The sequence below is a fragment of the Micromys minutus genome (assembly GCF_963924665.1).
Source record: "Micromys minutus genome assembly, chromosome: 8".
Classification (NCBI taxonomy): domain Eukaryota; kingdom Metazoa; phylum Chordata; class Mammalia; order Rodentia; family Muridae; genus Micromys; species Micromys minutus.
The window spans coordinates 66,780,012-66,852,100 of record NC_137977.1 but is presented as its reverse complement, the minus strand read 5'-3'; the positions used below and the strand labels follow the sequence as shown (position 1 = coordinate 66,852,100).

Here is a 72,089-nt window from a genome sequence, read left to right as displayed (position 1 = left end):
ACTGTGATCTTATTGCAACCCCCACCTTGCTGAGATGGGGCAGCATGCTGGGCTCTCAGAACTGGGTTGATAATCCTCTTAATCTAATACCCAAGCTGCCCCCCCCCCGGCTTTGAAAAGACAAATGCAGTATGGTTATCGTAACAGTCTTCTTCCTGTGAAGCTGTATGTGTGGATGGCAAGTGTGAAGCCAAACTTCAGAAATAATTTTTTCTAGATGACCCAGTTCCCATCTAAAACTTTTGAACACTTGTCTCAGATGCACAAGGCTCTGAATTCAATCTCTACCACTGCATAAACTAGACGTGGTAGGCTCATATATTTGAATATTTGGTTCCCTTCACAGCACTGGAAGAGTGGCTGAGATGCTGGGTGTGGTGACATGTTCCATAATCTTAGGTCCTGAAAGGAGTCAAGAGGATCCAAAGTTTAAGTTGTTCTCAGCCACGCAGCCAGTTCAAGGATGCATCAGACCCAGGAACGACAAGAGAGAAAAGAAGGAAGGAAGGGAACTGGGAGAAGGGGAGAAGAGGGAGGATCAGGCAAAACAAAATAAGAAGAGCTAACCCCAAAGGACCTAATGCTGACAGGCCTGATGCAGACAACAGCCCACAAGTGAGCAACACTTGTCCTGTAGTTTCAACAGACCAGCTGTGTCCATCTGAGCTACCTGACCTGTGGTCTTCTGACGTCCAGAGTCAAATCCATCTGCCAAACAGTCAGAGGATGGCCCACTGTTGGGGACTCTACACCCCCACAGCACACTTGCATTACTGTGGGGAACTAGGACTCTAGGAGGAACAATGGTCCATGTCACACTCAGCACAGTGAGAAAGCTTTGTGCTTAGACACTTCTCACGGCAGATGCAATGGATACATTCTGAGTTTTACAGACCTACTCTCTTTTCTACAGGAACAGGTCCAGAAATTGACTTGGTCCCTGGCAACTTCAGAGACAGATATAAACACGTGAGCTGAGGAAAAGAAAGCTGTGTGACCCTCACACAAAGGGGAGAATATCCTGGAAGGAACCTTGGATGTGCAGTCTTAATACATGAGACCAATAACTACTGGTTTCCATGGTCACCCATGGAAACACATCACCAGGCCCGAATTACCATGAGGGAAAATATGAGCGCATAAAAAATTGCTTTGTCAACAAGCCCTGAGCCGGACTTAAAAGCTTAAGTGTAAATAAACACATTTTCTGTGTTTGGTGGCAGAAGGTAAAGCCACAGTAGGAAAGGGGACCCCACTTCACTCCACATGCTTGTGTTTGCTAAGCAAACCCAATCACAGCAACAGCACACAGTTACCTTACTGCACCCAGATGCACACTTCCTCGTCATCCATCTTCTGCACAAAGTCCAAAAACAAAATAACCACATGGGATGACACAGCCATTTTATAAACACCGTCCTTCTATGAAAGCGTTTTTCTCTTTTTTTATTGGCTTTTTGTGAACAGAAGATATAAAATAGGCCTTTGAGAATCCCGTAAAATATCTCTGCTTTGCGTTCAAATAGCCCATAAAATACACAGAGAGTCATGAATATTATTTTTATACCCAAATTGAATTCCAACCCTTGACGGCTCTTGTGTTACTGACTAGTTGACAGGACTAGTTATCCTGAGCAAACATCACCGGCAAACTGTGTCCCACATCCCTGCATCAACCACTGGGCTCTCCTGTGAGCCCACACAGCTCACTCAGAGCCAGGGTAGCTCAGAATGGGATCTGTCAGTCCTGAAGCACTTGGACGAGATAAGCAGAAAACTGAGCTCTGCGGCTTGCCCCAGAGGACCAACCCATGGTAAGTGGAGTCTTGGAGTCAGTAGGTGAGGTTTGAATGAATGAGCGAATGTTCAGTGTGGAAAATGGCAAAACAGCAGACAGATGTAAGTTGGAACACGGACTGAGCACGGGTCTAAGGGAAAGGTTGTGCTGCCCTGCTTGAATTTCCCTACACTCACACTGTTCTCGGGCAAGCTTATTTTATTACCACTTGTGCTCCAAACCAGCGTCATTATCCCAAACACCCAACCAAACTTACAAGGGATTTGTGATTACATCCCAGACTGAAACGCATGTGACATTGGGAAATTCAGAGGTCAAGGAAAGCTATGTCTGACCTCAAGCCGACACCTTCCTTTGCTGTTTGAAAAATCACTAAATTATTGTGAGAACTTGGTGAGACAGGGAATGGAAAGAGTTTGTAGAACAGGCTACCCAAGTCCTAAGCACAGCAAGTCACCGCTTTTGCTACATACTGCCCCAGACCTGGATTGATTATTTCTTCCCAGGTCCCTCTGCAAATGCCCATCTCTGTGTGTCCCCTGAGGCCTCCCTCTGCTGTCCCAGAGTAAGCACTGTCCCACAGCCACAGAGAACAGGGACACCATGAGGCTCGTGGTGGCTTCTTCTTCATTACCTTCTCTCTACCTTTTTTGCATAATGTATTTTTTTGTATTCAGATTGCATCCTAATCACAGTCCACCCGCAAATCCTTCCCCCCATCTCCTCCTTCCCTTCTCCTCAGAGTACCACCCCACCCTGGGCCTCTAGTCCCCTCAGGACTAAGCACCTACTCTCCCATTAAGGCAAAACCAGGCAGTCCAGGTAGGGGAAGGGAATCCAATGGCAGACAACAGAGACAGTCCTCTGCTCCAGTGGTTAGGAACCCACATGAAGACCCAACTGCACATCCGCTACAAATGTCTCTTCTCCTCTAGGAGGGGTACCTAACAAGCGCTTGGTGAAGTTGTGTGAGACCATTTGTGTCCTTCTCTGCAGAGGCAGGTGACTGTTGGCTGTGAGACAGCTCCGCTTGGCAGCACAGAGCCATGGTATCAAGCGTCGAGCCGGGCGCCGAGCAGCTGTGTGCCGCCCCCCTGAGTTTCTGTCACGTAGCTTCTTCTTCTTTTGGCAAGAGCAGACTTGCTCATCTCGAGGAAGATTGCCAAGTCCTCTCAAAACACTGTTCTCAGACACAAAAAAACTCGAAGAGACCTGCAAACGCCTATTGTGGATTTCAATGGCTCTGAAAACGCTTGCCATTCAAGCTACGGGAATACACTCAGGATGAGAAAGAGACTAGACCTCGGGGACCCTGCTCGCATGCAAAGCGGGCAGGGAATTCACGAGGTCAGCAAATGAGGCACATTCTCCCACACCTACACAAAATCTCCCCGGCTCCTGAAGACCAGAGAACCTGCGTGCTATTTTGTGCAAATGATTCAGTGCTGAGACAGCAGAATCCAGGAACGGCTGGAAAGCCTGTTAAGATTAACCACTAACGCATTACTGCTTCCCAGGTTAAAGGAGAGCCTGGTAAGATATTTAAATTTTATTGTGAAATCTCCACCTTATTCCTAATTGTAAAGATTCTTAGAGAGAGAGAGAGAGAGAGAGAGAGAGAGAGAGAGAGAGAGAGAGAGAGAGAGATTGAGAGAGAGAGAGAGAGAGAGAGAGATTGAGAGAGAGAGAGAGAGAGAGAGAGAGAGAGAGAGAGAGAGAGAGAGAGATCCCATTGCTTATTAACAAAACAAAAGGAGTAGTTTTTCCAGCTCTGTTTCCTTGGGAAACACAATGAATGATCACACCATGGCATTCCCAACACTCGCAGGGAAACATTGTTGCCATTTAAATTTTCCAAGGGACAATTCAGGGAGGCAGTCATTTGTGTTAGGCTATATTACATGATCATTTAAAAAAATAATAATAACTCCAAACTTGACAGGTTGCTCTGCCTTTAAAGTAAAACATTCTGAGAGTTCATCAAAACCCACAGAGAGGACCGGGTCTTTCCACAGAGGGATATTTTGTCCTAGAGATGCTGGTCCCGCACTGCGCATGTGCGGGTCCCAGACGACAATCCTCTGTTTCAGGCATTATGAGCATCCCGGGTTCCTGGGGCCTTTATTGCCACAGTTCTGTTCTCTTTCCTGCCACTCACTGCCAAGAGATTGGGAACAAAAGCCTGCTGCTTTAATCTCAATTTGTTACACTAAAAATGCAAAATTAAAGAAAAGGGAGGAAAGTTTAATATTTCTGGGGAATGTGATTGATAACATTGTGTCATATTACGATTTTTAATATTATAAACTGAGTTTTATGTGACTGTCTTCTAATAGTGACATATTTAACTTTTTAAGACTAGATATAATAATTTTATGGGGTGAAATGGATATCATTAGATGATTACGCTGTAGTACTTTGTCAAATTCTTGTATATTAAATACAAAAGAACTACAATAAAAATAAGAGAGACTCTTGTCCTCATCTCGTGGAAGAATACAATCCACCACTGACCTCCTCCTGAGCACAGGGTTTCCACAGCCCCAGCTGAGGGACCGGAAGGACTGCTTTCCTCCGGGCACGCTAACACGGACCGGGCGTTTCATCGCTGCCTCTAAGTCCTGTGTTGCTGGTTCTCGTGAAGTTCAGATACAGCCATGGACATGAAATCCACGGGCTCTTCCTTCCGCTACAGGTCTGAGACAGGAGACGTATCCCTCCCTTTTCCCCACTGAGTCTTTTTGAGTGGTGGAACACTTTACAGAAAGGACAAGGAAATTAATGAAGATGCCAGTGTCGCAGATGTGCCTCGAAGTCCAGGGGAACCCACGGAGACTTCCGCATCCCTGTGATTCTAGTGTCTGGCCAAAGCCAACGGACTGCACCAGGCACACATGTCTGTAACTAGCAGAAGCTGGTTATTAAAAATGATTCAGACGCTCCAGAAACAGAGAGTGTCCTGTGAGCTGAGGAAGTAGGAGGCGGTCAAAGTGCCGGACCACGAGTCCTGGGACTCTTCACAGGTCATTTACAAGGCGCTCCCTTTTCTTCCATGTGGAAAGCAGGGGTTTTGCATGTATATACCCTGTTACATGTAGCTCAAATGGAGAAGCGTTTCAGCCTTTCTTTTTAGTGTGTGTCCATATCCCTGCCGGTGTGGTCCGCCTTGGCTGTACATACTTTAGCAGACCTCTGGGTCTGGGAGACTGAAAAGGATGAGCTTAATCAAAGAAGACAAAGATGTGTCCCCGGACCACTTGGCTTCCTTCCTTTCACCAAGACTGGGAAGTGCTCCTACCTCACCACCTGTGTGAAGGTGAGAGTACGGAGACACAGGAAGCCTGGGCCCCTACACCAGCCTCCTGAGAAGGCCTCTCCTACGTCTGATGTTTGCAAAAGCAGGCCACTGAAATGTGGACTAACACATCCGTTTCCAAATAGAACAAAGATAAAGTTCTAAAATTCGGCCTCACTTTCAAATGCTGCAAACTGGACATTTGTGCCCTCCCCTCCTGCCCTGCCTTTCTATTCTCAGTCAAAACATATTGGTTCTACACTGGTAATCCTACTGAAAATGCTGGCATAGCAACAGTTGACCTGCAGGTTTGTGTTAAAGGTATACATGAAAATTATCTGATTTATCTCTTACATTTTACAGTTTAAACATCTGTGGCCACAATAGCAAACCAAGTTGAGAATATAAGAATCCCAGGCAGAGGGCCATGCTGCGTACATACATCCTTAATTCCACCACTTTGGAGGAAGCAAGAGGTGTACCTCTGTGGTTCTGAGGCCAGCCTGGTCTACAGAGTAAGTTCCAAGGCAGTTGAGGTTACACAGTGAGACTCTGCTTGCAAAGGGAGTGGGTGAGCTGAAGGAATAGTTAATCAACTAAAAGTACTGGCTGCTCTTCCAGAGGACCCAGTTTAGTTTCCAGTACCACATGATGGATCACAACTATCTTAGACAGGGTTTCTATTCTTGCACCAAACATCATGACCAAGAAGCAAGTTGGGGAGGAAAGGGTTTATTCAGCTTACACTTCCACATTGCTGTTCATCACCAGAGGAAGTCAGGACTGGAACTCAAGTAGGTCAGGAAGCAGGACCTAATGCAGAGGCCATGGAGGGATGTTACTTACTGGCTTGCTTCCCCTGGCTTGCTCAGCTTGCTTTCTTATAGAACCCAGGTCTACCAGCCCAGGGATGGCACCACCACAATGGGCTGGGTCCTCCCACTTGACACTAGTTGAGAAAATGCCTTACGGCTGGATCTCATGGAAGCATTTCCTCAACTGGGCTTCTTTCTCTGTGATAACTCCAGCTGTGTCAAGTTGACACAAAACCAGCCAGCACAGCAACCATCTGTAACTCCAGTTCAGGGAATCTGGTAGGTTTCTCGACTCCCTGGGGACCAGGCACACACTGCTGAGTGCAGACCTGCCACTGTCATTGCATTTATATGCATAAAAATCATTTTAAAAATTTAAGGAATCCTAGAGCAAACTGTCACCCTGTATACTACTGCCATACTACTCCTCGTCTGCTCTACATTTTCTGGGCTGTCTGATGCATCTCCAGTTAAGGAAGACCCTGTATAGATGGTCCATCCCATAAACCAGTAACAATAGCAGGCTCTGAGGTTTGTGAGCATTTGACACTATTGAGACTCACAGAAAAGACAAAGCAGTCTATGGTGAAGTTTGTGTGACAAAATCCTTATGAGCACATGTATATTTTCATATATTGAGTATTTATTATTTCAATAACTCCAGTTCTCTGGTACAGCATGGTTTTGGAAATCAGGCTTCATCAACACACCACAGATAGAGTCATGGCTACTTTGTGGGCAAGAACAGAGGACTTATCACAGGTCCAAGAGAAGACTGGACAATAGGCCATGCTTTCGAGGATGGTGTCTTAAAGATACTTCCAGATGGGCATTTCACTTAAAGTCAGAAGTGCTCCTTGTGCTGTCCCCCAGCAGGTAGGAAACCAGGAGCTCACAGCAGAGGCAATTCACCAGACTTTGTCCATATGGCAGACGTTGAGTCTCAAAAGGTTGTAGGTCAAGGCATTGTAGGAAAGAGAAGAGGGTGGGGGAGGGGTCTCTGAGAAGAGGTTTCGTAGTTCCGTGCCTGTTATTAATGTTATTGTTCACAACACATCTTTAAAAGGACAGACAATAATATGGTCTCTATTTTTACTTAGCAATAAGGAAGACGTAGACCTCCAAGGTGCTTTCTTCTGTCCTGAGCTCACTAACTGAAGCATGTAGTACATCTACCAAGGAAAAGTATTGTCACACAGCAGTGCCCTTGCAGAGATTTGGTCACTGCTTGTAATGTGACCTCCTCTATAAAGCCATATGTTTCATATTGTTAGAACCACCTGATGTCTATTCTCAGAGTCTCGCTGCAGCTCAGCGGATTGGACAGGGTCCTTTCCAGGTGCTTCTGTCAGCCTAAGCATCTTCCAGACAGCTCATCGGGATTCTTCTTCTTCTAAGCAGCTGGTCTGGTCTTGGTGACTTCTTTGCAGCCTGTCCTGTCTTTTCTGTTTATACTGTATAGTCTTGTGCTAGCTAATCAAAGGAAGAAGTCAGAGCAGGAGCTTGAGCAGGGCAGGAAGCCGGAGGCAGAAGCTGATATAGTCATGGAGGGGGGTGCTTGCTTGATCCCCATGGAAAGCCTGCTTTCTTATAGAACCCAGAACCATCAGCCCAGGGATGGCACCATTCACAATGGGCTGGGCCTTCCCCATCAAATTAACTAACACAGTGCTCTACAGCGATCTTAGAGGGGCATTTTCTTAATTGAGGTCCCCTCCATGTTTATTAACATGGAAGATATTCACTGTTGTAAGCCCAGCACAGAAGAAACCAGGGATGTTAATCACACGGGAACGTCCTCTCAAAGGATGGGACATGCTACACCATAGCATAAGAAACCATTAGAATCATGCTTGTTGAATATTAATAGTTGGTGTTTCTTTGTTGTATGTCTCAGACTATTAATTTTTTTTTACTCACCTGTCTTTTCTAAGGAGAAAAAAATTGATATTCAATCATTACTTTGTTTGGTATCTTTAAGTAAATCTTGTACCCTCTTCTGGGCTCCATGAGTACCAGGCATGCTCCTAGTATGTTTACAGACAGACAGACAGACAGACAGAGTAGAAATAAAATGAAAAGGTAATTTAAAAGAAACTAAATAAATCAACATAGTCTAACAGCAAAGGAAAACCACTTGAAGTGGGAGAGATGGCTCATTGAATAGGATGCTTGAACACCTGAGTTTAGACCCCACCACCCATGCAGAGCTGAGCACAGTGGTGTGCCTACACCCCACACTGCTGAGATGGATACAGTAGAGCCCCGGGAACTTGCTGGTCAATCAGTCTAGATGAAGCAGTGTGCTCCTGTAAGAGAGCCAGTCTCAATAAATTCGACAAAGATTGGGGAAGACACTGGACATTGAGCCCTGACCTTCCCATGCCTGTGCACACACATGTGCTTATACAAACACCTACAAACAGAAATCATTTGGACATTTATGAATGAGCTATAAGAAAGATCCCATATTTCTAAGAACTGAAGAAGAGGAGAAGGAGCAAGAACAGAGGCAGAACGAGCGGGGTAGAAGCCCCACGGCACAAAGCAGAGGACTCACAAAGTTTTCTTTCTGAGTCTCTCAACAATTACATTCATTTCTGAGAAAGAGAGCCAGTCCTAGCCTCAGTCTCCTTCTAAACCAAAAAAAAGGCCACTGAGCAGCCCAGTGCCTGGGTGCCAGTGGAGAAGCCCGGCGGCCATAACTCATCATTAGCTAGAGGCAGAACACATAATATGATGCCCATTGATTCCCCCTCCCACCAATTCATTTAAGAGAACGGTGCAGCTAAATCTGAAATGAGACGAGCTTGCGTGGGTGGTAGTCATTCATTAGCCTGGCTGGACCCACTGCCACAATATATACTTAAAGCAAGAACAGGGGTGAGACAGGACCTGTAATTAGGCTGTCTCTGGACTAAGGCTGGGCAACAGAAACAGGCATTATTCATGGGGTGACACCAAGCAATGTCCCCAGCACTTAGGAACAGTGTCTCCTCCATGAGAAGGCCTGGATATGAGCTGCAGACAGACCCAGCCCTGTTGTCCACACAGCCCCTGTGTTCCAGTAGACCCTACCGCTAGGGACTCAACACTTGGGTGGTCATTCTCTCTACGAGAAATTCCTTTGATAACCTCGTTTATACAGAAACACCAGACCCCATGGATGCAGGATGAGTATAACCACTGTGCATACCCCAGACTACTGGAAATACCCATTCCTTCCAATACCAGGTGCTTGGTTGAATATTGCTGCCCAGTCAAGCCTGGAGAAGAACCAGTTACAGAGAAGACAGACTAAAACAAATCCCCCAGGGGATTTTACTGTCCTTATTGGCTCTCTACAGAGAGCCCTGGGCCTTCACAACACAAGATGGAACCTCCAAATACCATTTTCATACCTTACAACCCTAGGGGATATCAGCAGGAACCCCACATCAACCTTGAAAAGTCATACTGATTTTTCACTGAGCCTAGTATTGGGGAATGACCTATAATACATGTGGTTCTTGGTCATTTTTTTAATCAAGCAATTTCTGACATGTAATGTTTCTATAGGAAGAAAGTAGAACAAGCCACAATGACTGTTGTTATGTCAAACATATTTACTTGTAACCTGCAAGCCATGAGTCCCAGGATATCTATGAATGTGGCCCAGAACAAAATGAATTTGCATAAAATATTGTTTTTACAATTATTTGTAGCCTGATTGCCCACAGTTCTCATGCATGGACTCTGGTATATGACAACATCCTACCACAATGGAAGATTAGATATGCCTGGGATTTTGGGTTGTTATAGATTGTACGTTGGTTAGTTTAACTATTAACTTAGAATCACCCAAGAAAAGGGACTTAATGAACAATTATCTATATCAGCTTGTATGTCTGTGGGGCAATTGTACTGATTATTAATTGGCATAGGAAGACCCAGTCCACTGTGGGCAGCGTCATTCCCTAAAAAGAGGCTACTGACTATATTAGATCAAGGGAGCATTTCTCTCTGCTCTTCACTGTGGATAAGATGTGACCTGCTACCTCAAGCTCCTGCTGCTGCAATTTCCCCCACAGTAATGGACTGTAACCTGTAATTATGAGATAAAATAAACACTTCCTCCCTTAAGTGGTGTTTCGCTGAGGTATCTGTCACAGCAAAAGAAATGAAACTGAGACAAGTCATATTTAGGCATCTCCAAGTCACACATCACCCACAGCTTTACTGGTCCTTGCTGCACACAGTTCTTCACAGAAATCTCCTTTTATATGGCAGAAGTAGGCAGAAACTAACATTAAGTCGTGCGTGTAAATGTTAGCCTTTCTGTTTCTCATGCATAGCATGGAGACAGAGTCATTCTCCTTCACTTGTATGACGTGTGACTTATCAGACCCTAGGATGCCAGGAGAGTTCTGAGTTCACCTGGTAACTCTAGTGGCACAAGCATGCTTGGGTTAAAGCAGCCTCTAGAGGAAGAGTGTAAGAGAAATTCGCTGGGTGAGGAGCCTCTCACCCCAGTTCACGGCACACTGGCCATGCTACAAGCCCCATCCCATCCATACCTGTAACACCCAAATAAAGAGAGCAAGGAGCACCACTGTAGTCACTCCGCGCATGACCAGTGAAGTAGAGTCTCCATGTCATTAAGAGATGGAAAACTCAGACACTTCTGTTAAAGAACAGTTGCCTCAGCTCCTCTGATTTTGCTGAAGACCCCCCTCCTCACCCTCTCTTAAGGAGGTGTGACAGATCCTTGGGTCAGTAGCCAACAGTTGTTCTAATCTACACATGGGAGAGAGTGCTGATGGGAAGGGTCAGATAAAAGCTTTGTCTTTCATCTCCTGTACTTCAGGGCATTGAGGTGACATCGATGGGACACAGGAGGAACAGAGAAGAGTCTATAAGCCAGTAAAAGCCAAGTGCAATGGAGAGAACTCAATCCCTTCATGACAAGGTTTAGATCTGCAGATCATAGATTTGGGACAGAAAATGCAGACACGGGTCAGACAGTCTACAGCAGTGGTTCTCAACCTGTGGGTCTCAACCTCAACAAGAATCACACACCAGATATCTTGAATTTCAGATACTTACATTACAATTCAAAGCAGTAGCAAAATGACAGGTATGAAGTAGCAATCTCCTCAGAGCTCCCAGGGACTAAACTAACCAATGACTACACATGGAGGGACCCATGGCTCCAGCCACATATGTAGCAGGGGATAGCCTTGTCTGGTATCAATAGGAGGAGAGGCTCTTGTTCCTGTGAAAGCTCGTTTCCCCAGTGTAGGGGAATGTCAGCATGCTGAGATGGGAATGGGTGGTTGGGAGTGGGAGCATCTTCATGGAAGCAGGGGGAAGGGGAGGGGGATGGGAGAGGGAAAAGGGGATAACATTTGAAATGTAAATACATAAAATATCCAATAAAAAGGTTCTTTTAAAAAAAAAAGGAAGAAGAAGCCAAGAACCTGGAAACATCTGTCCTAGACCCCACCAATAGTAGTGGTCCTGGACATCATTTGGAAAATCATTCCTCTACTTTGTGGTAAATGTACAGAGGTGTAGGAAACCAACCACAGGAAAGCACCTTTGTGGATTTTAGTTCCTGAAGGCAACATGAAGCAGGATAGTGGGCAACAGCGTGGTGGTGGGCTTCTCAGAGAGATGTTTTAAAGGAAGAACAAACACAGTCGGTGGCTAGTTGGTGTGGTGAGAGATCAGAGCGGACCCTGAGTCTACAGTGGGCCTGTGTGGATGGTGCCACCTCTTCACACTTCCACACCCAGGCTGTTTGTGTCTCAGTCACTGTGTGTCTTCTGCATCTTCATCACTACTGAGGAACTCGAGGCCTGTGACAGCCTCACCCAAGGTTCCAGGTCACCTTTGGGGCATTCCTCCTGAAACCTGACCCTTCCCTGTCCTCTGTGTCTGACTCTCCTTACCATGGCTATTCCTCACAGAAACATGGCTGCCAGCCTTTGGCCTCTTTTAGCCAATTCTTGGTCTGCCCAACTTATTCCAGCGTCTTTCCACTTGCTTCTTAATACACATGAATACTGACCCTTTGGTTCTTTCCACTACCCTGAAGGCCAAGCCCTTGTCTTCCTCCCCCCACCCCCCACTTACACCAAATCATCATGATAAGCTTTGAAAACTATGACCCAGCGTCAGAACTTGCCTTTAACAACTTAACCTGTCTTAGCTTTTTGCCATGAACACAAAATCCCCTAGATAAACATCTCAAGGGAGAAAGGGGTTAACTTGAACTCATGGTTTCAGAGGTTTTCCTCTGTGATCAGATGATCCATCGCGCTGTGGTCTGTGGCAAGGCAAGCAAATCAGGGCATCAGGGTATACTGGAGCAAAGATATTTACTTTATAGAAACAGAGAAACGAAAGGAAGGAGCCTAAGGGAACTGAGAGAGAGAGAGAGAGAGAGAGAGAGAGAGAGAGAGAGAGAGAGAGAGAGAGAGAGAGAGAGAGAGAGAATTCAGACCCTTTAAAAGGCATACTCTCAGTGACCCAACTCAGCCTCCCTCCCTACAGCTCCTTGAGTCGTGAGGTCATCGGTGGGCCCACTGGGTTTGCATTCACAACATGGTGATGACCATGTTTACGCTCAGTGTCAGGACCAGAAGCCCAGCCTAGCTTATCCCTTGCTCTGATGTGTGTCTGCATCCGCAGTTCCCGTAGGACGCTGACTTGTCCTGACCTGTCTCTCTGTTCTCTCTCTGCACTGTACATTCCCATATCCTTTCCCAAGGAGATGTTCTGTCATCCTTTCCCCCTAAGTAAAAAATATTTCATTTTGGAAGGAAGCTCCCTGAAACATATGATGTTAAAGGGGAAGTTGTTGTGAGAGGAGGGAAATACTCCATGGCGAAGTTTAAACTTAGGAAGTAAACAACCCAAAGGAGCTTCCAGAAACCACTGAAAATGACCAGACTCACTACCCCCCCATGTGCACATAAGCAGTAACTCCCCCCACCCCATGTGCACTTAGCAGTAACCCCCCTCCCCATGTGCACTTAGCAGTAACCCCCCTCCCCATGTGCACATAAGCAGTAACCCCCCTCCCCATGTGCACATAATCAGTAACCCCCCTCCCCATGTGCACATAAGCAGTAACCCCCCTCCCCATGTGCACATAAGCAGTAACCCCCCTCCCCATGTGCACTTAGAAACCTGGAGGAAGCCGAGACCAGCCAAGGTGCCTGGCAGAGGCTCAGACAGGCTCCCGCTCTCCAGCCCATCTAGCTGTGAGCCCGCTGTGCGGTGGGGTCTGAATTTCCAGCTTTAGTGATGCTCGCCTGTGCTGGGATGGGTTTTTGAGATGCAGCGCAGCTCTTTCTCAGTCATATCTGCTTTTGTCAGTCACCTCCGTAGAACTCACTGGCTCACCAGGTTGTCAGATCCCTATCTGGTCTGCTCCCATCTCCCCATGAATAGTTTCGCCCAACAAGCAGGTATCTGCCATCCCCATGCCAAATGCCATCCCCCTGCCTCAGGCTTCAGCTTCAGCATCATTGAGGTGAGGGTTCTCTTGCCACTGTAACTGAATCAGGACTCCCAATGTTCATTCTTAGCATGAAAGTAGCAGGTGCCCCTGTGGAATTTGCATACCTGTTTGGTTTTAGTTGACCTGCCCACCCCACATCTCTCTGTCCCCGTACCCCATCTTGGAGATGTAGATATGTTGTTAGCTATCCATTAGCACTTGCCAAACATCTTCTGAACAAACACATAAGTAGGCCGAGAAATGGCTTCTGCTAGCATCCGGCTCCTGGCTCTCGTTCCCCCGTGTATAACTCATTCCCTTGTTTCCACCCAGATGAGTCTGTCTGCTATTGGTCTTGCTCATTTACTAATTTTTCAAAACTTTCAAAGGAGAAAATGCACTCAGACTCACAATACTTTTTTATTCACTCGATGGCCATTTTCAGAGCAATGATGTATGAGCCTTAGGCTGGAGACAAAAAGTCGGGGGTCACTGGCCTCATTCTCGGGACTCTTCGATCTCTCCTGAGAGCTTCGGTTGCCTCTGCAGTGACGTCTTTCAGCAGGCAATGTGTGACTGTGCCAAGGTGCAGTTTTGTTTTGATTTTAACTGTATGTTTCTCTGTGGCCTGTGCTGCCTCCACTTCTTCAGTTTCTCCAAGGCCTCTGAGGGTACCACTGTCATCTACAGTCAGAGAGGTGACAAGCCACAGACACCCGAAACAACACTTCATGCCTTGAACAAGTGTCCTCAGTTTCTTCTCTCCCTACCCTCTGTCTCCAGCGCTTTACTGCTCCCAACCCCCACCTGAGTCAGGCATAAGGTTACAGTGGTCTTTCAACTCAAGAAGTGTCTTCCAACACACCAACTGAAAGTGATACAGTCTGGTGTGCAGCTAGAACAGTAAACAGTCTTACTAATTCTGGACACCACATTAGAGCATTTATTTGCCTGGCAATTGTAAGAAAATACGTGAGTGACTCAGTTGGTTTATCACGGTTCCCGAAAGGAACACACTCATTTTTCTCTTCCACAGTCTCACAGTATAACAGAAGCTTCCTCATTTTCCAAAGCGTTGATATTATGAAACAGACTGGAAATCCCCAATGACAACTTTCTTCCAAGAAACCATTTAAAATTATGTAACTAATTTACAGTGCCGGCTAGATCCTGTCTATTAATAGTGCAAATTTGAATTCTAATTCTCCAAGCGAGCATCCCAGAAAAGAACTCCTTATTTTGGTTCATTGCAAACTCAGCTGGTATCTGGTAGTGGATGGAAACTTTGAGCTCCCCTTGGGTGCCAGGGTGGCAAGTGGTGACATTTGGTGATGCCTAGTTCCACAAGGTGCAGCATGAATTCCATCCATCACTCAGAGCAGCTCTGCCTTCCCACATATCCAGCCCAGCCTCTGTGAGAGAGTTTGGTCTTAGCCATACACCTTCATGGTCCTCATTTAGCATGAGCTGGTCTACAGAAGCACCATGATCTTGCTGCCTCTAGAACATGACCTTTCCTCCTGACCAGCATCACTCATTGGTACGTGAACTTTGTTTTTTATATGCCTCACACATTTCCTTGGCTTTAGTCATAGAATTAATTGTACAACAATCTTTAGTTTCAATCATTAAATCCTCTGCTCTTTGCTACCACCTAAGGTTATGGTATTTACAGATAGTGGTAGGGGTAATGATGGATTTGATGGCAAAAGTCATGAGAACAATAGTAGTAGTGATGGTGACACTGTTGCTATGGTAATGAATATGTTATGACAGTGTTGCTGTGAAAATGAGTATGATGGTGACAATATTGCTGTGGTAATGAGTGATGGTAACAGTGTTGCTGTGGTAATGAGTGATGGAGGCAGTGTTGCTATGGTAATGAGTGATGGTGACAGTGTTGCTATGGTAATGAGTATGGTGGTGACAGTGTTGCTATGTTAATGAATGATGGTGACAGTGTTGCTATGATAATAAGTATGGTGGGGACAGTGTTGCTATGGTAGTAAGTGATGGCAACAATGTTGCTATGGTAATGAGTATGGTGATAATAACTGTGGTTGTCTAGTTAGGGCTACTAGTCCTGTGATAAAACACCACAGCCAAAGGCTACCTTAAGAGAAAAGGGTGTATTTGGTTTACACACCTTGAATCACAATCAAGGAAAGCTAAGGGAGAAACTCAAGGCAGAAACTTAGAGGCAGAAACCATGGGGAGCTGATTACTGGCTTGCTCCTCGTGGTTTGCTCAGTCTGTTTCCTTTATAGCACCCAGGACACCAGCCCAGGGATGACAGTGCCCACAGTGGGCTGGGTCCTCCCACATTAACCACAAATTAAGAAAATGCCCTACAGGGTTGCCTACAGCCCAGCCTTACAAGGACATTTTCTCAGTTGAGGCTCCTTCCTACAAATGACAATAGCTTACGTAAAGTTGACATGAAAACTGGCCAATACAGTGGTGACAGTAATGGTGGTAGTGACTATAGTATTCTACCATCATCAGGATGAGGGTGGCACTGGGAATGGTGAGAGCAGAGAATGGTGGTGACAATGAGCTGGTGATGACATTGACAGTTGATGGTGGTGATGATGATGGTGGTGATGGTGATAATGGTGATGATGGTCATGGTAATCATGGTGATGATGGTGATGATAATGGTGATGATGATGGTGATGATGATGGTGGTGATGCGGATGGTGATGGTGATGATGGTGATGAGTACGGCTATCATGACGGCAAGAATGGTGGCAGTGATGATTACAACAAATTGTTGTGTTGGTTTGTATGCTCTCAGCCCAGGGAGTGGCACTATTTGGAGGTGTGGCTTTGTTGAAGTGGGTGTGTCCTTGTGGGTGTGGGCTTTAAAACCCTCATCTTCGCTGCCTGGAAGCCAGTATTCTGCTAGCCGCCTTCAGATGAAGATATAGAACTCTCAGCTCCTGCACCATGTCTGCCTGGATGCTGCCATGTTCCTGCCTTGATAATAATGGACTGAACCTCTGAACTTGAAAGCCAGCCCCAATTAAGTGTTGTCCTTATAAGAGTTGCCTTGGTCATGGTGCCTGTTCACAGCAGTAAAACCCTAAGACAACTGTCAAAGGGCTGAGAACAACTGACTTTAAAAAGTGAGTTTTAAATGCAACAATAACACAACACACACACACACACACACACACACACACAGCATCATACTCCAGGAACATCACAGAGGAGGGGATGGAAAAACTGTAAGAGCTAGAGGGGGGATGAAATGCTTTGGAATGCATTTTCCCAGATGTTTACAACACCATTGCACACTTGAACCCTCAGCAGCTGCAATGATCACACAAGACCTGCACAAGACCGAACTCTTCAACCTTCAGTCACAGAAAGGCTCCTGAGTCTCTGGGTTCTCACCAGTGACCTCTGACTCTAATCTTCCCTCCCCTCTGTCATCTCCATGATGTCTGCTCCTCTTCTGTCAAAAGGGCAGAGAGGCATCTTATGAACCCACCACAGCTACTGTCTCCAGCCTCTGCTCACCTACACCTGGGGCAGACACAGATGTGGGGTGGACACTCATCCCCTAGCCATCCGAGAACTTGAGGCCACATACCATGAGACACTTGTCCCACCCTGCTCCATCCTCCTAGCCAGTGGGAGACTCCACTCCAATCCACCAGCCCTGACTCCAGACTGGTGGACAAGACTTTTCATGTCCCAAACAAATGTCTGTCCTACCAACAGCACACAAGTAAAATTTGTTTTGTTTTGTTTTGTGCCCCTAAATCATCATGTAAATTCCCCCATGGTCTCCCTGCTTCTTCCCTCCTTGAGATGTGTTTACCTGCTGCCCTCTGGTGTGTTAAAAATGAGAGGTCCCCTTAAATCCATTGATCTCACTTTGCCTGGGTGTCTTTGTGGCTGGTCCTCCAGGGTGAGCAAACATGTTGGCCCACAGGCCTGTGATCATTTGATATCCTCATTTTCTTGGAGACTGCAGGCTCTCTGCTTCCTGCTCCTGTCTCTTTCTGAGACGTATTTAGATGGTGTTATTTTTATTTATGTGCAGAGTTCTCCAGAAGCAGGGCCACCTGACTTCTCTGATAGCGCTCTCTCTCTCTCTCTCTCTCTCTCTCTCTCTCTCTCTCTCTCTCTCTCTCCCTCCCTCCCTCCCTCCTCTCTCTCTCTCTCTCTCTCTCTCTCTCTCTCTCTCTCTCTCTCTCTCTGTGTGTGTGTGTGTGTGTGTGTGTGTCTCTTCTGTCTCTGTCTCTCTGTCTCACACACACACACCAACATACATACATACATACATGCACAGATACATACAGTTACACACACACAAACGTATATACATACATACCAAACACAGACACATACATAGAGTTACACACACACACACACACACACACACACACACACACCATCTTCCTGTACCTGGCCCTAATCAGGTTATACCGGAGGTCTGAGGACCAGAAGAAAGCAGCACCTACCTCCACTTCAGGCTTAGTGTCAGGATCTACCTGACACCGCACAGCCACCCTCGGTCATCTTCACCCAGGCAGCCCTTCAGTATGGACTATATACATGCTCAGTGTGCTTGGCAAAGAACTGCCAAGTGGATAAAGCTGCTGCGGGCATTCGTGTTCATGTGTGACCTCCATCCGCCATCTAGTGGTCAAAGAAGGCAACTTCAGGAGAGTATGCTTTCTCCAGGCAGTCTGGGAAAGGAACTGGCATCCGGTCTGAAGGGGCACCCACTACTGTCCTATAGGTGCCAAGCTTTGTTTCCTACAACCGGTGTTCCACTGTGTGGCCAAATCACGAGTATTGGGGGGACGGGGATAATCCGGGCAGATCTGTGGGGTCAGGGGTCAGATATGTGTGGAGGCTTTCACTGAAAGACATAGATATTTCGTATTTCATATGCCCTGGGCCAGCTTGGGAGAGAATTAGAGACAAGCTAAAAGAAATGTTAAAGAGCGCTGTGTGTAAAGTTGGAGAGCAGAGATCAAGAAAACATAATAGAAATGAAAAAATGGCCAGCACATGAAACCCCAGTGCGAGGAGAGAAAATAGAGCTGATACCTATGTCCTGAAGACAACCCGGGGACCGAATTTCTCAAAGGTTCACTTACCGCCTAGGCTTGAGCTCCGACTCTTAGTTAACTCAGAGCAGCGCCCCTGGCCTACCCCACCCCAACAAGAAGCTGTGCTAATAACAAGCATGTGGTTGGGGGGCTTGGGGGGGGTCCTCCTTCAGCTGTCATTCTGAGGAGAACCACCCCACACTGAAGGGTAGGAGCCCTACATCACTGACTACCTTAGCCTGTACCTTGGCTAACACACTCCTAAGCTAAGAGGATGTGGGAGTCCCAGGAAACAGACATGAAGAGCCTGGTCTAAGGAAGTGTTTGAAGCCCAAGGTCTTCCTCACACAAGGCATGACCGAACCGTGAAACCACTCAGGGCTTCAGAACAGCAGTCCTGGGTGAATGTCTGTGGACTTTCGCAAACCTCGAGGATCTGCTTGACTTCTGACCACAGAGATGGTTCTAGGACATAGCAACTGTCCTGTCTGGAATACCAGCAGGAAGCAGAGATCATGCATCTTCACTGTTGGGGCACCCACACCCTGACTGCTACCCTTACACCGCTCCCACATTCCAGGCCCACAAACAGCCCGTTAACGGCCCTGTGAGTCTGACTGGGAGTCTGACTGCCATCCTTGAAAGAACCTATGTCCCCAGCACTCTGGAGATGGAGGGGAGATTGTGATTTTGGGGCTGGCCTGGTCTGCATAGCCAGAAAATAACCACCGCCGCCACTCCCACCACCAAAAATCAAAAAAAGGAGAGAGACCAAAACAAAACAAAAACCCTGCCCTTTGCCCACAACTACCTACAAAAGGCTGGCCACCAGAAACCAGGGCTAAGCATCTCAGATCGCCCAGACAGCTTTTATAGATGACTCTGTTGTAGACGCCCCATCAGCCCTTTGTTAATAGGTGGTAAATAGGCAAACAATTCTGTTTCAACCAGAGTCAGCTTGATCAGAGTCTGAGGCCTATACTTCTGTGGATGGGAAATCAATTCTAGTTACATTTGGCCAAACAAAAACAGTTGGTAAAGAGCCTGCCTAGCATGCACGGAGTCCTGGGTTTGATCCCCAGAACCACAGGTCATAAAATGGTCTTGGTGACATAAGCCTGCAATCCTAGCGCTTGAGCTTTGGGTGCAGAAGTGCAAAGTCATCCTTAGCTACAGGGAACCTGAGGTCGTCCTTCTGGGCTACATGAGACCTGTTCATGGAACAATGGACTGTGTTCTTGAATGTCACATAAAAATAAAACACATATTTCCTGGTGCATATGTGCATGTTTATAAAAGATAGGGGATCATCACAGTGTCCAGATCTTGGTTAAGTGGAAACTGAGCTACATAGGATCTGTCCTATGACGAAATATGCCTGAGGGCATCATCCCATGATGGCCTGGAAGGCAGCCCAGGGAAATGCCTGTGTGTCTGCCCTGGCTGAGACAGAGTTCAGCCTGCCTCGGTGGCAGGAAAGGTTTGTGAGCTTGGGCTTTGGCAGAGATGTGGCCGTCCCTGGTAGGGGGAAGCATACTGTATGCCCACTGTGGAGCAGCAATGACAAACAGGAAGTGGGTGCCATTAGCATAGGCTTCCAGGCTGTCCCATGGGCCAGAGTACTATAAAAAGAGGCAAAGATGGAAAACAGTAGAAGGTGCCTGAAGTAAGGCACACACTATGTGAATTGTGTGCATGCGGTGGATGGTTTGTGAACTGTGGGGTGCAGTGTGTCAGGTCAGTTTCCACAGTCGGCTGCAATCAAGGCTGAGGATTCACCTCAATGGATTCTAGGAAACCCCTCTGGTGGCCACACAGGTCAGGTCGGGAAACCCCGGGGACCACTGAAGGGGGAAATCGGGAAGCTGGAGCCCTGAGGGAGAGACAGCAAGTTTTTAAAACCATTTGTCAGTCAATGGAAGACGCACATGGAAGTGTTTGCAGCTGAGGGTTGGGAATGGGACTGGGTTGACAGTGGGCTTGCCTGGCACACATAAAGCCTGAGGTTAGCAGAAGCTGGGCATGCTGGCAAACTTTATTATTCCAACACTTCGGACACGTTGGCAGAAATGAATGAAGTTCAGGGTGATCTCTGATAGGGAGTTTGAGGCCAGCCTGAGCTACATTTGAGGCCAGCCTTATTTCTTTCAGTTTTACCAAAAGAAATAAGGAATAGTTGAAAGGCTATAACACCTAGGGTCATTGCAAATATTCAGGCTGAGCAGTAGTGAAGGAGAGAGGCTGTTTTCCAAAATGTAACCATTGAACTTGAGTGATCGGAAGTATTTGAGAAAAAAAAAGTGTGTGTGTGTGTGTATATATATATATATATATATATATATATATATATATATATGACCATATCCATAAAAAGGGCTAGAACAGAGTATAGATAATTGGGAGAAGTAATCATTACATCTACTAACTCCATGGTCCCTGACAACCTCAACAGGAAACAGATGGCAAAATGGTGGTGGGAGGAACCCCATCTTGAAAAGCTGTTTGAATGATGAACTGGAGTGTGTGTGACAGAAGAGGCACCATCAGCACCAAGTCTGTGGCAGGGGGATGGCCTAAATACACCACAAGTGAGGGAAGATGCTAACGAATTCTGGGTTCTGCAGTCAATACGGCGGCCATGAAACTCACACCATAGCTTCAGAATCTGAGCTTTTCTTTGTCCCTACGAGATATAAAGCCAGCCTTCGAGGGAATGGCTGAGAAAGTCAAAGCAACAGGTCTTCTCCATGGACTGGCAACATCCCCACTTCCTACCTCACTGGGTAATTTCCAGACCCATGAGAGATGCTCCTGTATACTAGACCGTGTTCTCATTGTGAGTGTGGAATCCCATAGCACACAGATCTGAGCCCACATCAGAACCGGGCTCTTGTGGTCCTCTACGTCAGCTTCCCATCACGAGATGGAGTGAGCGATGCTGTGTGGGATACTGAGACGGCCGTCCGGAGAGGAGCAGCCTTGAAAGCCCAGCATGTTGGTCTCCATTTGTGTCATTCCTCTTTTGGGAGAAGTCAGAAGAGCCACCATTCCTGTGCCTGACCCAGGATCTTCCTACCACAGTCTTCCCCTCAGCCTGATCCTCCCTGACCCTCTTGCCTCTGACCCAGGATCTTCCTACCACAGTCTTCCCCTCAGCCTGATCCTCCCTGACCCTCTTGCCTCGATAGCCTCAGAATCCTATTTCTCAAATCTATGTCTAAGTCCTCGACATTGACCAGTAGACCCAGAAACGCTTTTCACTGAGCCAACCATGTTCTCTCCTTAGGATCGTGGCAGCTGGTGGACACCCTGTCTTCCTGAAACTTCACTTTGGTTGACATCTAACAGTAACTGACAAGGAGTCTTGAGACCTTTCCTATCAAATCTGACAAAATGTGCTCTTGGTGCACTTTGTCTGCTCACATCGGCAACCCTGATTCGCTCAGAAGCAGACGTGTTGCGTTTCTGCTTCAGTCTTCAGCCTTACCAAGAGCTTTTTGAGTTTCTGCCCCAGGGATATGAGACTACCCCTGGCATCCAGGTGTCCCTCATCCCTCCCATGCACATCCTTACACACAGAACAGCCCCCACTCTCTGCACTGGCCCTCGTCCACCTCTAGGTGTTCTTTCTTGCTCCACTGTGAGCCCAGAATACACGCTCCTTTTTCTTTCTCCTATGTTAGCATCTATCACAGTTGTTGGCTCATTGCAGCCAATGTGCATAAGTTAGAACACCGATCCATTTCTGTACACATCCCACAACTTTAGTGGAGCCAGAACTCTAGGGAGGGTGAGATACCACCCTTCGCTAGCTCTCTATGCAAGATCATACAGCATTTCTCAATAACAGACCAGCAGCAGCTCAGGGAACTGACCACCTCCACTGGTAAGCCATCCCACTGTCTCCTGGATGACTTCCCGATGATTCTTGATGCTGGACCTAGGCTGCACTAAGTCAAGAAGACATACCAACCTCAAAGCTGAGCTCCAGGCACTCCAGGCCTTTCATGGTTCCTGCCAAGTTGTGTGAGCTTTGTAAATATTCCTCTCATCTGGTTCCCCAACTCCCTCCCTTTTCCCGTGACTCTGGGAGAGTTCAGAAAAGATGAAGGGGGTCAATAAAGGGGTTAAGTGGAGGAGACCACCTTTAAGACCTAGATATTGCCGTGCTGCCAAGTGAGTGGGGTCCTTTTGCCCTCTGGAATTTGAGTCAGCAGCTCGCTCTGTTCTACTGCCAAACCAAGGACTTAGAGTGGGATCCTACACATCCTCCTCGGCAGGTAAGAGGCGTTGCTGTTACCTGAGCATCTGCACATTCGCAGGATATCCATACTGAAACTCGCCCCCACTGGGATCACCTGACGTGACGGGGCCTTTGGGAGAGCGGGTTTCAGAACCCCCTTGGGTAGGATCAGTGCCCACATGAAGAAGGCTGCAGGAGCTTCTCACCCAATGCAGCATAGCCCACCACTGAGATAGAGCTGCTTCAGCTAAATGCACGTCTCTGGTGCCTTGCTCCTGGATTTCCTGCACTACCAGATGGAGCAGTGAAGCTGCTGCTTTTAAATGACCCAAATTAAGGTGTTTTGTAGCAAGGTCCAGAAAAGCCTCTCAGAACACTTTTCCTCTTCCGACATGGTAAATCTAATAAACTGTGTGACTGCACGCTCCTCTGAGCTGACACAAGCCTAGGACGGCTTCCAGAGAATCCCAAAGAAACCTTGGGAGCACGCCGTCACACTGGGACTCATCAGCTGATCTCCCCTAATTCCCAACAGTCAAGGAAGCTTCAGGCCAACTATAGCTGCACACGTCCTCACTGTCGCGGAGGGAGAGGATGCAGGGGCTCCCAAATTTCTATGCAGAATAAGGAAAACTGTATCTGGGATGTGAACTCGGGAGCATCAGGTCTGAGCTGTCAGCTGTCAGTGGCACGTGGGGACCCAGGCCAGGCTCTGCTGCATCTCAGGGTTCATTGCAGCTCAGCTCAGCCCAGCCACCCTGTAAGTATCTCATTCTTCTGAGAATGCCATCCTTCTATGAGCCAGAGACCCAATGACAGGAAGGCCCAGAACAGCCACACCTCAGAGGACTGCATCTCCTCTGGCCAAGCCAGAGCAGAGGGTCGTTTACAAGGAAATCACTCAAAAATGGCAATTCACCTTGAAGCACCCAGGGCTCTGTGGTTAGGTAGGCTACGTACAGTGGCAGCTAGACCTCATTTTCATGCCCTCAAAAGTCATGTCCCGATACCTGTTCATCCCTTTTAGGGGTGGGCCATGAACAAACAGGTACATCTTGTACCTTTAAAACATACTTTCAAGTTAGCCATCTGATGGCCAGACTCGCTAATTACATAATCAGAAGGCCAGCGGTCCTAGGCCACCATATGGCCAAAGGCTGTCAGAGACTTCAGCCAGGGATGGCAGTACCCTAATCCCCTCCCCACACATTGCTGTAAGTCCCGCTATACCAAGGGCTCGTCTACTCTTGCCTTAAACATTAACAGTGTTCACGCTCAGAGGAGAACTGGTGCAGCAAACATCCAGATGGGATTCTCATTTAAAACAAAACGGAAAGGGGCTAACTGGAGTCCATAAAAGATGGGGGAGAGGGACTCCATTCTGGCCTCCTTTTTGATGAATCATCCCGTGGCTTTATTGTAAAACCGTACAAATAAAAGAACAATGACATTTGGGCTTATGTTCAGCCAATATAAAGAATCACCAAAGGTCAAAACAGGCTGTCAAATGGTGTAAGCCACCTTCTAAAGGAGGGGCAAATTCTTACAACTCCAAGATGTTTTCATTTATTTCAAATTCCAATAGAGTGAATATGTTTTATCTAAATACTTTTTCATCACACAGCTGTAACATTGAATTACTTTTTCTCAGAAATAGTTAAATACATCAATCTAGTTACAAATTCTAATATAAAGAGTACAAAATATATCATTATAAACTGTGTCTTTTAAAAAGAAATACAAACTCTATGGGCTTCTGCATCTTCCCCACTCAACGAATGATTAGTGGAGTTGGTGAAGAAGGAACGTGTTGCTTGGCGGTCACTTCACACAGGCATGTCCCAGGGCTCTGCAGTTTGTATTAATCATTAATATCAAAAACATGTCACGGGAAGGCCTTGTCTGTGGGGCATGTGGTGTCCCCCCCCCCCTCGGAGAATAAAAGTTGCAATTAGAAGACTTATAAGCATTAAACAAAACACAATTTTCAGGTGCTGGAAGGAAGGGGGGGTCTTGTCTTTAAAGTCCAGAGAGTGTTTCCTTTCTGGGGAGCTGCATCCACCATTTGACCTGGAAGGCACCCTTATCCACCCAGAGAGCTGACAACTCAACAGCTCCCAGGTGACAAGGCCACCGCTGCCAGTCCCGTGATGCCCGAGGTGGAACTGGTGGCCTGCAGAGCAGGAGAGGTGTGTGACTGCAGCCGCAGCCGCAGAGGAGCTGCAGTGCGTGGGTGTACACAGCAGCGGAAGGGCAGGGGCATCCCTACAGCCAGCTTGGGGGGGTCTTCTGGTTTTTTGGAGTAGCCTTGTGCTGCCTGAAACCTCTAATCTCCAGAAAACAGTGTCTTCCTGGGCTTAAAAAAATAAATAAGCAAATATTGGGGAAACTTCTTAAAATATCTAACACTTTTCAGAATCAAAGAGGCAAAGTCTACTTGACTTGGAAACTACTACGCTGGAGAGGCTAAACTGTCTCCACTTAAGACTGAAGAGACTTCCAAGAACCAGCAGAAGTGTGGAAAAGGTACAGTGAGCAGCCCCCAGATGAGACAGTCTACAATGTATTTATTATCTGTGAGCTTAAATCTTCATTCTCTGAATTAAAAATTAGTAAATCACCTGAACTATCTTGAGAAGCTCAGTGTGTGTGATGCACACTGAAATGAAGAAGTGTAAGAGAAGACACCACACAGTGGGGGGGGGGGGGTGAGCTGGTGTGAGTGAGCGAGGCAGGAGTCAGAGCAGCGCAGGCGGGGAGGGCAGGGGACACACAGAGCGGTGCAGTGTAGACAACCAAACCCTTTATTGTCTAAGTTACATTAGACGCAACACTGTAAAAACCCGGTCAGGAAGCAAGGAGACAGAAGATTCGTAGAGGTAGTAGGAAGTCTGTAACAGTCAGAAATGTGGAAATTACCACAGGAGGGGGAGACAAATCAAAACAGATTGGCTAAATAAATAAGAAACACAAATCATATTAAATACTATCATTGAGCTGACATAAACCAATTAACAAAGCAGTCCAATACTGATGGTCAGTGGGACAAAGAGGCCATGCGCCAGGCCAACACACAGCTGGTCCCCAGGAGTGAACACTGGGGACCTCATGGCCTTGTGGCTACAGGAAAACTGTATCTCTGTGCTTCAAGGGGCAGGTCATCCTGAGATTGGCTGCTCTCCGGGCACACACTCAGCTGCAGGGACCTCAGGCACCCCTCTGTCCCCGCCAGACCCTGAAAGAGAGACTCGTGGGAAAAAAGGCCTTCCAGTTCTCAACGCCAAGTGCAGCTTCGGACACAGAAAAACACAGACAACACCTTCGTGTCCCTTTGTGTACACAATTTTTTAATAACTAAAACACAGAAATAGGTGGGCCGAATCACAGGCCCTGACGTTCCCAGCTCTCACCTTTACTCTCAGTCAAGGAAACAAAAAGCCGGAGAATGAAGAAACGATGGGCGAACCCCATGAGCTAACACGCTCAACAAAAAGGTACTACGCTGCCTCAGGTGGAGAGAGGAATGTGTCTCTGCGTCCTGCTCCAAGTAACACCTCAGAATGATTGATATTCCCAAGCACTCCGACATGGCAAGCTGTTCTCATACATACCTGGTGTAGGAGTATCAGGGAAAAAATAAGTAAAAAAAATTATATATATACACATATATTTATATATGTGTATCTGCTAGTCAGTTAACATTGCATTGCTTGCAAGTGCAGCAGTCACCTGAACAGTCAAGTAATTAAAACAGTAACAAATAGAATCTGGAATCAAACATTAGCTAACAATAACAACAATAATAATAATATAATAATAATAATCCACACGCCAGGGTTCATGTATACATGTATGTTCAAACAAGTCTTTGTATCAGAAGCCCATTTCCTACAAAAACCGCACTGATCCATTACTGGGTTAAGTAAACTGTCTCTCTCGCCAGTATTAAAGGTTAGGATAATTTCTGTACATGTAAAATTATTGCTTTTTTTTGAAAAATATATTTAGCATGCTCATCTTATCCATTTCCTGCCTTTACAAAATTTCACAATAAAAAAAAAAACTAGTAAAGCTTTTGCAAAAAATTTCACAGAACATTTTCATTCAAGGCAGCAGTAATTTTTGATAATGCATAAAATCAAATGTGCAAACATCTGGAACTTGCAGAAGTATCGCCATCACACACAGTGTCACAGCAACGGGAAAAGGAATCGCTGCTACCTGCGGAATACAGTTCCGACCGCGCACGCCGTGTGGGTTCAGAGGCTCTGCTAGGGCCTTCACCCCAGCGCAGAAACGTGAACTTGCGTGACTAAGGAAGAGGTATATAAAGCCGTCCTCGCCCTCAGGCCTGGTGCCCCCACTCTGTGAACAAAGTCACTAGTCCAGCGGTGCTCACCAGGCCCGATAGGGAAAGACATCTATTTGCTGGGGTGGTGCGGGGGAAGGCTGGGATGGGGAGGAGGAGAGAGAAGGCTCCAGAGCACTAGCACCCTAGTGATCTAGGGCCCCCAATTTGCTCAGGGATTCTTCTGCCATCACCAAAACAGGCCCAAATTGGGAGGATTCAGTGGCTTAGTCTTTTGTGAGCAGTTTGCAGAATGTAGCCCTGTTACAAAAAAGGTCCTGAGAAAAAACAAAGATACCTGCTCTCTTAGTGTTCAACTACATTTCTTTCCCAAAGCAGATTTATGTGTTCCCACCTCTGCAGTGTTTCCTGAGCCAGACGCAGCCGGAATGCTGAGAACACAGCATGGGCCGGCGTGAGGGCTCAGAGGGCCGTGGCTGGCTCCTCACTGTGAGGATCTCCTCACTCTTCACCAAGCTCATCTCCACAGCGCTCCAACACCACCCGAACACCCTCTGCCTCACCTGAACACCCCGTCTCACCTGCTGTCTTAAGTACCCACTGAGGCAGGGAGAGGGGGGAGTGCAGACCCCTCTGCTCCCCACATTCTGACGGAATCCCGTCCTAAGCACTGGACTCCCCCACAGTGCTCAGCCCTTCACTCCATCCCAACACACCAGCATCTTTTTTTCCAGTGTCTCATGCCTGTCTTGAGTAACACAGACTCCTTGAGCTGCTACTGTGCCTGCCAATACCACTGCTTATCATGAGGAAACACAGCCCATAATTGATGAGCACACGGAATTCTAGGCATAGCATCTTTGCTGTCCCTACATGTCACCAAGGGAGGCATCTCCCTCATCTGCTCCAGCGCAATGGTTCCCAGGTCTAAGGTATCTGGTCAGGAGACCCTAAATCTTCTTCCCCAAAGTGGCCATGGTCACTGCTGGGAGCCTTCCAGTCACCCGTGAGGCCACAGTCAACACTCTCACGGGCCGGGCGCTGGAGGTGTGTCTCTAGGGCCCCTTTCGGAGGGGCCCTGCTGGCACAGTCCCTGGGGTAGTGTGGTCTCTCCCCTGCAAAAGAAAGTAACAGGCGGGTTCAGTTGGCTTTTAGTCTCAAGAGCATTTACCCTATGAATTTTCTTAGCAAGACCCAGAAACACAGGGCACAATGGGGCTCTCTGACTTCAGGGCGGTCGTTTGACAGCAGCAGGAAGTACTTTGCTTTCACCTTACTGCCTTCCACAGGGGCAGCTCAAGAAAACCATCCTCAGGCCTCAGAAAGCAGAGCTGGAAGCCAGAGCAAAGGGTAATGGTAGACTTGGCTCTGATCAGCCAAATGTGAAGAACGGGGGTTGGAAAAGCGCACGTCTAGGGTACAGAGCAGACCCCAGGTGATGAACTGAGAAGAGCCTATGGCCATCGGTCTGAGGGAATCGGAGAGTGCTTCCCTCCGTCTTCCCAAACAGGCCCCAGAGCGGAGAAGCAGAAGTGCTGTGCTGTAAGTCACATGAGCTGCAGCACACTGCTAAGTGACGGTACACTGGTGTCTGAACAACGTCATATTCCAGCTGAGGAGAAAATGACCTGTCAGGATGAATATTCCCTAACACCATCGGCCGAGCTAAAATCCTGCAGAAGTGAAACCACACTGCCCACGGGAAACTCTAGTCTCCAGCTCGGTCTACGAGAACCGTAGAACACACAGCAAGGGAAGCTGGTTGGCACGGTGAATTTAATGTCTCTCTTTAGTTAACACTTTCAGAAAAGCATTAAAAGCTGGTCTCACACACAGCACCTACTGATTAATTCACAGGATAAATCAGGAATACTCTCAGAGAATGTGCCGGAGAGGCAATGCCGCCAGTGGCTGGTCTGAGGAGCAGGAAGCAGTATTGAGAGAAGGAAACAAACTCAGGCAGATGGGGACCTGCTGTAGACCAGGAAAGGTGTCTAATACTACTACATGCCAATGCTGCGTGGGGTCTCAGTGGAGAGGCAGTTCACAAAGGACCATGGGGCTCTGAACTCCCAGAAAAAACTCTGCAGTTCCGGTTGTTTGGTCTTAATCACTCAGAAACACCTCCCTACAGCAAACACACACCAGCAGAGGTTCCAGGACAGAGGCATCTGTGCAAGGCTGAGGTTTTGTGCACATGACTGAGGTGTCGTCTGGAGTCTGCACAGGCGGCTACACTTCAGACTCCAGGACACACCTACCTGTGGCTTCCACCTTCAGACAGAACATACAAACTAGCCCTGGGATAGAGCAGAGAAGACAGGATGGCCCTCCACCAACACAGGGCTAAAAGCTGCATGGCTCAGAGAGTTTTCTAAGTATTTATCCTAGGACGGTAAAGCCTGAAAATCTACAACAGGCCACATGCTGTAATGCAGCCATAAAGCATCACAGAAACCGGCATCTTCCCCCCACACTGAGAGAGATGGGCTCACGTTCCTCAGTGAGGCAGTGAACCATCAGGACCATCAATGATAGGGCCATGAATACAGTTCCCTTGCAGGGATTCAGGGGGTGAGATAAACAAGGAAAACGGATCTACAGTAATAGTCTGAGCAGACACAGGTTGCTTCCTTCACCGAGGACATGGTAGCTGCTTTGAAGACACTGGGTTTTGCTTCCCGTAGCTGTGTATTCTGAGATGAAACTGGGTTGAAATGAGCGTCATTACTAAGATGTTTCAGGGTCTAGGGCTAGACAGACGATTCCCCTTCCTTCTTTATAGGACAAGGGACCAAACTATGGAGTCACGGTCGTGTGTGCTCAACGTGCACATAACCCAAAGTGCTGTAAGGTGTACAGGAGACAAGGCCCTGCACAGACGGCGGTTCGGTGACCTCGGGAGCTCACTCACATCAATAGAATCTTACACTTGGCGAGGACAAGCGACGTCAAGGATGCTTGTTTGATTCTACGGTTTTATAAATGAGAGCTTCAATTTGCCTTAGCTATCAGGTCTTATTTTTTTTTTAATCTCTCTTTTTAAAAAAAATTTAATGACTTATCTACTTTTATTTTACATGCCTTTGTGTTTTGTCTGCGTAAGGGTATCAGATCCTTTGGAACTAGAATTACAGACAGCTGTGAGCTGCCATGTGGGTACTGGGAATTGAACCCAGGACTCTGAAAGAACAGCCAGTGCTCTTAACTGCTCAGCCATCTTTTCCAGTCCTAGCTATCAAAGCCTGATGCCAAAATCCCCACAAACACTTGGGCCAAGGATGCAGGTTCACAACACGTTCCACTGAGCACTCAGCTGCTGTGCGCGCTGCAAACGGTGCGGGACAGCTGCCATTCGTCTTTACATTTGTGTTAATTTGATTAATGGAGTTATTTCTCCAGCTCAACTATTTTAAGCTAACACTTAGAATTATGAAGAATAAACTATTAATCATAATCTTTAAATTCTGATGATAAATCCAAACAAGTAAAAACATTGTATTTCACATGACACCAAAACTCTAAACTGGGGGTGGGATTATGAGATTGGTTTCAAAAGTAATTAAACGTCTTCTCTTGAAACATTTTAGTACTTGGTATGTACCACATGTGCACTATGGTGCATGTGTGTGTTTGCAGTGTGTTCACATTTGGACATGTGCACTGTGGTGCATGTATGGAGGTCAGAGGGCAATGCGCAGGGCGGTTCCTTCCCTCCAGGCTTCAAGGCTTGGGTGGGTCCCTCAGCCTTTCCAGCAAACACCCCACCCTCCTAGCCACCTCACCAGCTGCTATTTTAACTTGCTTGTTCAACAATAAAACAGTGATTAAAAACTGTTTCTCTGTAACAGCAGACAGGTTTCCCCATGGGCCAATTATAACACCCACACTTTAACATAATTTTCAAAAAGTTTTTTTTCCAATGCGGAATGCTGAAGGTTACAGGAACCTAAAACAGGAACCTTAAACAGATGGACGTGGAATAGGTGTGGAAACTCTCCATCCCTGTGAACACTTATCTTCAACAAAGATGCGACAGTGTCCTGTGAAGGCCTGCCCTCCCTCCAGAGCCCTCCCATGGAAGTGGCTCCTCAACTCAGGGGTGAAGATCCAGCATGGTTTCCCAAGTTTGTGTTTTTATCTTGTTACAATCCTTGAGAAATGGCCGTTCAGAGGACAGGCCACAGTCATGGCTGCCTCTGCAAACTCATGCCATACACTAAGTTACAGGGCCCAGCCACAGCCTCTTACCTCCTGTTAGAGGTTAACGGGCATCACTAGGGGAGGTGGGTGACCTGTGACATGTTTACACAGGACAGCTCAGGAAGAGACGAGCCTCGGACACAGCAGCAAACTAGCTCCCTCACTCCTCCAAGTTCATTCTGTTCACCCGAGAGGTGACAGTGTGCAACCCATCACTTCAGAGCTACCAGAGCCCAGATGGTTCAAGCTCGTCACTAGAAACTATAGCATCCTGTAGTTCTCTAAGTCTGATCGGGAAACTGAAACACCGACACTCAAAATCAGTGACTATAGTCACCTCTCCAGCTGGTACTCAAAGTCAGTCACCACTGCCGCCTTTCCAGCTTCTGTGTCAAAAACCAGACTAGGCAACTTAGGGAAGAAAGGGAATTGGGGCTCACAGTTCAGGTGTACAATCTTGTCACAGGACAGTCTTGTCAGGAGCTTGGGCAGCTGTCACACCATATGCCATCAGGAAGCAAGAGGGAGGAGCAGCTGGAAGAAGAATGCGCGCTTGGCTCACCTCTCCACGCAGGCCAGGGTCCCAGCACTCAGCCTGGTGCTGCCCAGAGTTAGTGTCGCTGCCCACTGCACCTAACCTACTATGGAAACGCTGTTCTCCTGATGACTCTAGACCCTATAAACTGACAATGTTAGCCATGACAGTTGTTCTGTGGCTCTCTACACAAAACCTCAATGCTCCAACACGCAGGAAGAGCTACCGGGAAACTCCACATTTGCACGACTGCTCAAGTCAATGTTCTCCTGGGTTACAAATAAGTAGCAACTGGTTTCTCAAACAAAGCAGAATCAGTACACACAAACCCATCAGCACATCCTGAAAAGGCTCGGGGAAGTAAAGACAGAGGCCCCATGGCTGCTCCTTAGCACAAGCTAGTACTGACAGTACCCTGTGGGAATGGGCCTGTCCACACAGAGCATGCTGTGGTCTCTGGGTGTACACACACTGCTTGAGCGTTTTCTCCCGTTATTAAGACAACTGTCCTTTGCAAGAGTATCTAGCAACAAAGACTCCCTTACAGAGAGTCTCTCGTGCCAGGGGTGGGGTGCCTTCCACAGCCAGCACCATACAGAAAAGACACACCCCAACCACAGTGAGACCCTTCTCCAAACTCTGAAGCCAATACTTGTGTCATTCATTCCTCAGAGCACGCTCGGCTGACAGCAATTAAACATGGACACTGCTGCCAATCTCTTCTCTCAGTCACCACTGCTATGGGGAAGAGGCTTCTTAAACAACGTGAACATGGGTTCGCTCTGCTCCCTATGCAGGCCTAGGGACGAGGACCCCGGGTCTCAGATCCCTCTCTTTCCCTGTCCACTACCCAATATGAATATTGATTAGCTGGTGGTAGGGAAGCTCTTTGACAGGCACAATACACATTCTTGACATTAATAATGACGTAAGCTAGTTCTAGATTAACATGTCCTAAATCCACAACTGCACTTGTGAATGAACCACAAGAATCAGGAGAAAGGAAGAACATAGCTAATGCCCAACCTATTAAAGATGTTCTCCTGACAACACTCTTTACGACTCTTACAGTTCCAAAATACATGAACAGAAATGGGACTTCCGTAGAACCCAGAAATATTCTATGAAAAATGAACAAAAACTACTCTCCAAGGTAAGAGAGGGCACAGTGAGCACAGGAACTTAAACATGGAATTAAAGCAACTAATAGCTATAAGGGGGGGGGGTGAGTCAGGCTGAATTAACCCTGAGGTCTGAGCCTCTTCTGCTCTTTAAGACAAGAGAGCTGTCCTGCTGAGGCTTGCCTCGGCGCTGGGTCCACTCTAGCAGGAGTCAGCACCACAAGATCCTGAGCTTGACAGGAAGAGGAGGAGGCAGGCAGGGTAACATGACAGTACCAAGTTTAGAAACAGAGGTCACATCAGCATCTTTCTCTGTCAGAACCAGGAAGCAGTAACAATTTACACAAATACTCAAGATAAAGAAAGGGAACTCTGGAATAAGACAGCCCACAATCTCGGCAGAGAGTAGGAAGCTACTATCTTCAGGCCCATAAGGGTACAGGCTGGGGAAGGCTTGTCACATCAAGTGGGGTCACCAGCTGCAAGAAACTGGCTGGTTATTTTCAGATCTGACTGATGCACTCCGCTCCAGGGACACACATAGCAAATGTGGACTTTTGATGACCCTGGAGCCGCCTGTAAGCAGGGGAGTCACTGTGACACCCCAAAGCAGTCCTGTAGTCACATGACCTCCTGTCACTGCATCTGGCATACCTCTCAGGGGACCCTTATGTAGCACGTAGCCTTTAGGTCTGTAAAGACAGCACTAACCAGATGCCAGAGCAGGCCCTGGTTAAAAACCCATCACTACCACAAAGGGACTGCTTTTTATGTTGAAACCACAGGCTTTTACTGAAATAAGCAAAAAATTATAATCCTCCAAAGATCCTTGATGGGTAGCTGCTGCCTAAATCCTTCCGTTCATTACAGGAGGCGCACAGACCTGAATCCGACTAGGGCTTGGGCAATGGGGAGTCACTGTGGCTGAAGAGTCTCCTAGAGTAGCTGGTACCTTTAGTGGTGTGAAGGAGGATGACAGTGGGGGTGGAGGGGGGGCAGAAGGTTGCCTAGGGCAACAGAAAAGAAACCTTGAACACTGTGCTGTTCTGTCTCCAGAACCATCCTCTGAACCAGGTACAGCACAGGGCTTAGTTACTCCTGTGCACATCAACAGGCACACACAGTGCATGACAGTCGTACTCAGGCAGCAAAGGTGTTACAGGTGCTGTACACAGGTGAGCTGATGTCCCAGAGCCTTGTTTTACCAGGTCATACAGCTTGAAACAGCAGATCCCATCTGTGAGAGGTGTCTCTTACAAAAGAATCTCTTAAAGGAGGCAGGATGGGATTTACTCACAGGCCAACTTAGACCCACACATCTTAAGAAATAACTAAGTACCTGTAGTGTGTCCATCACCACTAGTCACTGCCAACTCCCTGTCAGCCATCACAGGCCTGCAGCAGCTGGTAGCTAAGTGGCCTCCTGCTTTCTGGTCACCCACCAACAGCCCTGGCTGACACAGAAAACCCTGTGCCCCAACTGTGTGCAGACACCACACTGACAACCAGACACGCGTAGGACTTACTTGTTTGGGGGCATCCATGGAGGCTGTGTGAACTTCAGAACCGCGTGGACTGTCACACTCAAACGCCGCTGTGGGAAGAAAGGGTCTGTTAGCAGAGGGCCGATGAGATCCCTGAGATCAATCAAGGAAGCCGTTAAGGGTGAAGGACTTTCATAGAATGACAGCACCTAGCCTGCCTCTGGAAAACTCCAGTTTCTTATAGTACTTACAGTGAAAGCCATCAATAATGGACACCTGGGGCCACCAGCATTCCTAATACAGATGCCACACTCCGGGAAGCAATCACTAGCAACATCAATTATCAGTGTGGGGATAAAGGGCCCTGATTTCTGCTCCGATCACTCAGCCTGTGTCGCCAGGCATCAGGCTGACGTCTGTGGTTGTGTCTTGCTAAGACTCCTGGCTCTGTCATGACACACAGGTAGCCCATGCAGGTCTCAGGCCAGATTTATATGGAGGTCTGGAGGTATTTCGGGACACTGATGATCAAACAAGGATTCTCCATACACATATCTGTACACTAGCTCTACCCATCAGGATGAAAGTCATCAGGCTGTGAGTTAGAAGAATGTCTGGCTGCCACTGGTGACAATGGCAACTATATCTCATTAGTACATCCATTTCTGAAGGTCAAGTCTCGTTAAAAGACGAGAATGGGTTTTTCTTAAACTAGACCAAAAATCCATGCCAGACACCGAATAGGAGAATGAGGGTCGACTGAGGAGTAGCAGATGACCCAGTAAAGCCCAGCCAAGCTGAAAGCTAAATATGCTCGTGGTGACAATGACTGCCACAAAAGGCTCTGTGCTGGTTAGTCAGCCTCACACAACCTAGAGTCACCTGGAGGAGAGACTGTCAAAGGCTTGGGCCAGGTAGGCCACAGGCATGTCTGCCAGGCAGGATCTTAGTTGTTAATTGACACAAAAGGACACAGTCCACTGTGGGCGGACCCATCCATAGACAGTTGATCTTGGGCTATCTAAGAAAAGCTCATCAAGCCTGAGCCTATGAGTCAGTGAACCTGGAAGCCAGCCAGCAAGGGGCATTCCTGCATGGTGTCTGCCCTGAGTTCTTACCCTGACTACCCTCAGTGATAGATCATGACATGGAAGTATATGCCACAGAAACCCTCTCCTCTCTGAGTTGTTTTGGTCATAGCATTTGTCAAGACACCAAAATGAGACTAGAAAATACCTCCGACCTCCCACACTTGACCCTAGCCAATCAAGTCACAGGGCTGTGATACCTGCGTGTGCCCGAAGGTGGGCCCTGAGTTGGCTGGGCTGGTGGAAACTCTTGCCGCACTCCATACAGACAAAGTCTTCCTGGCGGACCTGTGTCCGTGGTGTCCCTGTCAGTGATGTCCCTGTCAGTGATGTGGTACAACATGGAGAAGAAGGAGGGATGGGGAGGGAGAGAGGACGACATCGTTAGTCTGTTTGACATGTCAATGAAAGAAGCCACCACTGGCCGTGTGACAACTGTCAGCCTTGTCTTGGCTCAGCTGACAGGCCAGGTACACAAGAATGCAAGGATACATAAATTACAGGGAGTTAAATAAATGTCCCAGAGACAAGACAGGGCCAGTGTCACTGCTGGATTGTGTGTGCCACCCAGACGTCACCTGGCTCTGTCAAGCAGTGCAGCAAACAAATGAGAGTGACACCAGTGTCACAGAGACAGTCTTGAGATAACAAAGTGACTAGGACCAAAGCCACTGTGCCCACCACTGCTCTTACAACACACTACGGCCTCCGACCCACCTGCCTCTAGCACGTGAGACACACAGCCCTTGGCTGACAGCAAGCAGCAGGCGGTACCTCCAATGTAGGCTGTCCATCAGCAAGGCAGGACAGAGCAACAGACATTCTGCCCTAGACTGGACCCTGGGCTTTCCTCAGAGTCGGGGGCATCACGTGGCTTTGCCAGGAAGGGGCTAAAGAGGACTTCAGCCACCCTTGGTTCCCTCCCCCTTCCTGTAATACCTGCTGCAAGAAACCCTGCTGCAGTGAGTGTCATCGCAGTGGGGCAGGAGCAGGAAACCGGATGAGAAAAGGACTCTTTCTTTGTGGCCACAATTCTTTTACATGCTTTCCTTTACCCATCTGCTGACATCCCTACGCTGACAGGTAACACTTCAAGGAGAGCAGAAAGGAAAGGAGCGTACCTTCAGCAAACCTCCAGGACTGTCGCCTAGGTCCCCAAGCTCAACAGATAGGAACTACATAAAACCCCATCCCATTCCTTCTTGTGCAGGTGAAGGAAGAGGAGGCTGCATGGTGAGAAGCCACTGACTGATCCTAACAGATCAACGCTCATGGTGGAAGGTGGGGATGACCCGTGAGAAAGGTCCTGCGTGAGACACACATGTCATAATACATTTCTACATGTGACCCTACAAATACAGGAAAGAAAAGCAAAACCAGTGTCAGACTGCACATGGAAAACAATGGAAAAGCCATCCACAAGGCAGCAAGGCCAACCAACCGTGGAAGGGACTACGTGTAGTCCATACCCCACAGACAAAGCCAGCCACTTCAGAGCACGAGGAATCCTGGGCAGCGGAGCTCAGCGGCTCAGCCAGCTGCTCTGGATCCTGCAGGTCAGTGTCTCACATCCCCTCCAGCTAAGTGGAGCCGGTAAGTGCCTATGCTCCCTTCTAGGACTAAGAATCTCCTGCTCACATCTGTTCTAGAATGTTCCTGGGTATACTTCATGGCATCAAAACATTTCATCCAACCACACAGAGACACCCAGTGATGATACAGACAGTGCCAACAGCTGCCCTCCCACAGTCACCTCAGTCACTGCCAATCTTCCCACTGCTGCCCCGGTCCTATCTAAGCACTGGTACACATTCACTGAATTAGTACCAGCAGCCCCACACTAACACACGCACACACACACACACACACACACACACACAGCCCCACGTACACTAACATACACAGCCCCACATACACTAACACACATATAGCCCCCCCCCATACTAACACACACAGCCCCCACACACACTAACACACATAGCACACACATCTACCAGCATTCACTTTATTTTAGGAAAGAACACTTGCTCATTACAGCCAATGATACCACACCCAAGCTGCTGTACAATTCTGAGTTACTCAAACATCTTCCACTTGAGCAGCAGACTACCTGGGAAGCAAAGAGCTGCACCACGCTTCCCTAGAGCCACAGGCTGTGGGAGACAGCAGCGTCCAGTGAGACAAACAGCCCTGGCCATGCAGAAAGACACACGCAGCCTGACCATGTCTCCCATTACCATGTGTGATGTGTAAGGAGGAACACAAGGTCACTCGAAACAATAGGACACGTGGCTGCCATGTCCTTAGTATATGTGATTTTTAAGTTCCAATAAGGGAGTACATGCATATTATTCTATCTGAAACTATCTCATCTCCCGTCGGAAATCCGTATTATCATGTAGAGCAAGCAGGTCAGACGGGAGACACGGTGACTTTTTATCACCACTGAATTAACAAACCACTCCGTCATAGCCTGAGTCTCCAGACTCTGTGGTCACTCTAGCAAGACAGTGCACACAGAGGGGTTTGTTCTGACAAGCTTGAGTCTAGGCCCCTGAGGGAAGTGGAGGCTCTACAGCCCACCCTATGAAGTCTATCCAAAGTCAGCAGCTACCACCAGACACAGAGAGCAGCATGGGCCTGGAGGGGTGGGGGACTGGGCCTTTCAAAACAAGCCTTTTTTTAAAAAACTGTGGAGAGCCTGCTTTTACAACCTAACATTCTAGGAAAAGAAGCTGAAGCTCTTTACTACCACGACAGTCTTCCATTAAAATAGAAGATATTTTTGAGTAACTCAGAATTTCACAACAACCTTTGCATGGTTTCACTGGCTACCTAGCTCACCAAAGTTTACATCAGCAGGTCAAGAGCCATACATATTACAGAGGCCACCAGCAGGATGTCTGGGTCAGTCACTAGAACGGGGTTTGAACATCCAATGTCAGATGCAGGAGGCCAGGACAACAGAGAAGAGCTGCCAAGGACTAGACAGCCCAACAGGGGTTCTCCCACTGTAAGCTCCAGGAGGACCTTGTCCGGAAGAGGGGAGAGCAGCTTCCCACTCACAGCCAGCCACACTGCCACTTAACACAACAGAGACAATCTGCAATAGCTCAGGGCTTCGGGGGCCCAAGAACCACTCACACAGCCAAAACTGAGAAAGAAAAAGAGGAAGCTCACCAGCGCTCTTACTAGCTGTGGCCCCCACAGCCCTGCAGAGCATCTAACTGTCCTTCCAGTGACCTAAGTCTGACCTACATCTGACCACTGGAGCACAAGGACAGCTGCTCCTCAGAATAATGAAGCCATCCCTCTGTGACCCACACACCTACTCACAGGAGGGTTAGGACCACAGGAGAGGCAGAGTGTGGAGGGGACTTGGTTTTCTGTGAGGCTGACCTTAAATTTACAATTGTCCTGTCTCTTGCTTGACGTCTTAACAGCTGACTCTATCCTTCCCCATGTTAAAGTGAAAGCAGCCTTTCATTGACATTCAAGAACAGGACCATGGTACAGGAATCCTGTACCCAAGACATACCCAACTGGCAGGAAAATCTACTGGAAAGTTCTCATGAACTACCGTAAACTCCAAACATCTGTGTGAAATGCTCCAAACCTTAAGATCTCACGACACTCAGAGCATCAACAAACTTACCAACATCATTGGCCCCACCACCACCTCTTCCAGACTCTGTGTGAAAGGCTCACGTGCCACATAAATCAATGTCGTCTCTAGATTTGGGCCACATTCTTCAAATACTATGTATAGGTAAATACTCCAAAGTCTCAAAGGATCCAAAATCCAAATCACAACTGGGTCCAAGCCCAGGCAAGTCTTGTCCAGCACTGCTGTGGGCTGTGCAGACTGGCCCAGGGGGAGGATGAAGTGTTGCCCAAGGACTCAGAGGACATCGCAACCCTCCGTTCTGCAGGGTGCTGCTCATGCATGCCCTGTACTGTTTATACACAAATGGAAGGCTTTCTAGTCCCTCATTGGACAAGCACAGTGGGCGTGTGCGCCAATGTTTTGTAAAGTGACTCACTGTGTAGTCAGGTCTGTCTTGCTTCTGTCAAGTTGTAGGTTTCTAATTTTCCATCCACAGGAGGGGACAGACAAGCACTGCTGACAGCTGACCCAGACATAGTATCTGGAGAGATAGATGTGATGGTTTGTATACGCTTGGCCCAGAGAGTGGCACTATTTGGAGGTGTGGCTTTGATGGAGTAGGTGTGTCACTGTGGGTGTGGGCTTAAGACCCCTACCCAACTGTTTGGAAGCCAGTCTTCAACTAGCAGCCTTCAAATGAAGATGTAGAACTCTCAGCTCCTCCTATACAATACCTGCCTGGATGCTGCCATGTTCCCACCTTGATAATGGACTGAACCTCTGAAACTGTAAGCCAGCCCCAATTAAATGTCCTTGTAAGAGCTGCCTTGGTCATGGTGTCTGTCCACACCAGTAAAACCCTAACTAAGACAGGAGACTTGTTGAGATCTAGGGTAGCCAGGTAAAGAAGAGGCAGCAACTTGTTGGTGTCTGCCCTCAAGGCTCAGGCCAAAAGGTATGCACACCATGACCTTCAGAGCAGCCAGGGAGGAGGGAGCCCACCCTTCTTACCTCTGTGCTCAGGCCCAGGGCTGTTGACACCCCAGCCTTGATAGAATGTGGCGAAGTCCTTTGGAATGTACGTCTTAAAGATACTGAGGATGTCCAAGCGTTTCTCCTGCCCCTCAGCTGCCGGTTCCTGATTGATGGAGTGTAAGGTGGGAGGCACACCAGGTGGGGCCTGCAAGGCCACATCCCCTCTGGACCCCGCTGCACAGGTGGCTAGAGTTCTCAGCTCCTGGGCAGCCTTCACAGGGGGCGCTCGGGGAGGTAGAGAAGATCCTCCTTCCCCTTTTGAGGGAGGCTGGCCCTGAGGCTGAGGACTGAATTTGGCTTTCAGAGAGTCTGGGGCACTGTGCTTATTCAGAGGGGTAAAGCCAGTCCCCACTGCCGGGACCCTGAGCTTCTCCACTGGCTTGCTACTGGCTGAGGGCTGGGCACCAACACGGGTTATAACTGAGGGTGTAGGGGTGGCACTTTTGCTGAGGCCCCCACTGCCTGGGGAAAGTGCCAGCCTGGAGCTGGTGTCCTGTTTCGGTCTGGCCGGGGGTCCCTGCAGCACAGTACTAGGAGACTCCTGACCATGGCCAGCTTGGGCCTGACGGTATCCATCTGGGCCAGAGGCCCACAGAGCACAGGGGCCCCCAGAATGGCTCTCCTTATTCTTAGGCATGCTAGCGGCTTTTGTGGTCACCCCAAGGGGAGAAGAGCTGCCCTTTGATCCTGGTACCCCACCGGGCACCTGGGTGCGGGTAAAGCGAGCAAGGACCAGGGGCTGGCAATCTTTGCCCCCGAGAGCAGGCGGCGGGCCTGTACGCCCAGTGCGAGTGAGGAAAACCAGGTTGCTGCGAGTGGTCTTGTGGCCATTAGGCTGAGTCCAAGGAGGAGCTACGGAGCTGCAGCTGACCCTGTGCCAGATGCGCTTGTGCATCCACAGGACCTCGGGGTAGTAGGTCTTGTGGTTACAGTAAGGACACTGGTGAATGACCAGAGCGGCCTGCGGGGAGCACGCTTCCTTATGGCTGGGGTTATTCCGGCTCGACTTCATGCTCAAGTCCAATGGGACCAGGTCAGGGGCACACGCCCGCTTTCCTACCCCACAGTGCTCCTTGTGCAAATCAGACAGCTTTTCCTTAGGATGCCCAGCCTGGCTCTCCACGGTGTGCTGTAGGCTAGTTACTGCCATGCTGGAAAGGACATCTACCCGGTCAGTAGTGCTGGGCACCTCCTGCCTGGGGTGAAATGCTGGCTTTAAGTCAAGAGAATATCTATGCTGCTCGGGACCCACGACGGTCTCTCTGCTGCTGTTTTCAAGTATGGACACGGATGGCGTGGCAGTCCCCACCTTGGGCTGGCTGATGTCTTCCTCTGGCGCATTATTTCCAAGGTTGTGACTCTGGTCTCCGTTGGAAAGCACGGTGGGCGCCACCTCTCCAGATGAGTAGTAGTTTGGTGGCTGGCCCCCTGCAGGATGCAAAATGTAAAAGGGGTGTTAACCACGTCTCAGGAGGTGGTGAGGCTAAGGGGTGGAGCATTCCAGGGCATCCCTGCCTCAGGTCAGGACCAGGGCCTGCATCCGCAGGAAGGATGTCCTAGGTTTGGGCTTACCCTCAACAGATCTGTCAGGAATGAACCACACAGAGAGGTAATACTCCACCAGACAGGCTGTCAGTTTTGACCAACTAGAATGACCCAAAGACCAGGAAAGAAACCATACTATCTTGTTACATGTCACACACCACTACTGATTAAAGAGAAGGTGGCCGGTTAGAAACAGGGCTGGTGAGAGGTCTCACTGGGGAAAGGCACTGGCTAGCTGCTGGCAAGCCTGAAGACAGGAGTTTGATCCCTGCACCCGACACAGTAAGAAAGGAGAACTACAGGCCCGGGTGGCTTACAAGGAGGATACTGACTCCTGTTAAGTCATCCTCTGTCTCCGTGGGCTTCCTGCAGCATGTGTGCAGTTCCACACGCACACACAAATGACTGTAGTAACCGTAAGAAGCCAGGGAAGGAGTCTGTGGGTAACCACAGGACACTCCATGCTCCCGAGCTCTCCGAAGGAAGGCACTATGGGCACCACAGAGAATGTGTGGTAAAAGCCAGCAAGGAGACCCCCATGTCCACATGCGCACAGGCTCTGTCACTCATATCCCCACAGTGTCACCTACAGTCACCAGGAAGGTGAGCAAATCCTTGGTGTGGCCCTAAGCTTGGGCTCCTACTGCTCGTGGGGAGCTCAGTGCACTGTGGGCTCCACACCCAGCCCCTGCTAGAAAGGGCCACATGCTGGTTTGCTGCCCCCATGGTAAGGACGATGTGTGTGTACTACATGTATGTACTACACGTCTGCTGTCAGTACTACAGGGGACAGGACATGGCTTAGCAATGTCTCCTTTAGATGCGCACTGCTGTCCTACGTTTACTCACACCTGGGTCTGAAGCTTCAGGATGTACCTGCAAATGTCCAAGTCCTCACCAGAGAACACACGGCTCTTCCACCAGCGCTCCTCAGCTCACAGCCCTAACCCTTAGAGCACACTGAGGTGTCAGGTCACTTGTGAGACGGCGAGGAGTTTCCCGAGAGGACAGAGACGAGAGTAACAAGTGGGGTGCAGGTATGCACTCGGTTCTTCTAAAACGTTCTCCGTGTTCTTAGAGATACGGTTTGGTCATCTTTTTTAGAGAAACTATCTCAAAGGACTCTGTCAGCGCGAGAAAGCAGCTATCACAGAAAGTCGTAACGGTTCTAAAAGAGAAGGAGCAGAGGGCACGCTCCTGTCCAAGGAGATGGCGGGCTGGGGGCAGTCTCCTAACAACTGTGCCAGAGCGTGGGGACCAGCAGAACTATGCGTTGCTGGGATGGAGGCAGGACACAATCGCACTCTTCACAGGAAGCTGGCTGACGGCTCCTGAGAGACAGGGGCGCTGCCTGTTCTGAGCCCATGTTGAGTGGCTCAGAAGCCGCACTGCAGACACCATGACCATAAGCCTGGATGTAGATGTCATTAGACTTTGGGCGGGAGAGGTTGGACCAGCCCTTCTTAGAGGCATTGGTAAAGACTCACACTGCACTGGGAGAAAGCTGACTTTGGGGATGGGATACCCAGAATCAGGACCATGAAAAGATTCTAAAGTCATGATGCCCTGAACTGAACAGTGGCCTTCTGCACACCACATAAAAGCTTTCTCCTCTAAGTTGGCTTCCATTAGGCATTTTACCACAGCTCCAGTGGAAACCAAAATGATACTGCTGAATCAACTCTCTCCCTTCCAGGGGAAACCATTAACCAGACTATTTAGTATTTCCATTGTGAGGAAATACTGTGAATGGCAATTTTTTTTTTAGGTGTAACCAAACACTAGTGAATAGTTTATTGTTTCATTTAAGGGGTTTGGCTCCACCCACAAGTCCTGACCACCAACCTCCTCCTTCCACCCACAGGACAACAGAGGAGAAACTGTGTGTGTGGTCTGTCACACCCCAGATTATCAGGAGCATAGAGCAGGGTCCACTCTAGAGCTCAGGATGCATGAGGTATGAAGGGTTTGAAAAACGTGGGTTCCCAGGCAGGGAGGCCACAGTCACCCTGCTCACCTGGCTGTCACCAACTTGGGGACACATCTGTGCCTCTTGAGTATTCTCCATGACAACAAAACACACAGAGGCCTCTAAGAGGGTTGCTCAGTACATTTGTGTACTGAGTCCTTGCCGTATATGTGGACTTGGCTTGCAAACACTCTGAACAGCCGAGGGCTAAACTGTTTCAATGCTGGGGACAGTGGCTAAAAGACACATCAGCACACACAAGAACACAATCAGCAACTGACCCCATGACATTAGTGCTGCTCTTCCTGAGGCCCTGTTTTAAGAACTGCCCCATGTTTGGTACTGTATGACAAAAGCCCACGCATGGTGTGACTTCCCTCAAGAGGGTTCTGCGCTGAAAATTCGGGAGATAAGAAGCCTGGACAAGCAGGTGTTGCTGTCTTGGGGCCAAGGACAAGGTGGCTGACTGGATCAGGCCAGCTAAGATCTGTCTGAAGAGAAACAGGATGCCATTCCACACACACAGGGCTCCACATCACCCACCCATGGCCACAGCAAGGAACAAAGGCCAAACTCTCCAGCACACAGACAGCACAAACCTGGAAACTGGCGGGTAAAACCACAGAAGGGAAGTAGAAACACCAAGAGAGGGATGGCTAAACTCTGTGCCACCTGAATGACCCTAGACTCTAAGGACAGCACTAGACCCCTGTAATCCCAGGGGAGGAGTGGGAGACTCCTGGTTCACTGGCCAACAGCCTTACCTAAACCATGAGCACAGGGCCCGTATCAGACACATCCAAAGTAACATGTGGTCGTGCATAAAGATACAGGAACACACTTATATACATCCAAACTACTACTGATAAATAAAATTAATGAATAATAAAGCTAACCCTCCTGAGTAATTCTAGTCTTCAACCATGAATGGAGATCTGAGCCAAGGGGAAAATAAACAGAGCCAAGGAAGACTGCTCAGAGGCGACAGGAAATGCAGTGGGGGTGCTCGCCGAGAGAAGCAGCAGGTACAGACAGGATATTAGTCTGACAGCTTCTGTGGGAAGACCCAGGTTCCTCTGGCCCAGAGAATACCAGGCTTCCATTTCCTGTGCTTGACGTTTTATTTGGGAGGAGGGACTAACAGGCATATGCATGCCTGTATGCATGTATGCATTTTTGGGGGTGTGCATTACATACCTGTGTGTATGCATGCATGTTTAGGAGTACACATGTTTGGGAGTGTGCATGTGCATGCCTGTGTGCATGTGTGTATGTTTGGGACTGAGCGTGTGCATGATGAAGAAAAGCTCAGGTGTTGCTCAACTGTCCTCCGCCAGGGTCTCACTGATCTGTAATCACGGGCCAGGCTAGAGGTTGGCTGCAAGCCCCAGATACCTGCTACATCTCCAGAGCAGGGACGGCAGGTGCACACTACCACACCCAGATTTTTATGTAGGTTCTGCGGATTGCACTAAGGGCCTCTGGCTTGGACCACAGGCACTGTACTGACTAAGCCATCCCCTCAAAGACAGACAGAGAGGCTCCCACAGCAAGGTTGAAGAATGGTAGGCAGGTCACTCTCTTGGGGATGGTGATGTGCTGGGCAGCAGCTGCAGCCCATGAGCTGTCTGACAGTCGTCCTCACACAGCAGGCCAGTGTCCTCACTGTGTGCCCTGTGGCTCACTGAGAGAACAAGGAACAAAGCAGCCTGGTTGGTCTCCTGCCACCCTGAGGAAAAGGGGGAAGCTGGTCTCATGGTACAGCTTTGGCAGCAGATCCTCAAGTGAGCAGCACCCAACAGGAGGTTGTGGCAAAAAAGTGCCTCAGGCGGCTCCGTGGCTACCAGGAAGCTGCCAAACACCTACATCCACAGCCAGACCCTCTGTGCGCCACTAAGAACACATATCTAAGACAACTGAGGTGACAGTGACTGAAACTCTAGCGCAAAGGTCCCATGAGAGCAGGCCTAGGGTGCTGGCAAGGCCACACGCAGCAGTAAAGGGGGGTCTTGTCTTTGTCCCTGAGGCTAAGAGGAGAAGTTTCTCAGAAAAACGACAAACATAGATTGCCCCCAGAAAACCAGGGCACAAGGAAGGTCAGGAGAGGAGAGAAGATGTTGACAGACAGGTAACACACAGCCACCAGGACAGTGTAGCTCGAGAGAACTGCATTCCACACCAGGACAACTGTTACTCAAGAACCCGAGCCCTTCCGCGAGGTAGGCCAGAGAGTGCTTGCTTGCAGGAGGCATGACAAAAGCCGGAGAGTGCGCACTGCGGTGGCTAAGCTCGGCCACAGCTGGAACTGACTAAAGCCTAAGCAGCTGTGTGCACCTGTGTGGGATATTTCGGGTTGGACTATTTGAGGTGAGAGACGCACCCCAAATCTGGATTACCTGAGGTCAGAAGACTTACCCAAAAGCTAAACCTCGGCTTGTGCTGACCACTTAAACATGAAGGACGTGGAAGAGGAAGGCTGCGGTCTCCTCTCTGTCACCTCACCCTCATCCACGTTCATCCTACCTCAGCCATTCCTGCCTCGTGTCAGAGCCTCTTCAGGAGCCCAACATGGACTGACAACCGCCCCCTCAGGACCTGAATGGGATTCCAGCACCTGACTGGGACTGCTGGGTCGCAAAGACGAACAACTCCCCAGTCCCACAGGCACGGTCTATGGTGCTCTTTAGAGAACCCTAAATAATACAAGAATGGAGGGCACCCCACAGCAGCGGAGGATGGAAGCCTACCTCTTTATGCCCAGGGTGGCCCCACCCAAAACGAGCCAGGTCCTCCCCATCAAATGCTCCTTTAGAAAATGCCAAACAGGCTTCTATGACCCCGTCTCCTCAACTGAGATTACCTCCTCTCAGATGACTCTAACTCTGCTTAACTCAACATAAAATCAGCTGGCTCACAAATTAAAAGCCAGCTTCTTGCATTCTGACCAGTCCTGAGTCCGAATATCTGCTTCCAAGCCCTTGGAAACTCTCACCCCAGAGGCTGTACACACAGTCAGAACCGTAAGCTGTGTGTGTGTCCGTCCATCAGTACTTCTGTCCCACATTTCCAGTTATGTCTGAACCTACTCCGCCCCAAAATAACAGCCCATAATCCAAGTCACCTGTGAACTTGACAGGAAAGGATGGAACAGTTTCAGAACCTCTGCGAGTCGGGTTTGTGGTGCAGAAGAGGAAGCAGACTTCTGATCAAACACACTGACCAAGTCAGACAAGAAAAGTCTGAAGCTTAAAACATGAAAAACATTTTCAAAGATCATCTGAGTGACAACAGAATCAGAGACACCTTGACATTATGGAAGGCTCCTTCCTGTCTTTCTGCTACCCAAGAGCAGCCTGTCAGACACAAAATACAATCATATCCTACCAGCCTAGAACCCACGGAGTCCTCCTGAGGAAGCCCCATGCAATGTTGTTTTAAACTGGACTCACACTACGGTGAACAGAATTTGAGTTCTTTCCTGCCTTACCCCATGTCTTCCATGCCTCCCTGGGTCTCCTCGCCCTAGTGGCCAGCTACAACTGTACGTGAGGATGTGAAATGAGGAAGAAACTGGAGACCATTTACAAACCTTTTCCTGATTGAATAGTACCCCACTTATAAATGCATGCTAAGTTGGTTCTGTATCAATCCTTAAGTGGAGGGAGCCTGGCAAGAGAACTGTGTGGTAACGGCTTGAGAAGGCAGGAGTGTGGAGGAGGGTGAGGAGAAAGCCCACTGAGAGCTTAGCACGCAAGCCTGGCTCACTGCACGGGAAGAAGTAGGCCCTGCAGAACATCATACGCACAGGACCTGTGCAGCGGCACAGAATGTTTCGGAGGAAAGGGAAGAGGGGGTTAGGAACTCACAGGAGAGCCATTGCTGTACAACATGGGCAGCATACCCACAGCCCAGCATGAGTGTGGCTTAAGGGCTTCCTGTGGCCACGTATACTTCTCCAACACAAAAATCCAAAGTCTCTATGCTGTATAAAAACCTGTAATAATCCTTATTTTAAAAATAAAAGACCCAGATTATGTAGTAACAGAACCTTAAGGCTTAAAATGCTGCACGTGTCCGACTAACAGACAAAAGCCATTTCATAACACAAGCCTTCTGTGTTCTGGAAATAAAGGCAGACAGTGCCTCTCAACAGCTGCCCCATGGGATCCTGGCCAGTGCAGTGTGTTAGTATGGCCACCAGGTGGCGCCTGCACCCAATTTATGATATGCCCCCTAGCCCTGTGTGTGGCCTGCTATTTTAGAACACCACAGGACAGACTACTTCTGAGCAGGTATTCATTAGCAGAAAATATACCAAGCGCTTATGTTATAAGGTCACCAAACACAGTGTTTCTTTTGAAACAGTTCTGTGGATCTTACAGTGCACTGTGTGGACTTTTAGCCAAAGGTCTTAAAATATCTTAGTTTTTGTTTCAGTATTCATCAATATTACCAAACACTAAATCACAGGGGACTTTAGTAACATACTTGAAATACCTGAAAAAAATAACTTAGGAGACACAATATATCCATATATGTAAGATTTCAGACTATGCATTCAACTTCAAAAGTGCCAAATGTGTTTTAAAGAATCCAATTTGATGGGTTGGCAACCTGCTTTAAATATCCTGATAATTCAGTAATTAACACAACTCCTTAGGAAGGTAGAGAGCATGGGTACCTTCAGCCAGGAAGTAAAACTTCCTATAGCCTCTCGATTCAGCTATGAAGATCCAAATCCCAACACTGCACAATAGGGTTCCCCTCACCTTTGCCCTGTCTCACCTAAGGAGGCCACCTACCCCTGGGAAACCTGTAAACCCTGACAAAGCAGGAGTGGCCACTGGGGAAGAACAGGGAAGTCCATGAGGGATAAGAAAGCCTGTGGGGGAGGGCAGTGGGGGTGAACAACAGAGACAAGCCAGCTGGTAAGATGGAGCCAGCCCCACCCTGTGAGCGCCCTCTCCTGGCCGATGGTCATTTTAGCAAATTCAGGCAAAGTGAAGAAACTACTAGGCAAGGGTGGGAGGGAAGACACTGCTCTGGGGGCACAGGAGTTGGGGGTCACAGCACCCAGGATGTGCCAGGGTCCATCTGGTTCATTCACACAGAACTTGCTCAGTGATAAACCGACTTATTCTTTGGTACTGTCTGTGTGTTTTCACAGCTATAGAGACCCTGAGTCGTTATGGGTGCCAAGCAGAACTCTGAGGACTTGCTACCTAACCCTGCCCCCACCCCAGGTTAAAATGCCTTTACAAAGCAAAACAAATCAACACCCCACCCTGCCCACGGTTCTTTGATTTTCCAAGATCTGGTAAGTTCCTGGGACGTGAACTAGCCCTTAGCTAACATGGCTCACAGGACGGTAAGCAGAGGGACCAGACGGGCTGACCTGGTCAGTACCTCTGTACAGAGCAGCACAGCGCTGTGCACACATAGGAACAAGTGCTGCAGAGACGCCCACCCTGGATCCCCCACGTGCAAACTCTGTTCTCATCAACATACGAACCTCTGGAGCTCTGTGTACTTTTAGAGAAACTGTCACGTCTTGCATTAGCCTGATTTTCCCACGCTCCGGGACAGGACCGCAGTGCCACACCCCAGGTGGTGATGGTGGGGACTTCACTCAGGTGCGATTTCCCTCCCACCCATCTTCAGCTTCCCACAGATCTGTATTCCAACCAGCAGCCCACTTTTGACTAAATTTACAAGTCCAAACATAGAAGTCTGGTTCCCAGAATGCCTCAGAACACCACAGGAAAGCAGCGACCAGCGGATGCCCCCCTCTCTAATCCTGCTGTGGGCACACAGCTCTCCAGGATGGTGTCCCAGAGATCAATAGACAGCCAGAAGTCTGTTCATCCCACTAGACCCCAGTCCACCCACCAGGACCCTTCCAGAAGCCTGCTCCAGAGGTCCCCCATGCCACTTAGCATGGCCGTCCTGGAGGTGAAGAAATGAACACAGAATGCTGAGCCCACACAGTGCTAGCCTAGCAGCCAGTGTCAGGAGACCCCAAAGGCCAGAGGCACGCAGGCCAAGTACCCACCTCGTCCATAAACCCAACACAGACACAAAAAGGTTAAGCAATCCGAACCTACAAGGTGTCCAGGAGAAAGAGGCATAAAAACACATTCCAATTTAAGATTAAGAGGCTCACACCACAAATGACTCGCTGCTTTCACCAGGGGAGACACCCCACAGACACAGAAGTCCACAGATGCCCGGAGTCTTTTTTCAAAACTATTTGCATGGAACCCACACAATCCTTCTGTGTGTTGAAGTCTCTAGAAGGCTGGTCACTGTGGATGAACTGGGAAGGCTGAGCTGGAACTGTGTATCCTTGCCCAGGGAAGGACAACTCAATACAAATGTAGTGTTATTTTTCCAAATACTTTCAATCAACAATCCATGAGAGATCAGGAACACAAAGAATGAGCGTGTGTGTGTGTGTGTGTGTGTGTGTGTGTGAGAGAGAGAGAGAGAGAGAGAGAGAGAGAGAGAGAGAGAGAGAGAGACATTATAGACATCAAATGCCCATCTCTCTGTCCATCTATCACTGTTTTTCCAGACAAGGTTTCTCTGTGTGGCTTTGGCTACACAGAATTCACTCTGCAGACCAGGCTGGTCTTGAACTCAGAGATCTACCTGCCTCTGCCCATTAAGTGCTGAGAATAAAGGTGTGAGCCACCACCACCCGTTAAATGTATTCTCAAAGCTAGTGAAATTCTACATTTTAACGAGAGCCTGGGTTTAGACCCCTAACACCTGTTGCTGTAAATATAAAATACGAAAGCCTTTTATCCCGCGCCAGCGCTCAAACTGGTAGGACCACATGGCACTGCAGGGCATCTTTATCTCAGCGGCTCCACACCGCCTACAGTACTCAAAGACCCAGGCTTCTTTTAACCCAGGCCTGACCCACTCATCCTGGCTGCTTTTCCCCCGGGGTGTTGTTTTCACTCAAGCCTTGCACATGGCGGGCTTTGTGCGTCCCCCCACTACATGAACCCAATTAAGTCACCACATCAAAGAACACACCAAAATACTCTGATCCAATTGGCATGATATAATTTGCCCACCTATAAGTCAAATGATCCTGTACATCCCTCATAAAATATTCGTAACAACCTTATCCATATGGAGATGAAACCAGAGAAACATCCACGTCTGTTCCCTCTGCCTCAGTCTCCCCTCTTACACTTCAGTGAGTGGAAACACACTGGCGTGGTCGTGGACCACTAGGCACAGAAGCAGCCAGGGTGGGCAGAGAGTACCACGCCTGGACCCAAAGAAGCCTGGGCCTGTGAGTACTCAGTGGTGATGCGGAGCGGCTAAGATAAAGATACCCCACAGTGCCATGTGGTCCTACAGGCGCCGGCACTAGCGCGGGATAAAAGGTTTCACCTTTTTATTTCACCTCAACAAGCACCCACGTATGTTAGAGCTATGAGGGAGAGAAGGCCGGAGACAGGTCAGTCAGCCTAGCTGAAGTCTATCTCTCTCTCTCTCTCTATCACACACACACACACACACACACACACACACACACACACACACACACGTCAAGTACATACACCATGCACGCCCACTAAAGAAATCATCTAAGAAATGACACTACTGGTGCTGTTAATTGCCAACTTAAGATTTCAAAAACCTAAGAAATTAAGTTTGAGCTGACAGTAAAAATTGAACAATGGTCCCACTGCCAAACGGCTCGGCTGCAAACCAGTTAACAGTGAGCTCTTCCTAACACCAGTTTCTTCACCAACTGCACTATTACTCTGGATGAAACCTGGAACTACCTCAGGGAACTGGATCCTAAACCTTGTGAAAAGGAAGAAAGGCTCCTGGAAAAGTAAAGCTGCATCTCAGCAACAGCAGACTCTGCTCAGCCAGGCATTTACAGCAAGAACGGAAGCGTTATCACTGGAATCACACCAGCCCTCAACAGAAGGAGGCTACCTCCCGGTTTCAAAGCGCCCACGCTGGCCTCTGTGCCACCCTTCAGGCCAAAGTGGGAATGCCCTGGAGTCCTCTACAACTGCCAGGGGGCCCTCCAGGACGATGTGGGCAGCCCCACAACTACTCCAGGTCAGAATGCCACTGACCACAGCGTCACACGCACCTATGACAGACACACCTACTTCCCCATGGGGATGTGTAATGGGATGTGTCTGTAATCAAAGGGACCCTGTTTCAGCTGTATCAACTTTCCTTCCTCTGAAGGTGTGGCTCCTGACTTGGTTGGTAGCTGAGCTAACTGAAATGGAATCAGAGCATCCAAAGTCCTGTGTCAGTCAGAAAATCACAGCTGCAATTTTCCTGCGGGTCTCAGGAAAGAAAGTTTCCGGAAGACAACGTCTCACCGCGTCTGACTGTCCAGGCGAGGATGCCCAGGCGCCTGGACTTCACGATGTCCGAGCCAAGGCTTAAGCAGCACCCGGCAGGCTCAAGGATTGGTAAATACATAAACCACCCAACGGATCGGTGAAACACTTTCTCTCTTACTGTTCGTTCTTGGCGGACTCCAGATACGACGCAGCCACTGCTCCCCATAGTTTCCGAACGGGCAGTGTGGTTTCAATCTCAATGTGGTTATGACTGTTGCTAATAACAAGACAAAAGAGGGAAACGCCCTTCTCAGGTTTGACAGACACAGACTGCAAGCTGTCCATAAACAGGACAGGGACACTGAGAAATGATGGCTTGTGGCCACTGAGGCTGCTGGAAAACTGAGATGGGCCATGGCAGGTGGGACAAGGAGCTGCTCTGAACTGGGAAGGCCTGGCTGCAGTAGCCACTAAGTGTTCCAGTCCCTGGCTCCACTTCAAAGGACAGGCTCTCCCTGCCCTGGAGAGGAAGGGGCGGAAAGCACAGTCCTGAAAAGGCAGGCTCTGTGCTCCGCCCAACTCTTTAACATTTTATGAACCCAGGAAGACGGGGGGGGGGGGGGGGGGGGGGGGGGGGGCCACGGGGACATCCTCACAGCAGCAATGTTCCATCTGCCTTACCCAGTCTCAGAGCCTAGCTTTGTCTTTACCAAGGAAGTGTGCAAGACACGAGTCCCGTTTCCTCGTGTGTGCCTCGTGGACAAGCCCCGGTTACTTTCTTTTGCTTTAACATGTGAAAAGCTCTTCCACAAAGCCCTGTCCACACTCATGAGAAGAAAGGAAGCTGAAAGGACAGCCCCTCTCCCTCTGTGGTCTCAAGCCTGAGAGCAGAGAAGCAGTGTGCTGGGGTCCTGCCATCAGGGTCTCTCAGAGCTGCTCTCACCAACTCACACTCGGTCTCAGAGAGCCTAAGCTAAGGAACATGCGCATCAACACCTCAAACCCCCATAGGTTTTAAATATTCAATATTAAATATTCAAACAGCAAGCCCGCCCACCTATGAAACATAAAAATCCAGTTACCAATCTGGTAAGTTTTCTCAGTCCACAGGTCAGATACAACTGGAAATTCTTACAGCTTTTGGAAATTAAAAGTGTCAGTCAAACAGCGATTTTAGTTTTCTCTCCTTGATCCCCCAACCCCCACCGATCACTATCTTTCATTTCCAGGCACATAGTATACTGCCTCCCATGCACCCTCACCACACTGAAACAGGCTGGCCTGAGACTTGAAGTAAGACAAAGTAAAGTAGACTTGCTAGACCAGTCCCAAATTCAAAAAATAATTAAAGTAGAAAAAATCCTTTAGCAATAACTTCATTTCTAGTGTAATTATGATCTGTGTCTTTAACATATGTAACCTAAGAGACCAAGGAACAACAACTTCAAATCAAACGATGCTGGTCCTCCCAGTCAGGTTAACAGACAACCACCCTGCTGTGTGTAAAGTGAGCCGGCTTCCTACCCACAGGGAGCAGGGAGGGCTGGAGCACAGGCATCAGGCTCCCCCCCACCCCACCCCCGCATCAGGCTCCCCCCCCCCAGCCACTGCACCTCCCAGACAACCATTCATTCACTTTCATGTCTGTCTCACATTTCCCATGGCCAAAAGTGAGCTGTCACTGCACTTCCTGTGCCCCACAAAATTCTGACAGATATGAGCTGTGTACCACGACACACAGGCATGAGGAATGAGGTCTGCTGGCCTGTTCTTCACCCTGCTTTCGTAATGTCATCAAAACCACTGACTCAGGGGTAGCTCTGTCCCTAATGGGCTGGGCCCTCCCACATCAATCATTAATAAAGAAAATGCACCCACAGACTTCCCTATAGGCAACCTTAATGCGGTTTCTCAGTTGAGAATCCTTCCCAAGTGACTGGCTTATGTCACATTGATATAAAACTCACCAACATAACCAAGTCCCCCTGTCAACTCAACACCCAAATACATCACTATTAAACCATAAACTTTTCTTTCTTGCTTGGCCCCAAGATCTCATATTAATAACATTATCACAGTATAAAACATAAATAACTTTAAAGTCTCAGATTTTTAAAATTCAAACACTTTAAAAGCTTAGACTCTTTAAAATACACCCAAAGTTGAAAGTTCAAAACCTCTCTAATTATCCAAAGTCTCTCTAAAATATACAAAGTTTCTCCACTATGGGTTCCCATAGAAGAGGGCATGAAGTAGAGGATTAGCGAGCCACAGGAGGAGTTGGAAGGAGAAAGGAAAGGGTAGAGGGTATAAAAGTACTCATCTATAAAATCCTCAGAAAAGAGAGTAGAAAACTAAATGTGGAGAGAAACAGGGGGATCTAGCAAGCACTGAACTGAGAGCTCTGCACCGCCCCCCCACACACACACACATGTGCACCATCACACACAGAGACACAAGCATGCACACACACATGTACAGACCCACACACATGCACATACCACCATACACTCACATATACAGCACTATGCATGCACACTGTCTAAAGGGCATATATAAACCAGTTGTAAACATGAAAACATATAGAACAGCTATATGTACGGCTAGAGGAAAATATCAGCAACAGTTTCTATAAAGGCTCCGTGTGGGTTAACACTGTGTGGAATGGAGGAAATGTAATAAATTCGAGTTACTCAATAAAAATATTTCACGGCTGGACAAAGAGGGCTGTCTAAGTCATATGCGAAAATTCAAAGATGATAAAAGAAAATTGGATAACTCTGACTATAAATTCTCACATAAAAGACTTTATAGATAACATTTTAAACAAAAAGAAATTAGAAGGAAGTATGTTAAACACACAAAATAAATATCTGAATATCCAAAACCATAAGTTAAAAGCAAAAGACCAGGTGAGGACACAGCTCACTGGTAGGACCCTTTCCCGCCCATGCGAGAAACCCGAAATTCAGGATCTAGCAGGACACACTAGGAAAGTGCCAACGTTCGCAAAAATCAGAAAACTGAACATTAAAAATAAGATTCTACTTCAACAAATTCTAATTCCTAGGAGGACGAGAAAACACACACATCCACAATGGTGCATGGAGGTGTGACGGGCAGTGTTGGCTGTCACCGTGAGAGCTTCGGTCATCTCACAAGCAAGCTTCCATGCAGAGCTGGGAGGATTACCCACTGGATAAGCCCTGGCCTTCCTATGCGGGATCACCTTACCTAAGTCAACTGAGATGAGAAAACCTACAGAGGTGGACACCGCATGGAGAGATGGGGGCGGGCCGCAGACAGCAGCCCTCACTGCCTCTCCTCCCCAGCTGACAGCTGCAGTGACAGCTGCAGTGACAGCTGCAGTGACAGCTGCAGTGACAGCTGCAGTGACAGCTGCTTCAAGCTCCACCTGCCTTGACTAACAGCCGGAATGGGCGGGACCTTAAACTGAACCAAAGTAAACTTACTTCCTCAGACTGCTTTTGTCAGGGTGTCACAGACTTGAGGCCAGAAGCGAGGATGGGTCTGTGAGAATTATGACGTTCAAGTGGCAGTGTGTCCCAACACAGAGGTGCACACACCAGGAAGCAGCAGCTTTACTACCAGGGACCCCCAGAGAAGACTCCTGTGTGTGCTCGTGAGCTACCCTCACACAGCCTACAGCTCAGAACCTGTGGAAAGTAATGACCCTCAACACCAGCTAGCAAGCGAAGAAACCAGTAACAGTGTGTGTGTTTCTATCTGCGTGTCTGTGTTTGTATATGTGTGCTGTGTGTGCACACACGTTACGGTGGTAGCTATGTGCATCCACATGTTTGCATGGTGCGAAAGCCCTGAGCTGCTGTCTGGTGTCCTCTGTCATTTCTCTTCACTTTATTTTCTCAGACAGTCTCTCTTGTTGAGCCCAGAGCTCAATGAACTGGCTATTCTAGCTAGCCACTATGGCCCAGGGCAAGCTTTGCTTCCTTTTTCACTGTTGTTGTTTATTTGAAACAGACTCACTTACATGGTCCTGGCCTCAAACTCAACATCTGCCAGCCTCTACATCCCCAGTGCTGGGATAAAGTATCACAAAGATGCTACCGAGCTCAGCGTCCCTTTGCCTCTGGAAGGCTGGCTGGCAAGTGGTCCTGAAACCCAGCTGGCCTTTCCTGGGACTCTTACTGAGTTATCGTCTCCAGCACTCTTACGCCTTTAAGCAGTTCAGAAGTGAGGCAGAGGTCGTCCTACCCACATAGAAGAGTCCCTAAGACACTCTGAGATATTGACAACAGGCTCAGGAGAAAGACAGACGGGTCTCCCAATCAAAACTCACACATAGAATCCACACGAACACACCCTTACACAGATGACAAAGATACAAGACTTAAAAGTCAGCAGAAGACAGTCTCCCATCTGACAACACAAACGTAATCTGGACTGTTCAGAAACTGCACAACTTATTAAACTAAGCAATGACTAAACAGAATCCTAAATAAACTTATAGTACCAAAAATCATCTAATCTTGAATGTCATCCATCATTCCCAACATATTAAAAGCCACCTAGGCTAAAGGGACAGCCTCAGCAGGTGAGCAAAATCTAGCCCCTCCCTTGTCCTCCCCAGTTCATTCCTGGGGTCTTCAGAGACAGATCTGCCTGGTGAGGGATACAGAGCCCTCAGTCAGGAAGATGTACTTGAAGACTCTAGGACTGTCAGAAGACATTCCCCCACCACAGCGCATCACGACATAAAGGCGAGAAGCCATTAGGACAGAACCCAGGCAGAGGGCCTCAGAGGGAGCAGGCATGGACAGGCACCAGTGAGGTGTAGCACATGCACAGGCAGAGCAGAAACGGGTGCAGGGTGAAGACACTGCTGCTGACCCATGACTCCAGCCACTGTGCAGGTGAAGGCCATGGCAACAGGAAGGCCTGGCCTCTGAATTCTCCAGGCGCCTGCTGAGCTCCTGGCTCAAGCCTCCCAAAACACCAGCAGCAGCATTGAACATTATTTGGCCTTCACATTCAAATGAAACAATTTCCACCAACCAGAGCCTCAACCAGGACAACAGGGTGCCAAGAGGAAAGTATCAGAGGGTCTGGGGGGGCCTGAGGCCAGCCGAAGCTGCTCAGACTGAGGCACCATGCTATCTACTCCTGGAGCGCAAGACTTCACACAGCAAAGAGAGCCTGTATCAGTGGCTATTGACTGTTGCCATAGAAACCACTGCCAGTACCTCCAGAATACTTCACTCATGCGGGGAATGTCAAATGTCCTACCCTTCTCATTGGTCAACTTTCTGATTCTTCCATCGGTGCAGGCCCATGATTCCAGTGTTCTATTTGACCAAGGAGCCTCCCCTGAAATTCTGTTCCATTTTGGAGACGGTAATGCCCACTGACATTTCTTAAAATGAGAAACTCCCACCATGCTCCAACCATTTCCTAGTTCAGTGTCATGATGATCTATAAAACCACATTCTTGGGCTGGAGAGATGGCTCAGCTGTTAAGAGCACTGTCTGCTCTTCTAGAGGACCTGAGTTCAATTCCCAGCAACTACCTGGTGGCTCACAACCATCTGTAATGAGATCCCTCCTCTGGTGTGCAGGTATACATGCAAATGGAACACACACACACACACACACACACACACACACACACACACAAGTAGGCAAATCCAAACATGTTAAAGTTAGTGCAAAGCTGTACACTAACATCCTATCTGTGTAAAGCCTGCAGCTGTCAGTTCTCAGAAGCTAATAGGCTCTAGATCCCACCCTTTAAGCCTTGTAGATCCAGTATTTGTGTACATAAATGTGCACATACATGTTGCCACAGCACATGTGAAAGTCACAGGACAGTTCACATGACTCACTTTTTGCCTTCCACCATGTGGGTTACAGGAACCAAATTCAGGTTGTCAGTCTTGGTGGCAAGGGTCTTTACCAACTGAGTTGTCTCATTGTCCATAAATCGGTTTGTAAGCCAGGGGACATACTGTGGGAGTAGGACTGGAAACCAGGCCAGAGCTTCAGTATCAAAGACATTCTCCACTGTCCCAGCCCTTTTGTACTGTTCCTGTGACCTGCACTCAACCACGGGGCAGTCAGTCCTGTAGCTGAAAACTAGATTTTATTATGGCAGAAGGTACCTGCCCTTCTCATAGGGTGGCTGCTGTCAGATTTCTGCATGTACACAGTTTTCTATAGGAGGCAAGCTCGCAGACGACAGCCCTGAGTTACCATTCATGCACTATATTTCAATAACCAATTAAGTTATTAAGTGAAACCAGTAATCACATTAAATTTGGAATACAGCTTATTCGTAACTGCTGAAAGTAATTATTCTAGAGTTAAAGCAAGCACATGAGTAACACCCAGACTTGGCACGTCTTTATATGAACATATTTGGCAGCTAACAGCCAGCCCAAATGTCTTACTAATCTGTGAAAATACTTCTTTCAAATCAATGGCTTCCCTCTGTAAATAATTCGGGATAATGGGCCTCCTCTAACAGTATCAATACATTAACCACACACAGAATTGAGTAGAGTCCAGGGGGAAAAAGTACTACCTTCTAGTCATAAAATTAGTTCTACTGCACAGACCTGTAAACGTTTTCTTTCTGTAAACAGGGTTTTACCACGTTGCTTTGGCTGGTCTGGAACTCACTTTGTAAACCAGGCTAGCCTCAAACACACAGAGATCCACCCATGTCTGCCTCCCGAATGCTGGGTCTAAAAGCTACCACTAGCTTGTCAGTCTTTTAAATATATAGAAACATATGCAAATTGTATAAGCAAAAGATTCATCTACAAACTCTCATGGCACAGCAGTCTCAAATAGTTTGAGCACATAAGAAATTATTTTAGAAATGCTCCCACCCCAAAACTAAGCCTACAAATAAAAGGTTATTAAGAACTTGGAGCAGAGGTGAACACTTAACAAAACACTAAGTAAGATTTAATGTTCCAGCATTCAAAATCCAAATCTAATATATATTCAAAATTCTAACATGAGCACACATGACCAATCCCTACAAAAGTTGAGGAGCATGCCCTGAGCCACACCTATAGGGAGAGCCACACTCTGGAGGAGAAACAGAGGCAAGTCAGGGAAAGCCTTGTCCTGTGCCCTAAGCACCAAGTTCAGGAGGCTCGCCCAGGTTCTGATGGAGACGCAGGGGCTTTACAGATATTCCTGAAGCATGGAACCTCAGCCAAGAGATGAAATTACGTGACATCTGAACCGATCACTTTGAGTCCTTTAGGATACTACCCAAACACCACCAAGTTTTCCATGAGGAACAGGGCTGCAGAATGGGAGACAGTTCCGTGGGTGACAGTCACAAGTCTGATGGCCTGAGTTCAGGTCCTCGGGTCCCATAGAAGGAACTGGGTATGTTACGCATCTGTAATCCGAATTGGTGCCTCAGCTGGTGGAAGGAGACAGTACCTAAGAGTCAGGGAGAACATGGCTGGCTGCATTTCAAGTTCAAATATGAACTTAATAGGAGAGGTTTCCTCTGTTTCTATCTAAGCTCCACACTCAGCACAAATCCAATCCCATGACGATCCAATCAATAGATATGCATAGACAGGTGCTGCAGGCAGGTGCCATAAAACACGGAGCCACTGTACAGGGGGGTCAAACTAATCCTGTGCAGCCATACATAAGCAGCAGAGCAGGGTCCTGGCTGCTTCACATGACAAGATGCAGAATACCTGTGAGACCTGCACTGGCCCGCTCAGGACTGCAGGTGAGGATTCTCAAACTAAAAACGCACCCAGTGAGTCACTAAACACAGTCTGAACAGAATGCCCTTCCAATCTACCAAAGTGAAGGTCTGCTAAGCTCCCAACTATGTTTGTATACTTAAGTGCTGGAGTTTTTATACACTCATATACACCCTGAACCTCTCTTAATTAAAAATATAAAATTTTGCAATCTTCAAATATTCAGTTTCTACCTTTGCGAAGTCACTTCTGAACAACCACAGCTCAGTAGCTGTCTGCCACCTTATTCACAATGTCATGCTCATATGTCAGGAATAATGGCTTCCTGCCGGCTCATGTTCAGAGAAACCCCCTATGACCAAGACAGCCCCCTGGAGGCAGATCCAGAAACAGCATCCACATCAACTCCTGGACGTCCTAACTGAACTTACAGTGACATGGTATTTAATGGAATTAACAGACATCTGAATGCTGTGTCGGGCTGGCTCTCCTTCAAAGTCCCATTTTCTGCATCATTGATCTCTGCAAACTTGCTCCAGAGTTAGACCCTGGCATTTCCAATGTCTAATGGGATTATAAAACGCCTCGTTTAAAAACTTTCAATCTTAATAGCACAAGAGGCTGGCATTTTAAAGAAAAGAGCAGATCTCAGCATGCAAAGATTTCTTTTCAAAAACAGCTGGTCCAAAAGCCTCAGCAGAGTCTTCTAGAGAGAGCGAGGAGTCATATGACATATGACATGTGACATGCCTGTCTCCTCCAGGGAGATCCCATGAGATCCCATAACTGACCGCTAGTATTCCACTGACTGTTCCTTCATCAGGAAGCTTGAGTGTTCGTATGGAAAGACATCCTTAGGACCACAGAAAGTGACTTCAGCAAATCTACAGTGCTCCTCAACTCGCATGTCCCCACAGTGACATCACTCTTTCTAAACTGTAGCTTCCTCTATCTTTTCCCATAGTTAAATTCAAATATGACACAGTATTATTATAGGATAATGTAGAGTGTGAGCGTGAGTGTGTGTGTGTGTGTGTGTGTGTGTGTGTGTGTGTAAGAAATGTGGCTCGGTGGTACTGTGTCTGACTGCACAAACCCCCAGGGTTCCACACGCAGTAGGGCAGAAACCTGCTGTGTTCACAGTACAGGCCGTAATCCCAGCACTGAAGAGAAAGACCGGAGAGCCCAGAACTCAGGCTCAGCCTCACTTTCAAGATCATTTCAGGGCCAGCAGGAGATGCTGCTCAAGAAAAGGGAAGGATGCTAATATAGAGAAACTTCTCCCCATTCCCTTGTGTGACAGGAATGATGGTCTCTGGTGCTGAATAAATATCAATAGACTGGAGGAAACGGTCTAAGTAAAGCTGCAGAGGTGGCTCAGTACCGAGAATGTGTGCTGTTCTCACCAAGAACAGGAGCTCGGGCCCAGCGCCCCGACAGTTCACAGCCGCTCGTAGCTGCCCTGTCAGGAGACCTAACGGCTCCTGAACTCCATGGGCATAGTGAATACACAGGCATGATTCTTTTAAACTATTTCTTTAAACTTTTTAAAGCAAAACTTGTTTCAGCTCAGTAGCTGCCTAGCTTTGAAGGGTTTAGCTCATCAGGAATCAACTGACTTTCTCACAACACGGGGGGCAACATTCAAGCTTCCTCTCCTGCCGGAGCTGGTGGAAAGGCCTGTAATCTCAGCTACTTGGGACACTGAGTCAGGAGGGTTAAAAGTTTAAGGACACCACAGTGCTGCTCACTAGAAGAGTGCTTACCTCACACTATGCAAAGACACAGATAGGTTCAATCTTCAACACAGCAAAAGCAAAAATTCCTCAGAGTGGAAGAAAGATACAGTGCTTCCCTAACACTTCACAGACACACACATAGCAAATTAACTGGTGTCAGAACGCTGTCAATAAATACCTAAGTATACAAAGGGGGGTGACTCAAGTTCAGCAAGATCGACGAGGGCTCACCAGGCTTTGCACCTTCAACTGCTAAAAAAACGTAGAAAGGCTTCAGCAAACAGCCTCCCCTGACCCAGCACCTGTTCCCACCCACCCCAGATGAGTGACAGGAGAGAGAAGACCGACAGGCAGCACCGGCAGCACATGGTTCTGGTTCACCAGTCCCCAGGTGTGCTAGGGCTCTGTATGGAAGTCCCAAGGCTAGAGGAAGGCGCTGTGTGCCCAGTCTGGTGTCTCCGCACCTTGTGCAGCTCTGCTGGTCAGACTCACGTGGGCCCCTGGCCAGGAAAAGCAGCTGTCTCTGCTCTTCTCTCCCTCACTGCACACACAACAGCTCCGCAATGCGCCCTCTGCCTGCAAGCGCCCACCTCAAGTAAAAGCAACCGTCCCCAACAGCTGCAAGACAAGAAAGCACACTTGCTGGCCATGTGTGGCCACAGGTTCACACCTCAAGCAGGCCTTTCCTCACAGCAACAGCCTATGTCGAAATAACAAAGGCAACCACAAACACATAAACTCTATTTTAAAGATGGAAAAATCATGAAACGTCATGCCAGGGGTCTGGAAACATTTACATGGCTGCTGTTTGAAAAGAAATCTGTTCCAATTAGCAGTCTCTCAGCCCAAACGGTTACCCGAATCTAAAGAGATTAATTATAACTACATGGAGATCCTAAGTTAGCCTTCTACCCAGATGTCTGGCAGTAAGAGTGAAGGAGGAAAGTGTGTGTATATAAGCATGTATGGTGGGGGAGGGGCACCTGTGCATGTGTGTGCAAAAACAAACATGTATTTGATACATGTAAAGCGTGGGTGTATATGATTATTTATCAATAAGTGCTGTGTTTATAATCTCTATGTGTGTATTTATGCATATGTTTCAATATGTACATGTTTATGTATTCATATGTGTGTGTGCTTGTCTGTGCTAAGCAAGTATAAATGTGTATTTTTGGTGTCTATTTGAGCTTTCTTGCATATATGTTCACATACATGTCTGCATATGCATAGTTTTTTATATATGCATGTGTCTGGGGTGACTGTGTAGTGTTCCCATGCCTGTGTGATATATGCAGGTTCATGTTTGTGTGTATGCATATGTGATTGTGCAGAATAAGTGTGTATTTTGGGGTGGATGGTATGTCTGGATGTGTGTTGTATACATATGTGCATGTCTCCATTGCATATTTATGTATATGCATGTGTGTTTGCAGTATCTGACTTTGTCACTGTTCTGTTGCCGTGGAGAGACCCCATGACCGCAGCAAGTCTTATAAAAGAAAGCATTTAATTGGAGCTTGCTTGTGGTTTCAGAGATTTAATCCATTATTATCTTAGTGGGGAGCATGGTGACATGCTGGCAGGCTCTGGAGCTGAGAGCTCTACATCCTGACCCACAGGCAGGAGAGGAGAGAGCACCAGGGACCCCAGTGACGTACTTCCTCCACAAGGCCACACCCTCTCCAATAAGGCCACCCCCTTTATTCCTTCTAATACATTCAAACACTGACATTGCTGATGACTAAGATTTCAAATACATGAGCCTCTGAGGGCCATTCTTTCAAACCACCATTCTATCTAAGGTCTGTTTTCACGAATATGTGTGTGTCATGTATGCATGTGATGTGTGCATGTGTGCATGTGTGTGAGCATGTCTGTGTATCTGAATGTGTGCTTGTTCGTACATGCGCAAGTATGTGTAGGTTTTGGTGGTTTGGGTATTTTACATGTGTCATTGTCTGTGTGTATACTTAGCATGCGCAAGTGTGTGTGTATTTGTGTCATTCATGGGGAACAAAAGGACATTTCAGAGAAATGACTCCTTACAGATTAGACACCTAGATGAGAGCAAAGACTTAAGAAAGCAGAAGAGTCCATGAATTCAGCACCTGTAGGTGAGCGGCAGACAGGAAAAAGGACTGACAGCCTCTGGTGTCAGCAGGTGCAGGACGCCCAGAGCCCAAAACAGGGCACAAGGTCACCAAAACTAAGAGTCCCTGAGAACACAGGCTCTCCACCAAGACTGCTTGGGTACAGGGCCAGCTGGGCAAGGGCTCCACCCACCCAGGTGCGCCTGCTCACCTGCGGGCTCAGGAACAGCCTCTTCTCCACTGTCATCCGCCACTTCTTCGGCCAGGCCAGGGGAGTCGCCAATGGCGCAGGCTGAGCCAGGGCTGCTTGGCTGGGAAGCCGAATCCCCCTCGCTGAGTGAACCGCAGCGGGCACGCACTGCTCTGTCCCCGTCGGGATCCGGGTCACGGCGTGCGCGGCGGTGCACACGGGAGTGGAGCACCATCTGGTGGTAGGTGCGGAAGATCTTGCCGCACTCGAAGCACTCAGAGGACTTGCCCTGGCCAGTGGTGGCTGCGGCCCTGCGGTTGGGACGTGAGGCTGGTCGAGGGTCAAGGTGGCCAGAAAGCATGGGGTCCCCAGGTATGCTAGCTCTCTTCCTTGGGGGAGCCTGGGTAGAAGGAGCATCCGATTCACGCTTGCGTTTCTCCTGGCTCACCAGTATATACTCGCGCTTGTCTTTGTCAAAGGCTACGTCCCCTGCCAGCGCCTCATCCCAGGTCCCATACTTGAGGTACTCAGCCGGCTCGGCCACCTTTCCTCTGGTGGCTAGCTGCCAGGCCTGATAGCTGTTGACAGGGTCCAACTCGGCCACCCGCCGTCCAGCCTGCCCACTGGGGGACACATCACCGGCCACATATGGTGTCAGATTCAGGCACTGTAAGAAGAACTGCTTGGTGTCCAGGGGGTCCTCTGTGTCCCCCTCCTCAGCCGGGGCTCGTATCCGGCTGGCTTCAACTTTACGGTGTATGGCGTTATGGGCGTTCAAGCTGTCCAGGTTTGTAAACAGGTTCCCGCACTTTGTGCAGACCTCATAGAGGGACAGGCCCGCGACAATGACCTCCTCCTGCACCACATTGTTGATGGTGGCAATGGGGTCCAGCTCACTCTTGGGTCTGCTCTTGCTTCCTGCCTTGGGTCCATGTGCCTTCATATGGTTCTTGAGGAACCAAGGCTCTTTGAATCTCCGGCCACAGATGTGGCAGCCGTGGTCAAAGGAGCCCCGGTGTTTCTTCATGTGTGCCTTCAGGAACCAGGTCTGGCTGAAGGCCTGGCCACACACCTCACAGGGAAACTCCCCGGGGCTCAGCTCCGGCTTGCCGTTCTCCACACAGGGCTCGCTGCCACTGGACACCTGTGCAGTGATGTGATCCTTCTCGATGTGGCTGAGCAGAGACTCCTCCCGCAGGGTGACGTAGCTGCACAGCCTGCACTTGAAAGGCTTGTGGGCCTGGTGCACATGCAGCTCCAGATCCTTCTTACGCTCAAACCGGCTCTTACAGAAGGAGCACTGCACCACGGCCGCAGCGTCTTCCTGGGCACCGGCCGCACTCTCCTTGCGGCTGCTCCTGAGCAGAATCTTGCTGCCATCCATCGGCATGGCCCCATTCAGCACGCGGTTGCAGGCAGAGGTGCTCTTAGTAGGACTGGCACACCCATCCAGGCCCTCAGAAACACGCATCTCACCCAGCTGGACCTCTCCCACCTCTGGCTCGTGCCCCTGAATCAAAGTCCCTGTCCGGTGGCTGCGGATATGAATCTTGAGGTTGCCCTTCTGGGAAGCCCTGTGATCACAGTAGGGACACTTGTAGGGCTTCTCGCCCGTGTGCTTGCGCATGTGCTGTGACAGGGAGCTCTGGAAAGGAAAGCTCTTGCCACAGATGCAACAGCTGTGGCAGGCAGCCTTGTCCGCATCCACTTCATGGCTCCTGCCAGCCCTGGGTGGGCTGGACCCTCTCCTCAGCTCCATCTCAGCCTCTCTGCTGTGATCCATTTGGACGTTATGAGGTCAGAGCACAGTCTCTGTAGTTGGGGCCTCAGGTGTCTTATCTCTTCATTTTCAGAGTTCCTGCTGCCCAGAGGGGAGAGAGGTGCTTGTGACGAGTAGGTGCATATTCTGTCATGTGGCAGATGTGGCAAGCACCTGTAAGAGAAACAGACCCTGTAAGTACAGCAACCAAGGGCACAGCGCTGCCTGTGGTCAGTTTCCGCACCCTTCACCCTCAATCAATCAGTCTGAACTAAAGGACACTCGGGAAACACAGACAGAGCCACTCGCCCCATAAGTAACTTCTGCTTCACCTCCGCCAAAAGAGTGATCTTTGAGAAATCTTACAGAAGCATGTTCACTGGCAGGAGCATGGAGAAAGGGGGGCTTCCACACAGGAGGATGTAAGAACACACTCCAGAGAGACCGAGGTTGGGAGGCAGAGTCTGGTTTAATCCAGAACCCACTGCCTCTGAGTCTCAGAGATTAACAGCTAACAGGAGGTAAAAAACGTTTTCAGTTGTTTTCAGTGCTGGGGAGGCAAGGCCTCTTAGGAATGTGCAGGGACACAATACAGAAATGCCCAAGTGTCTGAGGCCACCAGACCCTAGGTGGTGGCTCCCTGTCTAGGCTACATATCCAGGTGCTGGCGCACTGTGCGGCCACACTGGCTGGGCCTCTCTCTCCCACACAGACTCCTTCAAAGGGACGCCAAGCTCCAGCCACAGGACTGAGTCCTGACTCCAGGAAGGATGCCTTTGACCACAATGTCCTGTGGGTTCCCTTTCTGTTTCACTACCCTCGGGTGTCATAGTCAAACCTGCCCTAGCAATGCCCAAAGACAGTGCCCAAGCCTTGTTACGTCCACACACCACCACATGATAAGACCAGCCCAACCCCACGCCTATCCACACACCAGAGAATAACAGGCAGGTTCTTCCTGGTTCCTACCCACTACATGACAACCACCCAACCCTGACAGCCTAAGTGCTTATGTCCAGTGCAAAGCAGGAGATGATGGTTAGACAAAGACACAGACACACAGACAGACACACACACACACGCAGAAAGAGAGAGAGGCAGAGACAGAGAATTCACATGTGAAGAATTTTACAAAATACAAAAAAGCTACATGCCTAGTTTTCTGTTTTGGTTTAGCAGTGCGTTCACACCTGTCTTAATCAAACACGTAAGGGTCTCTTCCTGTCAGCTCTTTGTGTGCTCTGGGTATCCACCCCCTGAACCTATTCGCTGCAGTGAGCGTGAAAGAAACAGCCAAGCAACAGGGGCTCACGTGTTGCAAACCACTGGGTATGGCAGGCATCCTCCAGCATCCTCTCGGAACTGTGTGTTCTGAGTGCTGAATGACCACAAACACTCCACAAGGTAGAAATCTGAAAGTGACCTTGAAACACACATGGTTTTCTCTTAGGAGAGAACCCAGACCACGCAGGGCTGACAGGTGTCACGAGATGGGCTGGGAGGAGGCTGCCTGCCACAGAACAGCTGTTGCATCTGTTGGAAGGGCTTTCCCCTCCAGAGCCTGCTGTCCTGGCACATGCTTAAGCATGCAGGGGAGAAGTTCTCCACAGGTCTCTAGGAATCTAAATGGACACAGGCAGGCCAGGCTGGACAGCGCCCCCTACAGGTCTCCAGGACAACTAAACAAGCATATGGAAGCCAAGCTAGGCAGCCTCTGCAGGTCTGCCTTCTGGCTCCCCCACAGACTACCCAGCAGATAGAGACCAAAGCTCACCAGCCCCAAAAGTAAAACAAAATTATAAGCTCCTTGACCATGTCTGAAGGACAAGCCAAATGAAATAATTTTATCGAGACATCGTATGTGGCCGTACAGTCGTGCACAAAATGTAATATAAAGACAAATGGTTCCTAAGAAGCATCACATTTTCCCAGACATTATTACTTCAGTATATCCGAAAATGCTAAATGAGAAACATGAAAAAATATGAATGAAAAATTATGTAATGTAACTTAAAGACAAACAGGGTACAAAAATTTTTTACATTTAAAGAATTATATAGCAATAAAGTATTTAGTAATAAATTATAGAGAAGAAAAACATAGTCTGTGATGTGAATAGAACCGAAGTAACTTCGGACTCTAGTCTAGTAATATATGTTTATTAATGGTGTCCAATTCCATTTAGCTACCCAAGAGAATTAAAAGTCACACACCAAAGCCTTAGACAAGACTTGGAAAAATAGCCACAAGCAAACAGGGACCAAAAAGGTAGCCACGGAGCACCTGGAGCGAAAGGGAACATTTGCCGCATGAAGACCTGCGGGTGTGGGTGTGGAGGTGGGTGTGGGTGCGGGTGTCGCCACCAACAGGCGCTCCACAGACACCTGTTCAGCCTCAGCCTGGAGTGAGGTGTGGGATCCCACCTCTGTTACTACACTACACAGCTAGCTTGGTCCTCTGCCCCTCCCTTACCTCACATCCTCGGTACATGTGCGTCTCCTACCTGTTGGGGATATGAGGAAATAGCAAACAGAACCATGTGTACCCAGAGGACCTATAAAAAGGGCACACCCACTGATACATGCCCATCCATCTCCTCCCTACCCGCTCACTGTCCCAACCCTTCACCAGCCCAGAGATGGGTGTGGAGGGGAAGCTTCCATTCTCTCCCTAGCCATCACCCAAACTACCTCACAGCTCTACCCAGGACTATCAGGTCCCATGGACGGAGACGGCAGTCACTCAGGGTAGGGCTCAGTGCCACAGGAAGCACAGCCCTTCTCCTCAGTAAAAGCCCTGAGATAAATCCCAGAAGAGCCACCAGACTGGACTTCGGAGCACCACTAGAGAGAAAAGAACAGCCATGCAGAAGTGAAGAGTGGCCACAGGCAAGCCCAGTCACCATTAGCTAAGGGACGCTGCACGGGGACCTAGCCACTCTGACCAGAGGCTGAGCAATGTTCCTTCTAATGCAGGCTAGAGGCCAAGGCCTTGCTGAACCACAGATCCTCATGGGGTCCATGGGGTCACTAAGGGGCCAAACCAACATATCTCTGTACTCGTCTGTTTACAGGCGCAAACTGCTATTAATCAGAGGTGCGGATTGCAAAGCTGACCACAGATACTGATTGCAGCTACTGACAGCTAGCTGAAGAAATCAGTGGGTCCAACCAGCCACACAAACTTCATGTCCTTCAAGCTCAAGGCCAGTGGCTAGGACAATCCCCAACGAGTTACCACCACATTCTTACCTGATGAGCAATGGCTCTTGTACATGTGCAAATAAACAGTCAAGACCACCTGGCTAGCCAGAAGTTCCATAAAACACCTTAACCTGCAAGTAACCAGCCTGGTAAAACCAAGATGCTAGCTTGCTACCTAAGCCAAGGCGACCATGCAGTCTGGAGCTTCGCAAGCATGAGGAGCCCCAAAGTGTTGTGTTCTGCTGGTGAACACAGCAGGTGCAGGTGACACACTTTGTGGGTTATATCATATTACTTATAATACACTGTAGACCAATGTTTTCAAGTCTGGAACTCAGAATTAGACCAGCAAGGCTCTGATGGTTTATTTTGGCTGTTTCGAATTTTAAAACCGATTTCCAGTGGGCCTCTGCTCTGTGCTTGGGTTTCTCTGGAGATGCAGAGAATACATTTTAGGAAGTGTTATGTATAATTTCTAAATAGAGTATTTCGTTTTATAAAAGTTGGGTGATTAGTCTTAAAAATAAGGCAAAGTAAAATACTAGGTAAAAGCATACAACAGGGGTGAGGAGAGTAGAAAGAAAGAGAAAATACAGAAAAGACAACATGGCTGAACTGGGATGTAATTCCATAGGCATAACACAAGCCCAGCCCAGGCAGACAGCACCAAGGTGCCACATACAAACCGCTTCCTCTGACCCTTTACCACCTGCACGATGACTCTCCCTGGACCTGAGACCATTGGGATGCAACACCCCAGAGAGAGGGCATTTCCTGTTCCCCAGTCACCCTGCTGACTCATCCAGATGGAGTGACTACCCAAGATCACACTCCATAAACTTGGCCCCGCACCAAGCACACACCCTTTCCATGACGGGCCTACAGCCACAGCATACATGTCAGTCCCCACTCACCCTAGCACTGAGCATCGGCCAGAGGTAGACCTGGGGTCACTCTAAGGCTGGGAGGAAGAAGCACCCCAAAATAAATCTCTAGCTCGGAACAATGTTACAGAACAACATGAGAGACCGAGTCACTCCTAGCAACCCAAGATTCATCATGTTCTCCCCAAGTGTCCATCTAGAGGAACCATGAAAAAGGCTGAGCACAGCACTCAGTTCCTAGGTGAGCAGAGAATGCTGGGAAAGGCAGGAACTGAGCAAGAAAGGTGAGCAGCGGGTGTTCCATGGTTAAAGGAACCCCAGTTACAAACGGCATCCTGGCCATGTTCTAGATGGACGCAGAGATGTTTCCAGAAGACCCAGATGGAGTGATGCTCCACCTGTAAGAACTGACAAACTCCCATGAGAAAGCTACATCGGGGATGTCAGCCTGTGCGGCTGGACTCTGAGCCCCACCACCAACCAAAACCTGTCCCAGAGTAGGGGCAGAGTTACTAGGAAACCAGCTCTAGAGAGGGTACAGTACAGGCTCCCCACCCCAAGGTTCAGTGCTACAAACCTTATGAAAACTTCCAAACTCACAGGCCTCTCCAGCTCTTACCATGAGGCTAGAGCACCATAACTTAGTCTATAAGGAAGAATCTGACCCCTGATATGCCTGCTCCCTGTACCCCCATGCCCTGCACGCCTGCCCGGGAGTAAAATGATCCTCCCTTCTGCCCCAGCCTTCCTGACACACCTCAGCCACTGACACAAGAGAACAGTAGCACTTGGCAACAGGCTATGACAGAACAGCAGACCACCTGGACCAACACCCAGCTGTGCCGCATGAATGTATGACCCCAGAAGAGTAACTCCGACCCCTCCCATCTCTTCAAGCTGCTGTGGGGGTGATGCAATGAGCCCTACACTGCTTCCGTGACGTGACACTGAAGCAAGCGAGTTGCACTGTGCAGCACTCGGGTGGTGCTCAGTATGGCTTCCAATGAGTGAAGAGGATGTGGACCAAGCGGCCAGAGACACCGCTCACTGACATTAGAAGCACCTGGCTCCATCAACCCAAAGGGACACAAGAGCAGCTTGGGACAGTCCTGAGATGCAGCTAATGACTGCTGCACTTCCAGGACTCTTAACCCTTGACCAGGTTCCGCACAGGTAAAAAGCCCTCACCGTAGCCGTGAACACCTACAACGCACCACGTTCAACATCAGGACACTGTGAAACACAACTTTACCATGGACTCCGTATCAAGTGGCACTTGAGGAGCGCTGTGGGGTCAGATGTGTGATAAACTATTTCAAGGTATTCTACAGACTCACCAGTGCTCAGGACCCTGGGCCTGGTGGGAGGTAGGGTCCTGTTATTCCTCCTGTTTGCATGGAACTGGGAATTTATCACAAAGGCACTGTGCAAGCGTCAAATGCCACTCCAGTGAGAACCACACAGGAAAGCAGAAACACTCCTGGAACCCGCATCACTCCCGCACTACAGTGGACCCTTTCTCACCATCATTGCTCCACATGCTCAGGGAAGCTGGGACTCGGCAATACTGTCTGGGAAATCACCTTCCCCAAACTCCGATTTGGAAAACTTCTCAACACTTAGGGTCTGTTCAAAAGAACAGTGATTTCTCAGTTTTGAGGAGGGGGTGCTCTAAGACCTAAGAAGACCCCCTCTCCTCTACCCCTAGGCATAAAGCTCTCCCCACACAGAAGGGCAAAATAAGGAAGCAGGGTTCACCAGGAGCCCTTGAGGCTTTTCCTGACATCTGAAATACTTTTCTGACCAGCTGACTGCAGCCTTGTCTCGGTTTGTACGTCCATTTTGATGTGAAATTCATGACGGACAGTCCAGCTGAGCTCTCTGTCTGCCAGTGGAACCAACACAGAACAAAGGCTGCATGGCTTCCCTGTTTTCCCCAAAACCAGCAAAGTTGACACTATTTATCAGAATGTCACTCTGAGAAAGGAATGAGAGTGAATTTTCAAATGTGTTCTGATATCCACTCATTTCCAGAGCAACACTGCTCCCGACGTTTGTCTGAACCTCAGCTGGAGAAGAAACAAAGGCCTGGAGGGAGGAAACCAAAAGCCAGGGAACCCCAACATATCTGCTGGGGGAGGCGAAACTGGGACTCCCTCTGACCTGCTTGAGGAGTAGAGCTAAGACTCCTCCATCTGACCTGCTGGGAAGTAGGGAGAGGGAACCAGGACGCCATCTGACCTGCTGAAAAGGAAGACAGAGCCACGACTGCATCTGCTGGCTTGGGAGTAAAGCCAGAGGCTGCTGCTCTCAAAGCTCTGTCCAGTCCAGGAGTTGCTCTGTTCTGCCCCACTCTTTAACTCTGCCGGGTTTTACACTGCACTAGCTTCCCAAGACTGGGTGACCTGTGTTCTGAAGCCTCTTCCAAGAGAAACTGGGTTTGTAAAGGAGCTTGTTGCCTGCCAGGGTTAGAGGCCAGCTGTGGAAACTAGGCTACGCGTTCCCTCCTCTGAACAGAGGGAAAGGACCAAGAACATGGCCTGCCGGGAGTCA

At 48.6% G+C, this 72,089-nt stretch overlaps 1 protein-coding gene across 2 annotated transcripts; it reads right to left on the bottom strand.

Moving 5' to 3' along the window:
- Positions 1–25,838: 25,838 nt before the first annotated feature.
- ZNF516 (zinc finger protein 516) lies at positions 25,839–65,608 on the bottom strand. 2 transcript variants are annotated; one of them, XM_080919747.1, is made up of 5 exons: positions 63,712–65,608; positions 40,071–41,522; positions 35,653–35,772; positions 34,407–34,474; positions 25,839–28,136 (listed from the first exon to the last, which is right to left on the bottom strand). In XM_080919747.1, exons 1-5 carry the CDS (start codon positions 65,471–65,473, stop codon positions 28,077–28,079), a joined length of 3,462 nt encoding a protein of 1,153 aa, XP_080775873.1. In that variant the 5' UTR covers positions 65,474–65,608; the 3' UTR covers positions 25,839–28,076. The 2 variants fall into 2 exon arrangements, with proteins under 2 accessions (XP_080775873.1, XP_080775874.1); XM_080919748.1 differs by lacking the exon at positions 35,653–35,772.
- Positions 65,609–72,089: the final 6,481 nt, after the last annotated feature.

Bases quoted from the DNA above. Each gene is read 5' to 3' on its own strand.
- ZNF516 (XM_080919747.1), bottom strand. From the start codon at position 65,473: ATGGATCACAGCAGAGAGGCTGAGATGGAGCTGAGGAGAGGGTCCAGC. The intron at 41,523-63,711 runs GTGAGCAGGCGC...TGCATCCTGCAG, and splicing joins GGCTGTTCCTGAGCCCGCAG to GGGGCCAGCCACCAAACTAC. The intron at 28,137-34,406 runs GTAAGTCCTACG...TTTCTTTTGCAG, and splicing joins CCATGGATGCCCCCAAACAA to GGGAGAGACCACACTACCCC.